The sequence below is a fragment of the Diabrotica virgifera genome, chromosome 1 (genome assembly GCF_917563875.1).
Source record: "Diabrotica virgifera virgifera chromosome 1, PGI_DIABVI_V3a".
NCBI classification, from domain to species: Eukaryota; Metazoa; Arthropoda; class Insecta; order Coleoptera; family Chrysomelidae; genus Diabrotica; species Diabrotica virgifera.
Window position 1 is genome coordinate 188,727,633 of NC_065443.1, and position 60,850 is coordinate 188,788,482.

Sequence of the window (60,850 nt, forward strand, 5' to 3'; positions counted from 1 at the left end):
GCCATAATGACTAAAAAACAATTAAAATATGTACTTATATTACGACTTATAGTAATATAATCCTGGGGTATATTGTCCACCACCGGAAACAACAAATAATAAAATGTAAATTACGATCTTTCCAGAACGCCGATTATAACGAAACTAAAACCAAATTGTAAAGCACATTCAGTGATAGGTTAGAAAAATAAGCAAGGTCAAAAATTAAATTTTTAAATATATTTCCAGTAGAATTCTTATATCTGGCGTACAAAGTACGCCAGCGCGTGTAGTTAAAGGTTAATCTAATCTACGACTTATAGACAATAGGTAAAAATAAAAGTCACATGTGTATATAAAAGATTTAATATATTATTTCAACAATAGACTATAGAGAATTAACAATGAAACCAGAACGAATCAAAATCAGTCGACAAAAAAGAAAAAATACATAAACATCACGAAGACTTTTTTGTGTATAACTAAGCTGAATTGTCATAATAATACATCATGGAACTTGAGCTCATAGGAAACAACTGTTTGTGTAAAATTCATAAAATATAACTCGTTACAATATAGTTAGATTTTATTTTTCATTTACAATCAACGTTTCGGCATTAACCCTTGAATTTGTCAAGATTGATTCTAAAATTTTACAAATGAAAGACAATACATTATTTTAGAACACTAATAAAAACTTACCAAACACATAAAACCATTTTTACGTCTTTTTACGATGATAACGTCTTTCATTTGTAAAATTTTACAATCAATCTTGACAAAGGCAAGGGTTAAATGGAATATAAAATAACTATCTGTTGGTTTTGAGTAGATGATTTTATCAACTTATTATATCACTAATTGATAAAATGGACAAAGCATTTCTTTATATTGATTTGGTAGAGCTATATAGACTGAGATCTATGGAAAACAGTGAATAATATATAATATAGGTAATGGATTTTGGGAAGAGCGATGACCTTGAAAATGTCACAATTGAAAAATGAAAAAAATGTCAGATTCTTTAGTCTTTTACAATATTTTAGAATCGAAAATATTTAGTTATATTATTAAGGTGTTGGATTTTAACAAGAGCTATGAATTATTCCGATTTAGTACACAAGTTTATGTGACATTTTCAAGGTCATAGCTCTTTCCAAAATCCATTACCTATACACAATCTCTTAAAATTTTCCAAGCCCATTTTGATTTTAACCCTGCTGTTTTGTTCGCGTCCATTTGACCCAAACAGAATTTTATTTACTTCTAAAAAAATATATAGTATAAAATGGTATTTATTATACAATAGGTCCCTGTAAGTTGTATCCATATGGAAAACTTTTTATTATTCATTTTACGGAAAAAAGCTTTCTTCGTAAAAAGCTCTGCATTGTCCAAAACCTAAGATTTAACCATCACATATCAATTTTTTTGAATATTATACGAGGTATGTCAAAAAGTTTGAATTTCACTCAAGAGTAAAGTAGCTTTATTTTTCACAATATTGAAAATTGCTATTATGAAAAGTTGTTTGGAATTAAAAACTATATTCTAATATGCAATTACATCCTTCTAATTGAAAAAAAGATTTTTGAAAAATTATAGATAACTAACATTATTTTCAGTTATTTCAATTCTGATAACTCTTTTATTATTAATGTTACGAAAAAAAGTGATTCTTAATAAAAAGTTCTGGATGGTGTAAAACCTAAAATACAACTATCTTATATCAAATTTTATCAATTTTATACGAGATATGTCAAAAAAGATAAATTTAGATCAAAAGTAAAGTACCTTTATAGTTCAGAATATTTCAATTAAAAGGATGTAATTACATACTGAAACATAGTTTTAATTCTAAATAACTTCATATTAACAATTTTCGATATTGTGAAAAATAAACGTGTTTTACTCTTGAGCGAAATTCATATTTTTTGACATACCTCGTATAAAATTGATAAAATTTGACATAAGATGGTTGTATTTTAGGTTTTAGAACAGGCAGAACTGTTTATTAAGAATCACTTTTTTTTCGTAAAATTAATAATAAAGAGTTATCTGAATTGAAATAACTGAAAATAATGTTAGTTATCCAAAATTTTTCAAAAACAATTTTTTTCAATTAGAAGGATGTAATTGCATACTAAAATATAGATATTTAATTCCAAACAACTTTTCATAATAGCAATTTTCAATATTGTGAAAAATAAAGCTACTTTACTCTTGAGTGAAATTCAAACTTTTTGACATACCTCGTATAATATTTAAAAAATTTGATATTTGATGGTTAAATTTCAGGTTTTGGACCAAGCAGAGCTTTTTATGAAGAATAACTTTTCTCGTAAAATTAATAATAAAAAAGTTTTTCATATGGATACAACTTACAGGGACATCTGTATATCAAGAGAACTGTCGTTGATATACTATCCTGTAAACCTCAAAACTATATCAAAGAAATAGTTTCAAGATTTAGTTGCTATGGTTTTGTCGTATTAATAAATTGAATACTATTGTTTATATTTCAAAACATTTTAAAACTTAAAATATAAATAAAAATAATTATACCCAGCCAATAAAAAAACAACGTTTAGTTCCTACCTACAGTGCTCCACAAAATTAGTGGACCGTTCTTTTTTTTGAGAAATTAGCTATGCAGATAAGCATTTTCCTCGGTACAATTACCGCACCTCAAAAAAGTATTCCGCTTACTTTGTGTAGCACACTATAAATTATATTAGCAACAAAACAACTAACTGGAAGTTACTGGTGGAACTGACTGTTGATTGTGTATAATTGCTTGAGCTTTAGACATAACTTCCAATGCTCCTTTTGCTATTAAATTATTGGCTAACTTTTCTCCTAACTTTTTCGCTGTTAACATTCCCTCATAAGTAGCATCTTTGTGAATGACTAACCCACAAAATAAATTCTTATCATCAGAAGTCGATTGTTCCAAAGCATTATTTTCGGAATATTTCATAATTTCTCCTTGGAGAAATGGACACTTTGCGTATTCCACTTCAGTTGGTTCAAAACCTTCCGACGTTGCTAGTTTGTTTTCTAGATAGGGACATTTACCCATAAAGTCCGAACCTACAGGTAACTGAATTGGGCACTTGTCATGTGGATCATTTTTTAATAATTCAGTCGGAATGTCATCCAGTTTAGGTTTTTTTGATGAAGGTTCTCCACTATAAAAAAAAATAAATATTAAATTAGATAAATTCATAAAAAAAGATCAGTTAATGTGATTTATAGAAAATACCCACCACGACGTCTGTTACATGAAAATTTTTTGTGTGTGTGTGTGAAAAGATGGCTTGGATGCAGGTCCGTTAGCCACAGATTTTTATTTTATTTTTACTATATTTGTTTCTTTCAAGTAGTTTATGAGTAATTTAAATATTTCCATTTGGCGATATTGATGAGAAGATAAACGAAATTATCGAGTCAAATACACCTAGAAATACTGTGTACAGTAAGAAATTCATTTGGAAAGCTTTTATGTACTTTTGCAGTATTAGAAATTATGAATTAGATGGAAGCCGAACGTTAGAAGAATTAACGTCAATTTTAAAAGATTGGGCAGTGAAGATAAGAAAAGATGGTACGCAGTTTAAAGAATGTAACATGTAAGCTGTTACAAGAAAAGTATTTTAAGGAAATGAATGTTATAATTGACCCGTTTGAAAGTGTTTTATTTCAACAAGCGCGAGCGGCCCGTGATTGTGCACAGCGAAAACTGCAGTCCGATCCTACTAAAAGGTAACTGTAACTTTATCTATTATACTATACTACGTATATAGTACGATAAAGTAAAAATACAGTTGACAAAACTTTAAAAACAGAAAGGCACATAAAGTTAACAATTCTGGTCGATACCTTAAGAATTATTTGTCGACCAAGTGAGCGGTATGCACAGCGCAATATAAGAGCGACTAGATTGTTTAATGGAGGCTCTGTGATGTTTTGGGGTGTATTTACTTGAGAGTAAGTACGAGTTTGGTGTCTACGTGGAGGCTCTTTAAATAGCGAGAGATACATTGCACATATTTTCTTTCTTTGAACACTTTGTTACATTTTAGTGTATGATAAGGATAAGACATGGCTTCCTTACGTATCGTACATCGTCAGTTACGTTGCGCTGTGCATACCGCTCACTTGGTCAAAAAATTACTCTTAAGGTACTAGTACACTTTAGACGACCAAAAATAATCATTTTTTTCAAGAATTTTTTTTTTAATTTTTATTAAAAATGAACATGGAACTTTTTACATATTAATATCTAACTCTTAGCCCGGCCGCACATCAAAGAAACATGAAACGTAAATTACGTTTCATGGAAATAAACCACTGCTAAACAAATATACGTCCGGCCATTTATGAAACTCTCCGAAAATAAAAATGTGTCATGAGCATGAATCACACTCGTTTCATTAGTAGGCGGACTTTGAGATTATTTTAGCAGTGTTTTCTTTTCATGAAACATGTTTTTCGTTTCATGTTTCATGTTTTTCGTTTAATGTTTCTTTGGTGTGCGGCTTGGCTTAGAGAGTACAAAAAATATATCTATTTTTATTTATGCACGTACAATATTATTGTAGAGGGCGCAAAAGTCGAGGCCTCGAAAAATTATGGCAGACAGTTAATCTCAGGATTGGGATATCTGAAACAAAAAAATCGTACTGTATTTGAAAAAGGAAGGTTTCTTACGTGACAATTTACCACAATTTGACCAAAAAATAAAAAATAAGTATTTTCTAACCATGAAAAACTGAAGAAAATCGGACGATTTTTTCACAAATTTTTTTCGAATTTCCATAAAATCTTTTTTTTTGCGGAATTTTTCACTAACGGTGGTAAATTGTCACGTAAGAGACCTTCCTTTTTCAAATGCCTTACGACTTTTTTGTTTCAGAGATCCCAATCCTGAGATTAACTTCCGCCATCGGAACTACTTTTTTTCGCGGCCTCGAGTTTGGCGCCCTGTACAATATTAGTGTACGTGGATAAATGAAAAGAGATATATTTTTTGTATTCTTTAAGATTTAGATATTAATATGTAAAAAGTTTTATGTTCGTTTTTAATAAGGGTTCTGAGAAAAAAAGAATGTGTGTGTACTTTGTACGCACGTAAGAAGTTATACTTCTATTATTATGATTTCAACGAAATTAATATACTTAACAGGTAATTTGTATTTTATTTAAATATTAAACTAACTTTCTTTACCTACCACTTTTAAAAAATTTTTATTAAAACGATACCAAAAATATAAAAAAATACGAATCGTCCGGGATTTGAACCCGGGACCTCTCGATCTCCGGTCACACACTCTACCACTGAGCTATATCCCTTCTGCTTTGACAGGTTACAAGATTTCTCATATACTGACCAAGTGAAGTATACAAAAATACTTTAAATATACTTACTATTATTATAAAATATTTTATTCCCGAGGAAGACAAACCCAAAGACACAAAAATTATAATAAATAATACATTTACTTAACACTAATATATCCTTTTATATGATATAATATGACTTATTTGCGCTGACAGTGCTGATACATATATCTTGAAAGATTAGCAACGAAATACATACTACTGTCTGTGTGCGCATGCGCCCAGAATGTGATAAAATTTCACTCTCGATCGTAAAGAAGTATAACTTCAAAAATCTTGAAAAATGCTTATTTTTGGTCTTCTAAAGTGTACTAGTACCTTAAGCCGATGCCGCACTGCAGGATGCTAGATGGTCGCTTGGAGGGTGGATTTTAAAGGTGGATGGTGGAGTGGCGCTGCATCCTGGACGCAGTGAAAGAGTGAAATGAAGTCAGAAGTCAGTATCCAACTGACTGCTGAGGAATCGTTTGTTTCATTTGTTACGTTACATTTGGTTTATTTTTTAGCATATCGTCCTATTAGAGGTAAAACTCACTCACTACACTTTTCAGAAAGTGGAGAAATATCGATTTAAAGGTAAACATTGTTTTTTAAATTCACCTGACTTGAATATTGGATTTTTTAACGCAACTGCAAAGAATAAATAAAACAGATATTTTAAGCCATGTTTCGTCACATAGTGGGTCTGCTGGGTCCCAAATTGCCCTTCTTTTATACACAGCACTTATTACACTTTCCTCCGTAGCGAGGCTACCCGGATGGAATATCAAACACGACTGATTTGGGTGGATAGACGCCTGGCGAACCACCGGATGGTTAGATGGTAGTGTGAGACCACTGCGGCTACCGTCGTTTTGTTATTCGTGGTATAAGTAGCTGGATGGTCGCCAGGCAGGTATCTACCATCCACCATCCTACCAAACTTCTTGCAGTGCGGCATCGGCTTTAAGGTGTCGACCAGAATTGTTAACGTTATGTGCCTTTCTGTTTTTAAAGTTTTGTTAACTGTTTTTTATTGTTAATTTAGTTGCGTTTCAGTTAACACACATGTTAAAGAATAAATCCGTCTATTTTCTTTGTTTCTAAAGATATCAGGGACATTCAACGAACAAAATGTTCACAATACATAAGACTAAAATACGATATCGAAGTATACTCACACAGGTACCTTTTCCTCCCTACAAGGTGTCTCAAACTTAACATAAGAAAAATATTTCATTTCTTCCACCCGGCATAAGTACTAAAAAGAAGTTTGAGTAAACCTTTGCTTAAATATGTAAATACCAAAGAAAAATTTAAAATCATAAAAAAAATATTAGCGGAATCCATTAATCTTTTCATGAAAAAATCAACTATGAAAATGAGCATAATTTTAGGTGATCCATAACTTTTGAAACTATGTTTATTTTATCCTTTGCATTATTGAATATTGTCCACAATGCTTAAAAAAATATTTTATACTCTTTTATTATCCTCTATTGCAATACCCTTTAACATCTGTTCCTGTAAATATTTACAAACATCTTAATAGTCTGTACACTGTAACGGGTAGTTCTTTTAGGACAACAGACGCAGTAAAACACAGGTTCGATTAAAATAATTAAATGTATTCTTGTTCTTTCCGACTCAATACGTCGCAACGCTGCGGTTGTTCACAACTCAATCCGTTGGGAACTGGATGGCCACCAGTCGGTTGAGTTCCTTTCAGCTCAGTACGCTGTGGGTGGAACTAAGTTTCCATCGTCTCGATCGTAGTTTTATATCATTTCGGACGGCCCCATTTCCTAACATTCGTCCATGGTGGTGGAAGCCTAGTGGAACTGCGTTGGTTTCGCTGCCACGAGTCGAGTGTGTTAAGTTTGAGACACCTTGTAGGGAGGAAAAGGTACCAGTGTGAGTATACTTCGATATCGTATTTTAGTCTTATGTATTGTGAACATTTTGTTCGTTGAATGTCCCTGATATCTTTAGAAACAAAGAAAATAGACGGATTTATTCTTTAACATGTGTGTTAACTGAAACGCAACTAAATTAACAATAAAAAACAGTTAACAAAACTTTAAAAACAGAAAGGCACATAACGTTAACAATTCTGGTCGACACCTTAAAGCCGATGCCGCACTGCAAGAAGTTTGGTAGGATGGTGGATGGTAGATACCTGCCTGGCGACCATCCAGCTACTTATACCACGAATAACAAAACGACGGTAGCCGCAGTGGTTTCACACTACCATCTAACCATCCGGTGGTTCGCCAGGCGTCTATCCACCCAAATCAGTCGTGTTTGATATTCCATCCGGGTAGCCTCGCTACGGAGGAAAGTGTAATAAGTGCTGTGTATAAAAGAAGGGCAATTTGGGACCCAGCAGACCCACTATGTGACGAAACATGGCTTAAAATATCTGTTTTATTTATTCTTTGCAGTTGCGTTAAAAAATCCAATATTCAAGTCAGGTGAATTTAAAAAACAATTTTTACCTTTAAATCGATATTTCTCCACTTTCTGAAAAGTGTAGTGAGTGAGTTTTACCTCTAATAGGACGATATGCTAAAAAACAAACCAAATGTAACGTAACAAATGAAACAAACGATTCCTCAGCAGTCAGTTGGATACTGACTTCTGACTTCATTTCACTCTTTCACTGCGTCCAGGATGCAGCGCCACTCCACCATCCACCTTTAAAATCCACCCTCCAAGCGACCATCTAGCATCCTGCAGTGCGGCATCGGCTTAAGGTACTAGTACACTTTAGAAGACCAAAAATAAGCATTTTTCAAGATTTTTGAAGTTATACTTCTTTACGATCGAGAGTGAAATTTTATCACATTCTGGGCGCATACGCACACAGACAGTAGTATGTATTTCGTTGCTAATCTTTCAAGATATATGTATCAGCACTGTCAGCGCAAATAAGTCATATTATATCATATAAAAGGATACATTAGTATTAAGTAAATGTATTATTTATTATAATTTTTGTGTCTTTGGGTTTGTCTTCCTCGGGAATAAAATATTTTATAATAATAGTAAGTATATTTAAAGTATTTTTGTATACTTCACTTGGTCAGTATATGAGAAATCTTGTAACCTGTCAAAGCAGAAGGGATATAGCTCAGTGGTAGAGTGTGTGACCGGAGATCGAGAGGTCCCGGGTTCAAATCCCGGACGATTCGTATTTTTTTATATTTTTGGTATCGTTTTAATAAAAATTTTTTAAAAGTGGTAGGTAAAGAAAGTTAGTTTAATATTTAAATAAAATACAAATAACCTGTTAAGTATATTAATTTCGTTGAAATCATAATAATAGAAGTATAACTTCTTACGTGCGTAAAAAGTACACACACATTCTTTTTTTCTCAGAACCCTTATTAAAAACGAACATAAAACTTTTTACATATTAATATCTAAATCTTACAGAATACAAAAAATATATCTCTTTTCATTTATCCACGTACACTAATATTGTACAGGGCGCCAAACTCGAGGCCGCGAAAAAAAGTAGTTCCGATGGCGGAAGTTAATCTCAGGATTGGGATCTCTGAAACAAAAAAGTCGTAAGGCATTTGAAAAAGGAAGGTCTCTTACGTGACAATTTACCACCGTTAGTGAAAAATTCCGCAAAAAAAAGATTTTACGGAAATTCGAAAAAATTTTGTTAAAAAATCGTCCGATTTTCTTCAGTTTTTCATGGTTAGAAAATACTTATTTTTTATTTTTTGGTCAAATTGTGGTAAATTGTCACGTAAGAAACCTTCCTTTTTCAAATACAGTACGATTTTTTTGTTTCAGATATCCCAATCCTGAGATTAACTGTCTGCCATAATTTTTCGAGGCCTCGACTTTTGCGCCCTCTACAATAATATGTACGTGCATAAATGAAAAAAGATATATTTTTTGTACTCTCTAAGAGTTAGATATTAATATGTAAAAAGTTTCATGTTCATTTTTAATAAAAATTAAAAAAAAAATTCTTGAAAAAAATGATTATTTTTGGTCGTCTAAAGTGTACTAGTACCTTAAGAGCAATTTTTTGACCAAGTGAGCGGTATGCACAGCGCAACGTAACTGACGATATACGATACGTAAGGAAGCCATGTCTTATCCTTATCATACACTAAAATGTAACAAAGTGTTCAAAGAAAGAAAATATGTGCAATGCATCTCTGGCTATTTAAAGAGCCTCCACGTAGACACCAAATTCGTACTTACTCTCAAGTAAATACACCCCAAAACATCACAGAGCCTCCATTAAACAATCTCGTCGCTCTTATATTGCGCTGTGCATACCGCTCACTTGGTGGACAAATAATTCTTAAGGTATCGACCAGAATTGTTAACTTTATGTGCCTTTCTGTTTTTAAAGTTTTGTTAACTGTATTTTTACTTTATCGTACTATATACGTAGTATTGGGACCGTGCAAGTTCGGCAAAGCGACCTCTATTTCTACGCTCTGTACTTTTATTCGCACTTTTAATTATATTGGCCAATTATATTAGTCCTGGTTGCTGGATAATTGTCAAGGCCCTAGTCCAAAAAAATAATAAGAAGAAAAAATAAGATGCAGGTTATGTTATGCAAACGTAAACAATTGTATGTAGTAAATAAAATTAGTTATTAAAATGCAGTACTGCAAGCAAAATACAATTAATTAAATTTACCTTTATATAATAATTGCATATCATATCAATATTGTGGAGCAATATATAATTTTTCTGCTTCAATGACAGAAGGTATGAAATATACGTCAATTTGACAATTTCATTGGACAATATGAATTATTTAAGATAGTTGCAATATTTCTCCGCGACTCGCGCACGGTCGTTTCTCGTTTCCCTTCCAAATACTTGCACACCGCGAATAGTATAATAGATAAAGTTACAGGATCGTGCAAAAAAAAATTTTTCAGATTTCACTTTTTTTCGACGTTTTGAGTCCCCCTGAGTCTAAAAAGCAAATAAAAAAAAACATGTCGGAAGTATGTACGTACGTATGTACGTACGTATGTCGCCACCGCCCAGCAAAAACTACCGGACCGATTTCGATGAAATTCGGTATAAGTAAGTTTAAGAGAATTTTGTCGAGAAACTACGGTTTTGAAAAAAACCTCTCAAAGGGGGGCCGAAATAGGGGGGTTATTTAGGGCCCATTTTTGCAAATTTTGACCGAAACGAATGAAATTTAACCCAAAGTTAGCTCATCGATAGGTAAATAGAAATATGGAATTTGACGTTTCCAAATTCAAAATGGCGGCCAACATGGCCGACCGCCCACCCGACACATTTCCCTACCTATCTAAAAACTTCTTTAATTTGAAAAAGGCGTTATATAGCCTAAAGATGGGGCTATAAGAAGAATATTATCGTTTTTCAGAAAAAGTTATGGGTTGCCTATTTTTAAGGGGTCAAAATCTGACAAGGGGGTTATAGTCAAAACTAGACTTTCTCAAAAATGGCTATAAGGAATTTGTTTATTTTTTGATATATTTTTGAAATCCTATCGATAAATTGAATGACATTAGTCAGATTTCTTAACTCCCCATAGGAGGGGAGTTATGAATTTTCTATAAAAAAATATTCGACTGCCCGTAACTTCCTTTGTGATAGAAACTAAAATTTGAAATTTTGCAGACAAATATGGTACTTTATTATTTATTATCACAATAAACTTAAAATGTGGCTTCCGGTTGAACCGGAAATAAAAAAATATCTTAATTTTTTTAGATACGCCCTGTATATTTTTACATATTTTGAAAGAATGCAAAATTACTTTTCCAATGACATAAAACTCGTTGCTGTAGCTCAAAAAATTGAAAAGTTACAGTAAATAGAAATTTTGCTATAATCTTGTGTGTCCTCTCCCACGCGATCATAGCAGAGCATTATTATAGGGCAGTCAATGAGGGTATTTGGCTCCGAATTCCATCCTACTACATCGATGTACTTGATATTTTCACAATAAGTAGGGAATAGCTCAAGAAACAAAATCTACCCTATATACTATGGCGCTTTTATCTTGGGGCGGTTCCCACCCCTTCAAGGGGGTGGAAAATTTGTTGGTCAAAATAAGCACGGGAGTGGCTAGAGAACCTATTTCTAAGCAAAAACTGGTCTATACTTTTTTGAGAACTCAATAATTTTTGAGTTATGCGTAATTGAAAATTGGCCATTTTCATTGAAAAATGACACCTTTTCGGACGGTTTTTTGTGAATACCTTAAAAACAATGCATCGAACTAAAAACACTGCCCGATTTCACCAACGATACCTAAATATTTAAGAATTACCTAAGTGGGTTTAGGTACTTCCTAAGTCTAAAACGGATTTCATCATACGATAAGAATTGCCTAAACCGCTTAAGCATTACCTTACGTTAGGATACGGTTTTCGATCTCCCTAAACTTTAGGTATTACTTATCGTTGACAGTCAGGTTATATTTTTACAATTTTGAATGATGTACTTGTGACGTTTGTCAATAATTTGCTTTTAGTCGTAATATTTGTGTTGATTTCGTTGTTAATAATTGTTATTTTAAGCGTTATATTGTTGTTATTTTATTCTGTAATATTATATTAGTTGTGATTTTGTATTCTGTTACCTACATTAACAAGTGGTGCTTTGGTATATTCATAATATGGAAGCATTACAATTTATTGAAAATCTGGATCGGTTCGAATCGTCGTCTGATTCTGAAGAAGAAACAGAAAGAAGACCTCGAGTTATTAAGAATCGACCAAATTATTGAAACTTTAGACGATGTAGATTTTTTTCGAAGGTTTCGAATGTCCAAACCAACAGTTTTGTATGTGTTGGAACAAATAGAGCATGATTTGGAGTTTACTACAGACAAGTATGTGAACGTTTAGCTACAAAATGTTAATATATTATTACATTTCATTTCTTTTTCAGAAACAATTCTTTATCACCCGTAAATCAACTATTGCTAACGTTGCGCTTTTATGCAACTGGAAGTTTTCTATTAGAATTAGGAGATTTTGCAGGTGTAAGTGCCAGTACTAGTTGCAGAGTAATTAAACGTGTAACAACTGCCATTGGGATATTAAAAGACAGGCACATTAAATTTCCTGCTACTGATGAACAAATGGCATCAACTAAACTGAAATTTTTTGAGGTAGCTAGGTTCCCGAATGTACTCGGCACATTGGATTGTACTCACATTAAAATTGAAAACCCAGGTAAAGCAATAAATGACTATAATAATAGCGATGTTATTAACATTTTTTTATAATTATAGGTGGAGACGATGCAGAGCTGTTTAGAACCAGAAAAGGCTACTTTTCCATAAATGTGCAGACAGTATCTTCGCCAGATTTAAAAATAAATAATATTGTATGTCGCTGGCCTGGATCCACCCATGACTCTGTTATATTTCAAAATAGCAGATGTTTTGATTTTGAAAGTGGGATATATGGCAATGGTATATTGTTAGGAGATAGTGGATATCCATTAAAGGTAAATAAGTGTTTACTCTGAATGTATATCTAAAAAATATATTATAATCATCATCATCATCAGCCTCTCTATCCACTGCTGGACATAGGCCTCCCTTTTTGTCTTCAAAGTGTTCTATCTTGTGCTTTCTGTATCCAGTTTTTTGTTGTCTTTCGTAAGTCGTCTTGCCATCGTGTTGGTGGTCTTCCTCTGCTACGTTTATCGGCTCTTGGTCTCCATTCAACTAGTTTGCGAGTCCATCTTCCGTCCTGCATTCTGGCAACGTGTCCAGCCCATTTCAATTTTAAGTTACAGCTTCTTTCAGTGACCTCTATGACTTTGGTCTTAGCTAAAGATCTACGAGCTAAGACCAAAATCATATATTACAAGTAATAAATTAAATATTTATTGAGGATTTTTGTTACAGAATTATCTTCTGACGCCATATTTGCATCCCAGGAATGAAGCACAAGAACGATATAATCGTAGTCACATTCGTACACGAAATATTGTTGAAAGACAATATGGAGTATTAAAGCGGAGGTTTCCTGTACTTAGTGTAGGATTGAGATTAAATTTAGAAACAGCTACGAATGTAATAATAGCATGTGCTATTTTACATAATATTTGCATTGAAGCAAACGAAGATCAGCACCCAGACGATTTAGAAAATATTGGTCAGTTAATTGTAGCTGGCCAAATAAATCAACAGCTTGATAATCAAAATCTATATGGCATTGCAAGAGATGTTATTGTCCAAAAAATTTTTTAATAATATGTTGTAAATTAAATAAACTAGTTTTATAATAAACATAATATTAGTACCTTCATTTGTCAATTTAATAAAGCAAAACTCCCAAATCTTAATAAAACGTAAAAATTAGTTCTAACCTTATCACTTACTACTAAAGAGAAATCCAGTATTTTATCTTGCTTGAGAAAGTAATTGGAATAGCTTTATTTTTCTGTCTAAAGAAAATTATGTACTCTACCTAACAAACTATTGTGTCTTTCAAAAACCCATTCATGACAGTATCACTAAACGTGTTAGTACAAATTAATAATAAAAATCCACAATTTTACTAGTAAAATTGTGGAAAAAGAATCCCATCAAAACCAGTTAATTGCAAAAATGCCACAAGAAAATAGCTTCAGAATAACAGTAATAATAAAAGACGCAATTTTCAAGATATTATTTATTTTCAAATTATTTCAATAATGACAATAAAGCTGGTGGCACTTCTTCATTATCTGAAATTAAAATTAGAGTTAAATTGAATTATACTATAATATTGTACTAAACTCACTTTTAATTTTATTTGATATACTCTCTCGGATACTATTTTCTAGTTCCTTCTTTTTAATTTCTAAGTTGTGCAATTCATTAGCACGGTTTTCTGCTGATATCAATCTATTTTTTTCTTGAATCAGAAGATTTCCTTTTCTTCTCTCATTTCTAATTTTTACTGCCAATAACTCATTTTTATCACATTTTACTAATTTTGGACGCCTTTTACTGTTTGCGGGAGTCTGAATTACGTTAGACTGAACGTTAGACGACTCAGTTGTTCGACTTGTTGTAGCTTCCGATTCTTCATCAATGTGTGCATGTGTGGAGACATAGATGGCATTAGAAATTTCTTCATCAATATCGGAAACCACCATTTCTTCTATTTCGATTTTTTTAATATCAGAAACCACAGTATCTACCGGTACAATATCTTGGGTGTGAGGAATAACATCACAATCTTTAACATTTGCTATTCCTACAGCACCACGTCCAATTAAATTGGCTATTACGTCTAACAGTGGATCTTCTTTTACGTCTGTAGTTCCACCACCTGTTTTAACTAAATTTATTCGTAACTTCGCATTATAGACTTTGCTTTCTGATTTCATCCTATTTCAAATTTTTTTAAGACTACTGCTTGACCTAAAATATTTTAGGATTGAAACTGTTTTTATTATACAGTGAGCACGTAAAGGTTGGAATAAATTCATTTTCTCGAGAACGGACGATTTGGGAAAAAAATCCCGAAACAGGTCAATTTTTATTTTTAAATTACGACTTTTTGGCATATATGTCATACTAGTGACGTCACCCATCTGGGCGTGATGACGTCATCGATGATTTTTTTAAATAGGAATAGGGGTCATGTGATAGTTAATTTGAAAGGTAATTTAATTCTCTATTCAGTAATATAAACATTTACATAACTATTTACACAGGGTGTCTAAAAAATTTTTTTTAAATTAATTTTATTGACATAAAAAGAAAAATGCATGTAATTTTTATTTAGTCCAAAATACATTTTAAGGTTCTTAGAACACAGAAAAAATGTTTATTTGAAAAATAATCATTGCTTTTCCCTTAAATCAAATGTTCAAATGTAAAAAAATTAAATGTTCAAAAAGAGGAAGGTGAGTGGGCTGCTAAAATGCTAAAACGATATTTGTTTGTTAAATAAACTTTATTTCCTGTTTTCTGATAGCAGTAAAATGTATTTTGAGTTAAATAAATTACACACATTCTTCTTTTTATGTCAATAAATTTAATTTAAATAATTTTTTTTTGGACCCGCTGTATAAATAATTATGTTAATGTTTGTATTAGTGAATAGAGAATTAAATTACCTTTCAAATAAGCTATCACACGACCCCTATTCTCATTTAAAAAAATTATAGATGACGTCATCACGCCCAGATGGGTGACGTCACTAGTATGACACATATGTCAAAAAGTCGCAATTTAAAAATAAAAATTGACCTGTTTCGGGATTTTTTTCCAAAATCGTCCATTCTCGAGAAAATGAATTTATTCCAACCTTTACGTGCTCACTGTATATGGTGGCACACTCCTTACCTCTTAATTGACCCGCCGCTATTAAATTTTGCAGTAAGCACTTCCCAGGTATAGTCTTTGGCTTTATTGGTAGTACCGTCTGTTTTTTTATTAAGCAATACTGGATGCTGTTTAATAAATTCAGCCAGTTTTAATTTTTCATCATATGTGAAATTAACACATCTCTTTTTTTTCTTCCATTCTACTGTACATATAGGTACAAATATACAAACTTACAAAACTAAACAAATTTAATTTACAAATAACTAACTACGAAATAAAATCAAATAACTATAACAATACAGAACTTAATAAAACTTGAAACTTGGCAAGCAAACAATTCAATAATGACAAATTAAATACAAAAATTTGACAAATGTCATCTTATTCTTCTTTTTATTTATTACGAATAGTTCAAACGTACCCAAGGTAATACCTAGGAAAGCATTTCCTAGATAAGCAGTTTTTTAGTTGTGAAACGCGATTGTTCCTTAGTATTGACTTAGGCAGTTCCTATAGATAAGAATTACTTATAAGGCAACTGTTTAGGTATCGTTGGTGAAATCGGGTATATATAAAACATTTTTTAGGTTATAAATAACAAAGAGATTCGTTCCTTCGTAAATGTTCTATTTATAATACAAAAAGAGATATGGTAGGTGAAAAGAGTTTGTTTTTTGGTGCATGCTCAAATTGGTGTATTCAACTTGAAATAACAGAGGAACGGTAGGTTTTAGGTGTATAATGCTGCCAACGCCTTTTGTAGTGTTTGAAAAAGCCTTTAAAACGAGCACCATTAAATGCCGCTTACATCATTGATTATAGACACGGATCCGTGTCTATAATCAATGCTTACATTCAAACTAAGCGAGATATGGTGCAAAAAAATATATGACTAATGTACTTTAAGGAAAAATGAAAAGTAAATACATTTAACCCCTCATCCACCAGAATTTAAATGCATTGTTTTTCTTCTGCAATACCTTTTAATATAGTGTTATTTCTACTTTCAAAAAGTTGAACGAGTTTAAAATGAATGGTTTTTGTAAAAAATGTGATCAAATTATAGAATGCATTTTTAAATTTTCTTAAAAATCCTTCCTTTTTCTCCATGTAATTCGAAAATAAAAATGTTCCACCCCCGAGAAGTGGTGGGAACCGCCCCATGATAAAAGCGCCATAGTATATAGGATAGACTTTGAATCAAGAGATTGGGCTACTCCCAAAATTTCACTAAAATCCATGCAGTAGGATAGAATTCGGAGGTAATACCTTGTTCTTAATCTCGCGCATTGACTGGCGTAATAGAAATAGAATGAAATGCAAATATTGTAAACTATAAATTTCTCAGAAAAATGAACTAATTTGAAATGAAAGTATGACTATAATATTCTATTGATTTATGCAATAATCTATACATCTATAGTGTGTCCCCGAAATATGGCATCGAACATTTTCTCAAATGCAGGAATTAATGATGCGTAGAACCATAAAATATTTTCAAGTATACAAGGTGTTTCTAAAATATCAAAATAACGAGTAACTTTGCTATTTTTATAGAATGCCAGTATCCAGTACGATAACGATATAGATCGGTACGATAAAGTTCTCGGGCGGCTTTTCCGTCCAGCGTTTTTATTGTTAATTTAAGTAGTTTTGTTTCAGTTAAAACACGTCATGTTAAAAAATAAAACCGTCTATTTTCTTTGTTTCTAAAGATATTAGGGTCATTCAAAAAACAAAATGTTCACAAAACATAAGACTACAATACGATTTCGATGTATACCCATACCTTGTCCTCCCTACAGGGTGTCTTAAACTTAACATAAGAAAAACATTTCTTTTTTCCACTCGGTATAAGTTCAAAAAAGAACAAATTCAACAAAAAAAATAGCGAAATCTGTTAATATATTCACTAAAAAATCAACTACTATGAAAATGAGCATAATTTTAGGTGATGCATAACTTTTGAATATATGTGTAAGATGAATCTTACACTTTTAAAATCCTTTGTAAATTTAGATCGATAAATTGCTAAATTAAAAAAAAACAATTATTACAGTAAAAGTACATACCTATTAACAGGACATTTAATACATTCCAAGTTTTCTATATCTTTTACTTTAATAGTTCTATATGGACACTGCGCACACCGCAAATCTTTTTTCACTCCAATACTTATACTGTCACTACCCACTACTTCTTCCTTGCCATCTAGGGACCAAACAGCACCCTTTAGGTATAAATCCAGCTCGTTCTCTTTAACCACCTTAAGGTTTGAGACCACAGCTACAGGAGCACTACATCCGCCACCTAGAATGCAGATTTAATGATTTCATAAACCATTTCAATAGGTATTCTTCTGTTTTTATAATTTTATTTTTTTTATAAAAGATTAATTCCTTGATTTACATTACGCATGGATCTACAGTGATGAGTGCGCTAATAACCGGCAAAATAACACAAAAGATGGAAAACATAATACGTTGTAAAATAAAAAGAGATGAAACTAGTAGAGGTGGGAAATTATCAGTATAAACCCATAAATTTACACATCATTACGATATTTCCCACTTTTATACATTAGCTTAAGAACTAGTTGACTTTAGTTATATATGTATGACGTCGAAAAACATTTTTCATTTTAATTTCCCATGTTAGAAGAGATGATTAAATAAATTAAGACAGATGCCAGTAAAACAATATTAATTAGTAGCCATTTTAATTAATATAAATCAAACTAATAATAAAACTAACTAAAAAATATTTTACTAAACGTCAGACGTATAATATTATAACAGTTAACTACATCTTATGTCTAAAGGTAATACATATCGTAATGTAATGTTAATTTATAGGTTTATACCAATAATTTACCACCTCTACCTGTTTCATCTCTTTTTATTTCACAACGTATTATGTTTTTCATCTTTTGCGTTATTTTGACGGTTATTAACGCGTTAATTACTGTATAACAGATGTGAATATTTATAATATACAGGGTGTCCAGAAACTCTACCGACAAACGAAGACAGGAGATTCTTCAGATAATTTTAAGATAATTTAGCTCAATTCACCTAGTCCGAAAATGCTTCCTAAGGGAGCTAGAGCTCTTTGAAGATGGCGTCTTGTAATTAGTTTTTCTTAAATACCTCCAGAACTCCTATTTATCTTCCATAGATAAATCGATTGCATCCATTACCAATTTCTAGTACCGATCATAGGCGTCCCTTTTGGTTAGGGCAACGGTTATTTTATCACATAACTTTTTATCTTTAACTTTTAAGCATTTTTGACAATGGATTACTAAATTGTAAGGTATTCTAGTACTAAAAGGTACTCTTGGTTTAAGTCGATAGGACACACGGTTTTCTAGAAAAATCGATTTAAAAATTTTTCGTTTTTTGAATTTGAATAAAAATTGAAATTTTTTTTCAAAAAAAAAACGGTGTATTTTACCAACTTAAAGCAAGAGTAACTTTTAGTACTAGAATACCTCATAACTTAATAATCTCGAGTCAAAAATTAAAGACAAAAATGTTATGCAATAAAATAATCGTTGACCTACCCAAAACGGACGCATATAACCCGTACTAGATATTAGCAATTAATGAAATCGATTTATCTCTGAAATATAAATAAACATACCAGTTTTCGGATTTCTAAATAATTTTTTTTAATTATTTTTTTGGAAATTAAAAAAAAGAAAAATTTTCAAATCGATTTTTCTAGAAAACGGTGTATCTTATCGACCTAAAACAAGAGTACATTTTAGTTGTAGAATACCTTACAATTTAATAATCCAGAGTCAAAAATGCTTAAAAATTAAAGATAAAAAAGTTATACGATAAAATAACTGTTGCCCTGTCCAAAACGGATGCCTATGACCGGTACTAGAAATTCGCAATGCATGGAGTCGATTTATCTCTGGAAGATAAATATGTGTACCAATTTTCGCTTTTTTCAATAGAAGCGTACTGGAGTTATTTAAGAAAAACTAATTACAAGACGCCATCTTAAAAGAGCTCTAGCTCCCTTAGGAAGCATTTTCGAACTAGGTGAATTGGGTTAAAATATCATAAAATTATCTGAAGAATCTCCTGTCTTCGTTTGTCGGTAGAGTTTCTGGACACCCTGTATAATTGAGAATTGGATAAGCGATCTGACTTTAATATACCTAAGTAAAGTAATTTCGGATGGCCCTAATTTGCATATTATTGCACTAGCACAGAAACCGAAGTTTTAAGTTACTTCGAAAGTCACACCCTTAGCATTAAATAATATATTCAGTAGCAGTGCAATAGGGTACTTGCATATATTTTTAAATATTAAAATAATAATAAAAAATATAAGGCAACATGATCATAAAACGCATGCATGCAAAAAAAAACAAATATTGTTAACCCGTAGGCTTATTACGAGACACTGAAAAAGCTATAAAATTGAAATTTCTTCAGAGGCGCATAAACGGGTCTGACGTCACGACCCACGTCTACCTGCAAGATTTCTATGAGTCGACAACAAAGCCGCTAGGATATTTCGAAATTATTTACAAATTCATTCACATTTACTTAAAACTCTCATGTAGAAGTTGATTGTAAATAAAAGTTCAAAAAAAGGTTGAAATTGATCATTTTGAGTGCTACTTTATAAAGAAGTGTTTTTAAATGTATAATATGACTGACTAGGGTTTTTCAAAAAGTTAATCTGACAATCTACAGTAGTTGATGTCTTCAAGGTGGCAAATTTGATAAAAAGCAGTGAAAGTTATTGGAGAAATGCGAGGAGGCAAATAAGTAGGTACCTATTACAGGGTGTCTGCGTAACTTTGCACCATATGGGAAACTTTTTTAATATCAATTTTACGAAAAAAAGTCATTCTTTATAAAGTGCTCTGCATAGTCTAAAACCTAAGGTGCAATCATCAGATATCAAATTTTGTCAACAGTATACGAGGTATATCAAAAAATATTAATTTCGCTCAAGAGCAAACTACCTTTATATTTCAAAATATCAAAAAAATTTATTATGAAAAGTTATTTGTAATTAAAAACCATATTCAAATATGCAATAACAGCCATCTACGAGAAAAAAAATTTCTGAGATTTTCCTAAATTACTGATTCCGAACATCATTTTTATTTATTAGACCTGTAATAACTCTTTTATTAATAATTTTAGGAAAAAAGGTATTCTTCATAAAAATCTGTGCATGGTCTAAACCTCAAGATGCAACCATCAGTTATCCAAGTTTGTTAATTTTATACGAGGTGTGTCAAATAATATGAATTTAGAAAGAATTCTTTCTAAATTCATATTATTTGACACACCTCGTATAAAATTAACAAACTTGGAAAACTGATGGTTTTATCTTGAGGTTTAGACCATGCACAGATTTTTATGAAGAATAAGTTTTTTTCCTAAAATTATTAATAAAAGAGTTATTACATGTCTAATAAATAAAAATGATGTTCGGAATCGGTAATTTAGGAAAATCTCAGAATTTTTTTTTTCATGTAGAAGGCTGTTATTGCATATTTGAATATGGTTTTTAATTACAAATAACTTTTCATAATAAAATTTTTTGATATTTTGAAGTATAAAGGTAGTTTGCTCTTGAGCGAAATTAATATTTTTTGACATACCTCGTATACTGTTGACAAAATTTGATATCTGATGATTGCAGCTTAGGTTTTAGACTATGCAGAGCACTTTATAAAGAATGACTTTTTTTCGTAAAATTTATATTAAAAAAGATTCCCATATGGTGCAAAGTTACGCAGACACCCTAAGTATTATTAATAAACACGTTTAAATTGTTTATAACAATAGTTTTTAGTGACTCTGACTTTTATTACTAAAAGTTTTGTTTATTTTTAAGTTATTTTTATTTTCTTTCTTCTTTGTTATGAATTTAAAATATTTATAAATTATAGGTTTTAGTTTTGTTTATTACAAAATATTACGACCAGAAGTACATGTATTTGGAACATTTAATAACCAATAGACAACCAATGTTACAATGTACCGGGTGTCCCAATAAGAATGGCTCTCGGCCATATCTCAGGAACCGTTTATAGTAGAGCTTTGAAATAAAAAATTTTATAACAAAAGCTGCCTCAGGAAAAGCCTGTAAATTATTTTCATAATTGTGGGTCCACCGCTAGAGGGCGTAATTGAGAATCAAAAATAAAAAAATCTAAATTTTACAAAATTTTCCTAATGAAGGGGCACTGGAAATCCGATTATTGTATTCTTCATCAAATTTTGCGCATATTTGATTTAACAAGTTTAACTCTACCTTTGCAAATAAGAGGTGGGGGTGAGTGGGAACCTCGTTATGAAAAAATGGCTGTAAGTCCGGTTCTGCTAAATCAAATTTTGAAAACTGGGTCTTGTTGAAGACAGATCTTTTTCTTCAATGTAAGAGTGATAATTTTGAACCATCCTAATAAGTAATAAGCCAGCTGGGAGGCGTTATTTAATTTTTTTCAGAAATCTAGTTTTCTTTGGAAAATATTATATACAAGTATGCATTTTTAATCATACTTTATAAAATTAGATTAAATTAGCAATAGAATAGCGAAAACCGCATGTCGATACCTTTTTTCTATCTCAAGATATCTCGAGAAACGTGTAAATTTTATACATAACTGTTACTATCACCGGTAAACTAAGTTAATGAAAAGTAGTGTGCTGTGGAAAAAAACAAAATAACATTTTCCAGATGTCAACGTATAAAAATATAATTAATTAAAACAACAATATAAAGGGAAACAATACTATTAAAATTAAATATAACACAGAACAAAAAGAACTACTTAGTGACGACCTAAATATTCAAATTGTTGCCCATCATACACTACTCTAGAATACATTATCCAGAGAATACTAAACGCCATTCAAAGCATATCGAGAGCAGAAATTGAGACTGCTGTTCAATCTACTCTTGAAAGAGTAAATATTTGCAACGAAAATGATGGGCAAAAATTTGAACATTTATGTCATCACTAAATAGTTGTTTTTATTTCTTTGCAATAGGGCTTTTCAACGCTTCTCATTTGTTTCGAGCCTCTGTCATATGCCGTATAATCCGTGTATAATATTAATATACGAGATATGAACGAGGCTCGAAACAAATGAGAAGCGTTGAAAAGACCTAATATACGTTGACAGCTGGAAAATGTTTCTTTGTTGTTTCCATAGCACACTACTTTTAATGAATTTCGTTTACCGGTGACAGTAACAGTTATGTTTTTAAATTTACACGTTTTGTAAGATATCTTGAGATAGAAAAAAGGTATTAACATGCGGTTTTCGCTATTCTGTTGCTAATTTTGTCTAATTTTGTAATATGGTATTAAAAATGCATGTTTGTATTTAATATTTTCCAAGGAACACTAGATTTCTGAAAAAAATTAAATAACGCCTTCTAGCTGGCATATTACTCAGTAAGTTGGTTCGAAATCATAACTTTTACATTGACGAAAAAGATCTGTCTTCAACAAGTTTGCAAAATTTGATTAAGCAGAACCGGACTCACAGCCAGTTTTTCATAACAAGGTTCCCACTCACCCCCACCTCTTATTTGCAAAGGTAGAGTTAAACTTGTTAAATCAAATATGCGCAAAATTTGATGAAGAATACAATAATCGGATTTCCAGTGCCCCTTCATTAGGAAAATTTTGTAAAATTTAGATTTTTTTATTTTTGATTCTCAATTACGCCCTCTAGCGGTGGACCCACAATTATGAAAATAATTTCCAGGCTTTTCCTGAGGCAACTTTTGTTATAAATTTTTTTATTTCAAAGCTCTACTATAAACGGTTCCTGAGATATGGCCGAGAGCCATTCTTATTGGGACACCCGGTACAATGCAAAAGTACAGTTGCAAATAATGTTTCTATTTGAAAAAAAAGTGTTGATTTTGCGTACCAGATACACACTTTAAAAATAATTCAAAATTTACTTATATTTGGATAGAATAGGACGCAGATATTATCGACAGTTTGATTAGTATAGCACAAGACTTTTGGAGTGTAAATATTTTCCCGCATCTATTTGGATCTGATAATAATTATTAAAAATAAATGGAATAAAAATTTGATAAAATAAAGTTTCATCCATAAAATATTTTTTATTTCTTTATGTGAGAATGAAATTCATATTTTAAACTAAATATATATTTATATATTATAATAAAACATTCTTTCTTTTTCTTTTTATAAGTAATTTTTTAGTAGTATCTATGTACTTACATTTTTTAAGAAATATGATATTAATGTAGATATTTAATTTTGTTCAAATTTTATAATATAATTTGGCATTTGAGATACCTAAGTTGTAAAATAAAAATGTATTTCCCTAAACTAAAAATAATATTATGAATGCATGAAAATCTTTACAAGATATTATCTGCAGAGTGCACGTCTGGCACTAGGTAGTAGCCAAACGAGAACAGTGGTAAATATCATGGTTGGTGACGTCAGACCCAAGCGCGCGCTTTTAAAGTTGTTTGAAACGGTAATTTCGGGCGCGGAATTATAATCAGTTGTTGTACGTACACTATTAATTGTTAAGACGTAATATTTTGAATTTATCATTTTTAAACATAAATTAACAATTTTATGCAAAAATATTTTTATGTGCAAGTTCCCTATTGAGAACAAGTTGTGTGTTTTTCTTAAATAATTTTATTTTCAAGGAATTTTGGTGAAAATGGACGGAAAAAACGTAGCATAAATGATTAAAGATCATAAAATGGAACTTTATAAAAACATTATGAACACTTTTAAAATTAAATGTTCATCCCTAAAAATCATAGTAAAATGTATGATCAATTTTCTTATGACCTGTATGGTAATGCAAAACACACGTCAAGAAGATGAGGCGGGATTAAAGGTAGGTACAAATAAGAACAAATGACCAAAGAAAAGATGTATTTGCATGTTTCGTGGACTTCGAAAAGGCATTCGATAAAGTACAGCATGTAAAATTAATGCAAATACTGTAAAATATCGGAATCGATGACAAGGATATTCGTGTCATTAAAAATTTGTACTGGAATCAAACTGCTATCGTAAAAATTGGAGAAAACTACACCGATAAAATCTCCATACAACGAGGAGTTAGACAAGGTTGCATTTTGTCGCCAACATTGTTCAATGTTTACTCGGTTATTTAAAAAGGCACTTGAGAGACAGCCATATGGAATAAAAATCAACGGAGAACTACTTAATGTGATTAGATATGCAGACGATACAGTAATTCTGTCAGATAATATTGAAGGTCTCCAAATTCTGCTTGATCGTATTCACGAGGTAGGAGAGGAAATGGGCATTAAAATAAACTCAAACACAACCAAATTTTTCGTGTTTAGTCGTGACCCACATCCCGATGCAAAACTTCAATTAAACGGAGTCCAAGTTGAGAAAATTCACAAAATGACATATTTGGGAACTGCGATAACGGACCAACTAGATCCAGACATAGAAATAAAACGTAGAATAGCAATGACTAAAACTATTTTTATGAAAATGAAGTCATTTCTTTGCAATAATCATCTCAGTTTAGAACTAAGACAAATAATGGTTAAGTGCTATGTTTAGTCCGTACTTTTCTATAGTGCAGAAGTGTGGACGCTAAAAGTATCGATCATGAACAGAATTGAAGTATTGGAAAATGTGGATTCATAGACGGATGCTAATGGAGATGCATTATGAGTGCAGTGCGGTAAAAATAATGTTTTGTGAAAGAAAAGTTGCAGTCATCAGTATCTACAGGCCTCCCAGTGGAGACTTTTATTTGTTTTTGAAGCAGTTTTCCTATACGATTGAACTCTGTAATAGGTATGTTGACGATATTTTTATATGTGGTGACTTAAACATTGATTATTTAGAAAATAGTTTATTTAAAATTCTTTTTAACGATGTTCTAATGAGCTACAATCTTAGCATAACCTCTATGGTTCCCACAAGGGTAGCGACAAATTGTTTGAACCAAATTTCTATCAGTAAGATTGATTATATTATAACCAATACAGCTAATATACTTCAATGCAATTCTAATGTTTTTGAAGCGCATTTAAGTGACCATAGAGCAATTAGTTTGGAATTTGTAGTAGACATTAATAGTAGCTGTACTAAATCCAATGACCAGCCTAATTATAAATATTTTAGAGACTTGTCTGACAACAACCTTAAACAAATTTCTTCTGTGCTATCTGTAACTGACTTTGACGATATTTATTTAACCGATAATGTTGATAAATCCTTTGAAAATTTTATAAGTAGTTTAATATATGTGTTAGATTATTGCTGTCCAGTAAAACGGTATAATATCAGTAAGCAGACTTGCAATAAAAAATGGATTACTCCGGAAGTTAAGCAGTCTAGTGTTCATTTAAAAAATGCTTACTGGCTTAATAAAGAACTAAAAGATGCCAATTCTCTTGCAAATTATAAAAAAATTAAGAAAGACCACGCGGAACTATTACAAAAATCTAAATTAAAATTCCATGATCAATTGATAAATAATTCAAGTAATAAAAATAAAACTGTATGGAATCTTGTTAACAAGGAAACTGGCAGGAAGTCTCTCCAAAGAAACATAGCATTAAATATAGATGGTGAAAGTTGTACTGATTCTAAGCAGTTGTCTGAAGTTTTTTGTGATTATTTTGCTACAGTAACCGAAGAGAAACTGTCAAATCATTTTGGGAATTCTCGATCTAATAGTTGCACATCTTCTACTATTCTTAAAAACAGTTTTTTCTTTAGACCTGTTGTTGGTAATGAGGTAGTGAATGTGATCAATAATTTAAAAAATAAAAAAAGCACTGGACCTGATTCTATCTCGATAAGAGTATTAAAGGCTATGTCATCTGATATAATAAACCACATTGCATATTTGATAAATTTATCAATAGGTAAAGGAGTCTTTCCAAGTATTCTAAAAAAAGCACTCGTTATTCCTATTTACAAAAAAGACGATCCGGAAGACATTTCAAATTATAGACCTATTTCCTTATTGTGTCTACTTTCCAAAGTATTTGAGAGAATTGTGTATAACCGTATGTCCGAGTTTTTGGGTAGATTTACAATTGTAAGTGATTGTCAACATGGCTTCCGTACCGGTAGATCCACTCAGTCTGCTGCCTGCAGATTTTGTGAAAGGGTCTACAGATCTTTGGACGCAGGTGAATATGTGGCAGGTCTCTTTTTTGATCTAACCCGTGCCTTTGATTGTCTTGATAGCCGTTTTGTTAGCAATAAACTGTATAATATTGGTTTTAGAGGTATATTTTTAGATCGGCTAATCAATTATCTATCAGATAGGATAATTTGTGTTAAAATCAATGAAGCTATTTCGGAAGAACGTTTTATTAATCTGGGAGTTCCACAGGGCTCTGTATTAGGACCCCTAATTTTTTTGTTGTTTATTAACGATGCATCTAACCAGTTTGATGCTTTGGACCTGACGTTATTTGCAGATGATACTTCTCTTGTGGTCTCAGCACAGACCTATGAGAAATTGGCATCTACTTGCAATAGTTTTTTAGCTCGATTTAATGACTGGTGTCGATCTAATAACCTAATTTTAAATGTAGACAAAACAAAAGTAATATATTTTAATAACTTAAATTCTGTAAATCCTGTACTACACCTAAGTTTTAACAATGTACTACTGGATTCCTCAAATCATACAAAACTTTTAGGTATCCATCTCGACTCAAAATTAAAATGGTCAGTTCACATAGACATGCTCAGTAAGTCCCTTAATAAGTCGTACTATGCATTATCCCGTATTAAAAATATTATGCCCATCTCTGCGCTGTTAAATGTATACTATAGCCTTGTTTATAGTAGACTTTGTTACAACATAGTTTTATGGGGGAATGCAGTCAACAGTGACAGAATATTTATAACACAAAAACGTATAATACGAAAAATGTTTGGAATTAGACCTCTTGAGAGCTGTAAGCTCATATTTATTAAGAATAATATTTTAAGTTTTCCATGTATTTATATCTTCAGAATGTTACTATATGCTGTTGATAATATTCATACGTATGACAGAAATTCTAGTTTCCACAATTATTCGACGCGAGGTGGCGATTTGCTGAGTGTACCTGGTCATAGATCGAGTAAATTTGAAATGTCAGTAAAGTATATGAGCATTCGATTGTTTAACGTTTTACCAAAAAAATATAGAACAATGAATAAATATTTCTTTAAGAAATCCATTAAAAGCTTATTGCTTACCAAATGTTATTATACTTGGAAGAGTTTGTTTCGGACAGAAATATTACCTGAATGTTATTAATTCTATCTACCTTCAAATGTTTATAAAATTTATAAATGTATTAATTTTATTGTTTGTTTGTTTGTAAAACTAATGACATGTCCTATACATTGTATGTCTTAAAGGACGAATAAATATTCAGATTTAGCCATACGGCTGACACTCCCTCTAAGGGGAAAATTGACTCATCCCAGATACCTACGGTATCAAAAGGATTGAGCTCTGGTGGGACTCTTTCTGTGTTTTCGAGCCCTAGGTGACTTGGTATGCAGGTGTATCTCCCAGAAATTTTCGTACACATCTGGCCGTTGCGAGTAGTACTGCTTTCTGCATGGTCTTATAAAGATGTTCATTAAGACCCAGCTTTTTTATGCTTTCGAGGAGGGTCTTCGGAATGACTCCAGTAGTAGACATAATAATCGGTATCGTCTGGGTACTTTGCATTCTCCATTGTCTCCGTGTTTGAATTTCCAGATCTCTGTACTTGGCGATCTTTTCAGTAAATTTAGTACGTAGATTATTGTTGTTAGGAATCGCCACATCAATGAGGGTTGTTTGTCTCGTTAATTTATTGACTAATACGAGATCTGGTCTATTATGCGCCACTGTTTGGTCTGTGAGTACAGTGCGGTCCCAGTATAGCTTGTAGTTGCCATCCTCAAGCATACTCTCAGGGACGTATTGATAATATGGGAGATGGTCGGTTTGGAGAAGTCCCAGCTTGATAGCTATCTCCTGATGAAGGATTTTTCCCACTGCGTCATGCCGTTCCTTGTACTCAGTTGCAGCAAATGCCTGTCAGCCCCCTGTAAGATGTTGGATGGTTTCTTGGGCTTGACATCCTAAATATTATTCCATCCAATAAATATTATTATTATTATTATTATTATTAAAGATACCTTGGACAGCAAGAAAAACTAATGAAGAAGTACTAAGGAGGGTCAACAAAGATAGAGAACTGCTAAAAACTGTTAAACATCGAAAAATGTCTTATCTGGGACATATAGGGAGGGGATATAAAATATTACAACTGATCCTTAAAGGCAAAATAGAGGGCTGTAGAGATGTAGGAAGAAAACAAGTTTCTTGGTTACAAAACATTCGTGAATGGACTCAGATATCAAATGCAGGACAATTATTCCATATTGCAGAAAATCGAGAATCCTTCGCAATGGTGATCGCCAACGTCGGATAATTCTGATATGGCACGTGAAGAAGAAGAAGAAGACAAATAAGAAAAGGAGCGAAGTATAAATTTGAAAAGATATACTAATATACATATCGGGAGGTACAAGTAACAAAAGGGATAAAAAATAATATCTGCAATTGTAGAAGTAAATTGGATAAATATTAAATGGTGAGAAAATTTATGAAATCCAAATATATCCCGAGTAAAAACGAATAAAAAATATATAGAACCCTAATAAAAGCGACAATAACATATGCAAGTTAAACGTGGCTTCTAAAAAAATTAAGGAAGAATTTGAAATGTGAGAGGATATTGTAAAGAGATAGTGAAATAAATAGGCAGCAGAATAGCGAAGAGGAACAAAGAAACAAATTATTAACCGTAATATCTAATTAATCTAAGATAAAAAAATATTCTAATAAATAATAAAAGCACATATTATAATAAGATTGAGATATGTGGGAAGAATGAAAAAAATAGAATGATAAAAATTGTGTACAATAAAAAATTTAGTTGTAAAACATAAATAAACACTTTAACTTAATATCAAATAATTCACTGAAAAGAGAAACCTGGAGGAGAGTTGTAAAAGAAGCAATGGAAAACTGAAAATATTATGAATTTTGAATAGTTGTAAACAGTATGTGATTATTTAAAAAAATGCACATGGTAATAGATACATTATTGAAATGTAACAATACCCAAGCCATAAAGGGGTACTGAAACTCTTTTCTTGTGGCGTGTGGCATTAAACATGACTACTTTTTAGCAGAGCTTATTTATAAGGTTAAAAAAATTATTTGCATTTTGTAATAATCTGTAGTTTATTCTCAAATTTTTTGTTCTGAATTACAAAATAAAAGTAGGTAATCGACCGTAATAAACAGTTTTTCATTTGTTTTTTTTTTTAATTAAACATAAGTTTTAAAAACATTTTCAAACATTAATTTGAATTATGTCAATCACTGTGCACATCTGATTGATTGTCCTTATGGTTGGTGAACAAAGACTTATAGAAGAGATGATACAGGGAAAGAATAACGCCTTTACTGCAGAGCTCTTCTAAATCCTTATATTTTCCTCTTTTATTGGCCTTGGTCCTTCATATAACCCTCAGTTGTGAAATTAGATTATAATGCTACAGCAACAAAGAATTACAAATAAATTATTGATACACAACAGTACGTAAGTCTCTATAATAATAGACTTTTCAGTTAGGGACACAAAAATGAATCGCCGTTACTTTATCTAATTGTTATTTTGAGACCACAATTTATCCATTATTGAGTATGATTGTATTACCGTAAAGTAAACATTTCTAAGATTAATAATTCGAAAAAAAATGAGAATAAACTGTAGTTCATTAAAAAATGCACATCATTTTTTTTAACCTTAAATACGCTCAGCTGAAAAGTAGTCATTTTTGAGATACAATTTTGTGTCCCTAGCCGATGAAATCATCAAGTGATTCAAGTGTTGACGCATTCACAGTTGTAACAGAACTGGATTTTCAACGGACCACGCTGCCAAACATACAAAACAAATTATCAAATCCACTGTGGCCACCTGCAACACCATCAGTGCAATAAAATTTATGCCACAAAAATGTAACTCTATCATCATCATTCTCTTTGCTTTATCCCTATGCGGGGTCGGCTTCCCTAATTGCATTTTTCCACACAATTCTATCTTGGGTCATATCAATGTTAATCCCTTTTACCAACATGTCCTGCCTTATCGTCACCCCCAGGTCTTCTTTGGTCTTCCTCTTCTACTCCTTCCAGGAATCTGCACTTCAGCTATTATTCGTATTGGGTGATTAACGTCTCGACGTTGAACATGACCAAACCATCTTAACCTATGCTCTCTCATTTTGACATCAATTGGTGCCATACCTAGACTTCCTCTAATATACTCCTTTCTAATTTTATCCTTCTTTGTCACTCCACTCACCCATCTAAGCATTCTCATCTCCGCCACATGCATTCGTTGTTCCTCTTTCTTTTTCACTGCCCAACATTCAGTTCCGTGCATCATAGCCGGTCTTATGGCTGTTTTATAGAATTTTACCTTCAGCTTCATTGGAATTTTTCTGTCACACAACACACCACTCGCTTCTTTCCACTTCATCCATCCAGCCCTAATTCTACTGCATGCATCTCCATCTATTTCTCCATTACGCTGTAATACCGATCCTAGGTACTTAAAACTATTACTTTTCACAATCATTTCACTATCCAAAGATGCCATTTTATTTGTAGTAACTCCATCTTTAAATGAACATTCCAAATACTCTGTTTTTCTCCTACTAAGTTTTAAACCTTTTTCCTCCAGAGCTTGTCTCCACTGTTCCAGTTTTTGTTCTAAATCTCTTTCACTATTTCCTATTAACACTACATCATCAGCATACATTAGGCACTATGGAATACTACCCTGTAGTTTTGCTGTTATCTGGTCCAAAACTAATGAGAATAAATAAGGACTAACCACCGAGCCTTGGTGCAATCCTACTTTCACCTGAAATTTATCAGTCTCTCCCACACCTGTACTAACACTAGTTGTTACTCCCTCATACATATCTCTCACAATCTCTACATATTCGCCAGGGACTCCTTTCTTATTGAGTGCCCACCACAGAATCTCTCGAGGAACTCTATCATATGCTTTCTCAAGATCAATGAATACCATATGAGCATTGGTCTCTTTATTCCTGTATTTTTCCATCAGTTGCCTTACAATGAAAATTGCATCTGTTGTTGATCTGCCCTGCATAAAGCCAAATTGATTATCGGATATTTCGGTTACTTCACGTATCCGTCTATCAATTACTCTCTCCCATATTTTCATGGAGTGGCTAAGTAGTTTTATAGCCCTGTAGTTTGTGCATTGTTGTATGTCTCCCTTGGTTTTGTAGACAGGTACTAATATACTGCTTCTCCATTCGTCTGGCATTTGTCCAACTTTCATAATTCTATTAAATAGACCTGCTAGCCAACTTGTTCCTGTCTCTCCCAATGCTCTCCATACTTCCCCAGGAATATCATCTGGTCCGACTGCTTTTCCTTTCTTTATTTTTTGAAGCGCTTGAGCCACTTCCTCGTTTGTTATTCTGGTAACCATTGCTGTTACTGTCTCCATTAACTCCACAAGCTGTCTGTCAAATTCTTCATTTAATAGACTGTCAAAATAATTTCTCCATCTCTTTTTGACATCCTTTTCGTGAATTAGTATTTTATTATTTTCACCTCGGATACATCTAATCTGATTAAAATCTCTTGCATTCTTTGCTCTCTGTTTGGCTGTTTTATATATCTTTGCTTCGCCTTCCCTGGTATCAAGTTGATCGTATAGGTTTGAATACGCTTCTGCTTTAGCTTTTGGTGCTGCTACTTTCGCTTCCTTTTTGGCGACCATATAGTTTTGAAGATCTATGTCCGATCTGGTTTCTTGCCACTTTTTATATAATTTTCCCTTCTCTTTTATTTTTCCTTGTACTTCATTTGACCACCACCAAGTCTCTTTATCATCAAACTTCTTTCCTGACGTTTTCCCAAGTATTTCAATAGCCGTCTCTATAATAATATTGGCCATTTTTCTCCAAATTGTGTTAGGGCTTCCTTTCATGTTCCAACATATTTTTTCTACTATTCTTTCCCTGAATAGACCTTCCTTCTCATCTTTTAGTATCCACCACTTGATTTTTTGTGGTCCTCTCCGATATTTTTGTTTAGTTTCACTTTTTACTTTGATGTCCAGAACAAGCAGCTTATGTTGTTGGCTTACTGTCTCACTAACTATTACCTTGCAGTCCTTGCATTCACGTATGTCTTCTTTCCTTATCATAAAGTAGTCTATTTGGGATTCATGTTGTCCACTTTTGTAGGTTTTGTAGTTGAGTTTCTCTCTTTTTAAAGAATGTGTTAACAATCGCCATATCCAATGCTGTTGCTAATTCTAGCATGTCATCTCCAGCTTTATTTCTGGTTCCAAAGCCTAATCCCCCATGTGTTGTTTCATATCCTGTCTTGGCTTGGCCCACATGTGCATTGAAATCACCTCCTATTATAACTTTCTCCTCTGCTGGAATATCACTCAGTACGTCTCCTAATTGGTCATAGAAAGCTCTTCTTTCATTCTCACCCAGACCTGTTTGAGGAGCATACACACACACACACAACAAAAATGTAACTCAATATCAGCTTATTTATAGTATGAAAACATAGTATCACAGAAATATAACACCACTGATATTTCTGACCTTAAAAGATTGGTAAGAAATGTAGTTACGAAAACTCCTTATACCCCATTCCACGAATATACGACCCTCGGATTATCGCGGCAACGAATATTTTACTGTGCAAAATATGAAGAACGAAAGTAAATTGCAAATTATATTGTTGTTTATTGGAGTAATTATTAGAGCAAAATACTTTCGTACTTCTTATGTTGCACACTAAAATATTCGTTGTCGTGGTAATTCAAAACATCGTATATTCGTGGAATACACCATACTGAGGTTTAAGGTGTTCAGAGAGATACAGTTTTGTGTCACGCAAAAGAACTCACTAAGGTAAGTGTAATGGTGTAGATATCTCAAAACGGGAAAAATGTAATTATATTTTTGTGCCCTAAGCCGACGAATTGATTGTAATGAAAATTCCATTTTACATTAACTTGCTTTTGAAATTTTGACTTCCAATCCGGAAATAGTTTTCAAAAATATATATTAAGAAATTGTTTACCTATATCTTAGCGCCAATGATAAACATCTAAAATCTAGAGGTTAACCATTTGTTGATTCTTAATTTATATCTTTGAAAACGATTTCCGGGTTTGAAGTCGAAGCGTCAAAAACAAAAGTAAAATGTAATTTTCATTAAAATCAATTATGGTTTAATCCCATATAAATACAATTTAATTATAAATACAATTCCCAGAGATTTATAAATAAATAATGTTATATGCGAAATAATAAACAATAGAAGACTAAAATATCATCAACACAAAATCTAAAAATAACAAAAATCAAAACAAAAAGCTAAAATATCCCTTAATAGTATTTTTAGTACAACCATGTAAAGAGAAAATGGACTAAAAAAATGTAAAAGTACCACAAGCGATCAAATATTTGCTACATTTTAGTAATAATGGCCGATAATCAAAATTGTACAAACTATGAAACTAAACAGTACCAAAAATAATGATTTTATACATTACGTTAAAAATATGTGATTGATTTTCGCATTGCAGACTTTATTTCGCATTTTCAGTCATTATGTAGTTTTTACTGACAACAATGTTTATATAGGGTGTCAACAGCATGTACCTAGGGTTTTTAAAAAACTCCTTTCTGCTGCAACTTGTAATGCTGTTTCTAAGTCATACAGTGGTTGAAGTAGGTTAATGATTTCTTCATTATCAGCTCTACACTCTACAGCTAGTGCTCCTTGGCCAACTGCATACAGTAAGTCATCTTCTATTAAAATTTTTGATATTCTCTCTTCCCAACCTATCCGTTTGAGTCCAGCAGCAGCTAAAATATTAAAAAAGATTATTAGAAATGTTCTATTACTTGCTATAGAATAATAATATAAAAAAGAAAACTATTATATAAGTTCGTCCCTCTTTTAAACCGGATAATGATGATAACTATTAAAAGTAAGATGTACTTGATAAAAGTATATGCTCCTACAAGTAACAGTAAAATGGATGCCTTTTAAAGTTGGTGCAAAACCTCGTGAACCTTGAAAATGCGTATGTATAACCGAAATAAAATAAAGTCTAAAAACATACGACTATTTTATTTGCTGCGAATTGCCGCGACATCTGCACCCTGATATTTTCAGTAATGTCGGATTCAATCGTTTCGTTCATATATTGACGTTACCAAATGAATGAATTAGGTTCACGAAATTTTGTAACAGCAATACTTTAAATTAAAACGAGTACTGAATATCACAAGCATACAAAAAAAATACATTAATTTGTGTGATAATGGGAAATTTCAATCCTAAAGAAGCAGAAGACATAACTCCCGAATTTACTGGAGGGTTTAGTATTGGGGAACGAACTGAAGGGGAAAATAGACTAGTACAGTTCTGCTAAGAAGAAAAGTTTGTTATCACCAACACCTGGTTTAAACAAACAAAAATATATTTATATACATGTATATCACCGAGACAGGCCGCGGCCTGTCGGTTTTTGGGACGAACACAAAGGATATTCGCAGTTCAATTTGGACAGCGTTCGCAGCGATATCGTCTGTTCTTGTCGCATGGAGATTGTGTGAATGACGTGTTTCTTAAGAAATAAGAAACGTGAGAGACACAAAGTAAACAACTATTTAGATGGGAAATAAGCCACAAATAAATTGAAAAAAATAATTTTATTAAAGTTTCGACGCCCAAATCGGGTGTTGCCCAAAATACTTACGGTGTCGGGATAGTATCACGAGGTTTTTTCCTGGTTTTCCCTCGTGTTTACTATAGAATCCCTAACGCGAGAATTTTACTGTCACCGTTGCATGTGGTTGTCTTGAAAGACAGATCACATGCTATGATTTTTTTTGTGGCGGATATTCTTGAGTTAAGGTTGATTTCATGTAATCGAATGAACTATCTTTCAGTTAAGTTGTCCCAGGAAAGCAACTCATAAATATTGGCAATATCATTTTAAAGTCTTCTCCTTTAAAATGTATAATATATGTCTGATTTGCCGATATAAATGAGTCAGATTAAATATTATTAGAAGAATTTTTTACTAATCAACAATATGTTTGTTTAATTTAGTAGTATTTTGTAGTTTGACAACGACACCCGATTTGGGCGGTCGAAATGTTAATAAAATTATTTTTCTTCAATTTAATTGTGGCTTATTTCGCATCTAAATAGTTAATTATAAAAATGCCACAAGCAAATAGTTTCAGAACAACACAAAGTAATCAATACCCAAATTACAAATTAAATGAATCGTTCACATAAACTTCGCACAAGTTTGCGATAAGTTCGCTGTAGATATATTTTCAGCGAACTGTACGAGAGCAGTTCGCGAACAGTTCGGCTCGCATACGTGTACAGACCTTTAGGAACACGTCATTCACATAATCTCGATGGGACGACACGAACAGAAAATATCATTGTGAACGACATCCAAATTTATTAACTGCGAATATCCTTTGTGTTTGTCTCAAAAACTGACAGGCCGTGGTTCGTGACGAGCGACAAACGAACAGCTCGCAAGCAGTTCGTTACGGCGTACAAATTATACGAATATAGCGTTCACAAACGGATCGCGAACAGTTCGACTCCCATATTATCAACCTTAAGAGATAAGAAATGTGAGAAACTAAATGTAATTAATACGCAAATTGCAAATTAAATGAATCATCTACATAAACTTCGCACAAGTTGGTTCGTTGCTTTCCATGGATGGTGATGAGTTCGCTGTAAATATATTTTCAACAAACTGTACGCCAACACTTCGCGAACAGTTCAGCTCGCATATGTGTACCGACCTTAATAGGTAGTCAAACTGATTATATCATGACAAAAAAAATTCAGAAACACATGTAAACGGACTAAGACATATCAAAGTGTCGACTCTCCTAATACCACATTTTAAAAAGATTTAAAACTATAGACCTATAGACATTTAAAAAGCCATTTGTTAACAAGAAATATAGACAAAAAGAAAAATGAAAGTTTAAACATCACTTTGAATAGATAATGAACAACAAAATAGGAGACAACATAACACAAGAATAGAGTGTAGCAATAGTTGAACAAAGATGAGATAACATAAAGAGTGATATCACTACAGCAAACCAAAGTGAAACAAAACAGTCAGCCAGTATAAAAAAACAAGCATGGATGACATGCTTGTCATCCCCAATTAAAAATAAATTCTGAAATAAAATAAAGGGAATAACTCAGTTCTACTTGGTCTGCTAAATAGGATATAAATATCTTTTTAGGCATATATTTCTACCTTGACAATATTTTCTGTTCAATCCTCAATGCTTCATTTTTTTTATCAAAGTTGTAACTTTTCAACATGCACTACAGCTGAAATGATGTTTGGTTTATAATTTTATAGCAAATTCATTGATATTGTTTAATTATTTAAAACTATATGAAAAATAAAATGATACTAAATATCTGTACAACATAATCTCAACTTCAAGATAAATCTATATATTTAAAAGGATGGCTACTTGACATGTGGAACCTATTAAATAAACATTGACTTACATAATCAACATCATTTGTATAATATAAGTGGTTTGATAATTTTAAAGGAGTGTCACTAACAGATAAATACCTACCATATAAAATTTAATAAACATAAAATAAAATTCAGAAGAAACAAGGATAAAAACTAACATAAAAATTGAGAATGGAAATTGGACATGATAAAATAAGTCACAGCTCAAAATTTTAATTTAATACCATACACCATTAAAAAACACCAGATGGCAAGGTCTATACTTAAAAATAGGTATTAGGAAAAAAGGAGATAAGTAGTCGAAAACAATTGAATGGTGCTTAAAGATATTAGAAAAAACAAACTGGAAGACAAAATTAAGAAACCGAAAATACTAGAAAAATAGCTCCTTTACAAAACAAAAAAAAGAAGAATACTAGAGGTAATGGATTTTGACAAAAGCTATAACCTTGCAATGTAAACTTGTGTACTGAATGGACATGACTCATAGCTCCTGTCAAAATCCATAAGTACCTCTACTATCTATCATAATATGCCTTTACCATATTATGATAGAATAGATTCAATTTAAATGATAATGAGAATAAAACACTCAATGCTAAAGCAAGTGTTTACTAACAATAAATAATTCACAGTAAAAACCAAAATAAAATTATAGTACCTTGACTTACAAAACACATTTTGGAAGAATTGAGTTTAATTTTAAATTTAAAATATTTTTTCTACAACCGTGTTAAAAATGCAATTATTAGCACTCCATACGAGGGTTAAAAATGCTACTTTAAGGCACTAGTGCTTTAAAATTTTTATGGCACTGCAATTCGTATTGACAATTTTGATGTAATGTCAAAAAAATATAAAAATGGAATGTCAGTCAAGTTAAAGTACAAGTTTTTGTAGATATTGTCCTGTAATTACGTTTGTAGAAAAAATATTGTATGATATGCGTGTTAAAAAGTACATTTTTAAGGCACTCATGTGAATTGCAGAACTCGCTATCGCTCATTCTGCAAACTTTCACATGTGCCTTAAATGTGTACTTTTAACACTTATATCATAATAGTATATTGTGCAACAAGTGCAGAAATTACCTTTCTGCACGTGTTTTACACTATACTTTTTCTACAAGCACAGTTTTTCCTAAAAATAAAAATCACAATTTCCAAACGACGATTAATTATAATAGGTACCTATGTGATAAATTTTAAACTGTATTTAATTAATACCTACTAATCAATTTAAATTCCTTATACCTAAATAAATTGCACAGAAATCAGTTAAAAAATTAATGCACTGCCTTAATTTGTTTAAATTTAAACAATTATTACACATTATTGACATTATATTTATGCAGTCACGGATTTACACAAAACCTACTTCATTCGACGTCTCTTGCACAGGTTGCTAAATCCTTATTGGTTATTTGATAATTATAAAATGTTTAATAAGAATAAAATTGTAAAATAAAACAGTTGTAACATCCATAATTTAGTTTCTATGCTATAGTTAAATATAATAATTGTCTTATAGGTTATATATTTGTCTAAAGTTTAACCACGGATGTAAACAGAATATAACGTTACTCAGAATGCGGTAGTCCACGGATGTAAACAGAATATAACGTTACTCAGAATGAGGTAGTCAACTGTGCAGAAAAGAACTTTGCGGCACAGAAACGTCACTTTTCTGCACACTAATGTCAAATATCTTATACTGTGAGAAAATATCAAGTTTGCTAACATAAAACCGTGCAGAAAAGTGCACTTTGAATAGTGGTTGTAGAAAAATAACTATTTCATACCTTCAGCAGGTTTAAAAAAACATTTTGTATTATATCAAGTGGTTAAGAATATAATATAATACTAATATTACATAGTAAGAATAATAATATAGCACAAAGCTCTTTTTACAATTCCTTAAAACAGAGATGAGGTATGACCGTGAACATACAACATTGTTTACAATTTTTTTTTGTATCAGCTATTCACGGTGAAGGGACAACATAAGGGACCTTAAAGCAAACTCATGAAGGACCTTCACAAAATGACATGAATGGAAATGAGGATGTAATGGAAATATTTATAAAATATGAAAAATTAAAATAAAGAAAAGTTAAAACTACAATGAAGATTACAATGATGTGAAGATCTTTCAGGTAAGTAACTTAGTTGGGGGGAGTTTAAAGAAAAACCTAAAACAAAACAATAGAAGGGTGATATAATGGGATGAAAATATTTAAAAACTGTGCTATTCTAAAAAAGAATTTATTTTTAAGAGAATATTAATTTAATGAAGTAGGGCATAAAACTAATAACCATCTATTAACCCTCCGTTGCTAGCCCCAACTTTTTGTGAAAAAATACTCACGCGCAGTCCAAAACACCGGGTCCGAAAATATGGGTCAGTAAATAATTATTTAATATGCTTTTGCAAAATTGTGTACAATTATACAGTATGCAGCAAAATAAACAGTACTAAAATGAATGATTATTTATACAATATGTCCCTCTAAGTTGGCACCATATGAAAAAATGTTTTATTATTAATTTTATATAAAAAAATACCCAACATTATTTTTATTTATGATAATTCCGTTATTATTAATTTTACGAACAAAGTTATTCTTTATAAAAACTTCTGCATGGTCTAAAATCTAAAAATTCGGATGCAATTGTAATTTTATCAATTTTATATGAGGTATGTAAAAAATATGAAGTTCGCGTAAGAGATATGGTTCACAATATTTTTTATACTATCTAGTTTTTAATCCCGAACAACATTCTACACTCACAATCATAAAATCCAGGTCACCTTGAACATTTCAAGTTTCTTGAATAACTTTACCTCTGGTACAGTAAAAACTTTTTAGGCTAATGTATTTTTATGTGTCATCAATGTTTGTTTTGGAAAAAACCGTATTTTATTGTTTTTATTGAAAAAACAGAAAACAAACCAAATTGTTGATTTGAATTGAGAATTGTCCTGAAGTACCTAACATTTACATTACATTCACATATGTTACAACATTCAGAAACCTACAAATATAAATTTGAGGCATACTCATTTCAGTACTGTTTATTTTGCTGCATACCGTATTATTTAATGAGTATATGATCATATAATTTTGTATATTATGCATTTGTGTCAACATTATATTACTTATTCCAAATATCAAATCCCTAGTACAATCAGACTTACTGAAAGCTATTTACAAGGCTGATTTGACACACTGTGCCAGTAACTGAACGCTAATTAGAAAGCTATTTATAATTTTATATGACCTACCTAATATTATAGCTTGATAATGCTCCAAGTCATCTAACTTTTTTAGTCTAGTATTAAGATTCCCTCTTATGTTTTCTACTATCAGATGGGGATACTTTTTTGCTAATTGAGCAGTTCTTCTTAAGCTAGATGTGCCTATAATACTATTTTCTGGTAATGTTTCTAGAGAAAGACCAGTTAAACCTTTACGAAGAACTAAAGCATCTCTGGGATCTTCTCTAAAAAATATAAACAAAGATATAAAAACTAACAACTTAATACAACTTTTGTACCTTGTTAATACAGCACCAATAGCCATACCTAATGGCAAACAAGTTGGAAGATCCTTTAAGGAATGTACAACAAAATCTACACAGTCTGTCGCTAATGCTGTTTCCAGTTCTTTTGTAAAGAGAGACTTCTCGCCTATTTTTGGTAATGCAATATCTAGTACTTTGTCACCTAGTGTGCTCATAGTAACTAAAAACAAACAAAATGAAACACTGATATATACCAATGTATACAGAATGTTTTACCTATTTCAAATTCTTTGTCAGGAAAACAGTCTTTAAGTAAGGAAATAACATGTCTGGTTTGGATAAGAGCTAGCTAAAATTAAACATATGTTACTAAATGCAAGGTAAAGTTTTTGAAAATTAAATTACCTCACTTTTTCGTGAACCAACACGAATAACTTTATGGTCTCCACTCATGTTGTCTATAATTTGAATTTTAAGACAGAAAAAAATGCTATATCATGTAAAACACTACAATTTGAATTTTTAAATACCTATAATTGTTTGTCTATTTGAAGTTCTTATCCTTAAAAAATATAACTCTATTATAATTTCATGTTTCAGTATTCTTTAATAAAATAATTGAATTTAATAAAAAATAAATAACAAATACTAAACCACAAATTACAAAAAATTTCTACATACTTATGTTATATCATGTTCACAGTACTGTGATCATGTTTTATCTATTTGTAGGTTAGAGTTTGATGAGTTTGACTCTTAGTTAGACAAGGAAAGAGAGAGGACGAGTAATCCTATGACCAAAAGTGAAGCCAAACCGACACCAGAGATTTTGATCATCGACGTATCTTTGGGGTATTGTTATGCATTGAGTATTTAAAATAAAAACATGAAATGTATTTAAAATGAAGAATTTGTGTACGGTAAATGTTTTATTAAGTTGCTCATATTACGTACATATGTTTCAATACATACATATGTTTTTATTACGAATTTTAGATGATGATTTACTTTATTTTTTATGAAATTTTAACCTTCAACGAACACCCACCACTGGCAACCCATTGTTATTTTTGACGTGACCGCCATGTTTCTGGTGACAAACAAACCTAAAAGTGACTTCACTTTTGGAACGTGTGTTTTAAATGAGTGTTACCGGCAATGAACTGTCAATACGGATGGAATAGGCACAAAGACAACTAATGCAGCCACGATACAAGAGAGAGGTCCTAGAGAGAGACAGACAAGGTGGTGGAAACTTTGACAGGCCGTGTAATTTGAGTTGCCTATATCAACTTAAATCGGAGAAATGGACCTCATATTTTTTTAACTGGGCTGATGGGGCAGTATTTCCAAATTTAAATACTTTTTTGTATTTAAATACGTCAGAACTCTCTTCTTCATTTAAAGAAGTACTGGTTTTAATCTGTCTTTTTGTCATTGTCATTAAGTGATACACAATAAAATGACATATATATCATGGCGCAGTTCTAAAACCTACAAAATAGAATATGCCAAAAGCAAAGACTAAAACCAGTACTTCTTTTAATGAAAAAGAGAGTTCTGACGTATTTAAATACAAATAAAGGGATTTAATGCGGTCAGAATGAGAGCAATAGCCAGGGAAAGAGGGAAGATAATCGCCACCTTTCGTAAACAAACAAATTCATAGTGGTAGACGGTAGTTGAAGGTTGTAGTAATAAATATTTTACATCAAAAGACATGAGAGACTATTTGTAGGATTACTAGGATTTGTAGGAGACTATTGAGGATTGAAATCTATATTAAAAACAGCTGTTAAAATTGTTCTACAAACATATTCCAAAATTTTGTAAAAAATGTTATTCAGTTTTTAAATTAACATATGCCACAGTTATGTTAGGCCACACACATTGCAACAACGCTTTTTTCGAATTTAATTCTTTATTCTGAAGTGGTGAAACTGATATTAATTCAGCAAATTTATTACTATTACAATGCTATTACCCTTAATAGATCTGTTGGAACCGTTTCCTAAAAGTGTTTATGCATTGTGGGAGTTTAGTTACAATAGAATAAATTGTATGTATATACCTACGTAAAATTATTGAAAAAAAAAGTAACAATAACATAATCAAGGACTTCTTCACTTTATATAAAACACTAATTTAGCATTTAAACAGTTTTAAAACTATTTAACTCCCAAATACTTTAGGAAAGTAGGTATTTGTTTTGATAAATACAAATAACAATTCTGAAAAGTATTTAAACACCAAGTATGGCACTGTGTACTCTATTTATCCCCTAACTACAAAAAAGTGGTTAAATTTTGAAATATGTACTGCCAATCAGCATTAGGCCTTAGCCAAGTTAAAATATAAGTTAAAATATTCAACGAACTGTAAATACTGATTCAATCGGGTCCATTTATATAGGCAACTCAAATTACACGGCCTGTCAAATTCTCCACCACCTTGTCTGTCTCTCTCTAGGACCTCTCTCTTGTATGTTGGTGTCAATCTTGCTTCACTATTTGAATGGGACATGGCCATTCCATCCGTATTGACAGTTCATTGGTTACCGGTCCTTTCTTTTTTCCTTGTCTAAGGTTTGACTTATTGACTTGGACTGTCAAAAGTCAAAATGTAACTAAATCATAGCATAGCCACCTTTACTTTACAAGCTATGAAGAGAAAAAGGCAACGTCGCAATTGATGACGTCCGTAGTCCGACTTTCGGACTACCGCTTTCGAAACTACGATTTTAAAGTACAAATTCTGGTAAAATTTATAGTATTTTTTGAGTCGAATAAGAAAATATTATTAATTAGAAGTTTGTACAAAATAATATTAAAAGTAATTCCTTGTAAGTAACGTTTATTATACAAAAAAAAAGCAATAACAAGAATATAAACGGGATTCATTTTTTTCGAATCCTAAGAAAACTAATAAGGATTTTTGAAAAATTTTAACGCAGAATGAAAGATTACGTTAGGACCGAGGGCCGAAAGTCCCTGAAAACTTCTATGTTTATTTTAATAAGTTACAGGGGTGAAAAATTAAGAAAATTTAATGTGATTTTTAGTTTCAAATATGTCATTAAAAAACATTTAATTCATTCTAAGGGACTTTCTGCCCTCGGTAATAAAGTAATCTTTCATTCTGCGTTTAAATTTTTCAAAAATACTTATTAGTTTTCTCAGGATTCGAAAAAAATGATTACATTTAAAATACAGGCGTCAAAATTTTACATTTTGTTCCTTTCCACTTAAGGTTTGTCGCACTTATTTAGAAACACCCTGAATTCATAAAGAACAAATCTAGTTGTTAAACATAAGCGAATTAATCAAAAAAACAGAATGTTAAGGAAACCGGAGTCTATAGTTGGGTTTTAATTTCAGTATTTTAAAAATGCCCGGTACACCATAAAAATTTAACTGGTTAGCAACAATATTATTACAGCGGTATTGTAAAATAATTAGGCTATAACATATTAAAAAACCACTTAAATCTGCCAACAGATTTAGGAAATATAAGACATTAAAAATGACAAAATTTTTAAGTGGACGGATTTCTATATGCACGCAAGTTTATATAAAAATATATTATATTGAACTAAAATCATCTTAATAACATACCTTTAAATGTTCTTTATAATTTAGAGCACGAAATATTGTAAAATATTTCAGTTTCTCTGTAAATAGAGTGAAAATTATTTAAAAACAAATGAGAACTGTCAGAATTAATCGGTCTACCAATAGATGTTGCCAAATTTCAACTTCATGGCTTGTTAAGTAAAGGTGGCTATGATCCATGATCATAGACATTTTTTAAGGGCGCTTTACAGCTTGCAATTCTACCTGCAAGACTCAAGAAAGTTGCCTAAAGACCGCTTTACAGCTTGCAAGAAAACTTGCTGCAATTTCTTGCATGCAAGTCTATTGCATGGTCTTTTACAGTTTGCAACCCGGCTCGCATGCAATTTGAAAGTTTTACCCTTAACCTAACTTATAAACTTTTGCTTTTTTTTAAATACTTTATTGCTGTTTATTTAACTTGGTAAATTTCGAAATGCCAAGACTATCAGAAATAACCAAATATAAAAGGAAAAAGGCGGTAGCAGCAACTTTAAGTATTATTATTGCTGCAGCCAGCCTTTTAGTCACTAATTTAGAACGCCGAGATCGGAGATGGTGAGTAAGATCTTAGTTGAACAAGAAGAGGGGTAATAATGTATCTCCAACAGAAGAATTTATCCAAGTAGATGATGAAAATGTCTCTAATTTTCTAGGAATGAATGTACATTTTAATAAACCCTTGGGAAAAATTGAACAATTACAAAGAAATCTATATTTCGAAATACTATTTCTGCGAAACACAAATTAATTATTATCCTAAGGTACTTAGCTAGAGAGAGTTTCCGTAGCTTAATATACAATTTACAATAATTATAGAATCTCAGAAAGTGTCATTTCAGTATTCATTCATTTCCATCGTTGATATATTTCACAAACAGAAAACAGCTGATCGGCATGTATTCGTGAATCCGTGTCGTCAATGACATTTGATATTGTGGAAAAATCAAATTCCCCTAGACTTGCATGAAAACGTAAGAGCGCTTTACAGCTTGCAATTCTACATGCAAGACGCAAGAAAGTTGCCTAAAGGCATGCGCAGTATGTCGTCAGTTGACTATTGCATGCAACTTCTTGCAATTGCGCGATAATCGGTTTGGTGCCATTTTTTCTGCAAGTTTTCATGCAAGTCTAGGGGAATTTGATTTTTCCACAATATCAAATGTCATTGACGACACGGATTCACGAATACATGCCGATCAGCTGTTTTCTGTTTGTGAAATATATCAACGATGGAAATGAATGAATAATGAAATGGCACTTTCTGAGATTCTATAATTATTGTAAATTGTATATTAAGCTACGGAAGCTCTCTCTCCTCTAGCTAAGTACCTTAGGATAATAATTAATTTGTGTTTCGCAGAAATAGTATTTCGAAATATAGATTTCTTTGTAATTGTTCAATTTTTCCCAAGGGTTTATTAAAATGTACATTCATTCCTAGAAAATTAGTCATTTTCATCATCTACTTGGATAAATTCTGTTGGAGATACATTATTACCCCTCTTCTTGTTCAACTAAGATCTTACTCACCAGCTCCGATCTCGGTGTTCTAAATTAGTGACTAAAAGGCTGGCTGCAGTAATAATAATACTTAAAGTTGCTGCTACCGCCTTTTTCCTTTTATATTTGGTTATTTCTGATAGTCTTGGCATTTCGAAATTTACCAAGTTAAATAAACAGCAATAAAGTAATTAAAAAAAACAAAAGTTTATAAGTTAGGTTAAGGGTAAAATTTCAAATTGCATGCAAGCCGGGTTGCAAGCTGTAAAAGACCATGCAATTGACTTGCATGAAAGTCTTGCATGCAAGAGTATTGCAGCAAGTTTTCTTGCAAGCTGTAAAGCGGTCTTTACAGAAAAAATGGCACCAAACCGATTATCGCGCAATTGCAAGAAGTTGCATGCAATAATCAACTGACGACATACTGCGCATGCCTTTAGGCAACTTTCTTGCGTCTTGCAGGTAGAATTGCAAGCTGTAAAGCGCCCTTAAAGGCATGCGCAGTATGTCGTCAGTTGATTATTGCATGCAACTTCTTGCAATTGCGCGATAATCGGTTTGGTGCCATTTTTTCTGCAAGTTTTCATGCAAGTCTAGGGGAATTTGATTTTTCCACAATATCAAACACTGTCAAAGTGTAAAGACGCATTTCAAAGTTCCTCTCAAATATTTAAATTTATTAGCAGTTTTTATTAGTTAAATCCGTTAAATTTTCTTTTTTAGTTTCGTTAATTTAGTTATAGTTTAAGTTTTATATAAATATAAGTCAGTTTTAGCGTTCGAAGCGATTAAATCTTGATGAGCGGACACGGTGACGGTGACCCTCCCGATCCCGGAGAGGACGAATTTTACAAGTTTAGAGAAGAACAGAATAATAATATGGAAATAACAGCGGTTTCAGGTATCGATAAAATTAATAAAAATGTCAATAGCAGCTCAAACGTAAGTAAAAATCAACTTCATATTTCGTCAAACTCGTCCCAAATAAATACAAATGACATTAGAACTACCTATAAATATTTACAAACTGACACAGGTCCTTTTGAAGTAATAATTGAAAATAAAAGTGATTTACGTTTAAATGCGATTAGGGTTGGTGATATAATATTAAAAAATTGGCCGGAACTGGATAATAAAATAAAAAGAATTGATTTGGCAGGAAAACATCGAGTAAAAGTAGTTTTTGGAGAGTCAAAATGGGCCAATTTTTTAGTAGATCAAAATAAATCAAAAAGGTTTACTGAAAATAAACTCGAGGCTTATGTACCTAAATTTATGATTCATCGTCAGGGTATTTTAAGGGATATTGATAGAGACATTTCAGATGAGGAGTTAAAAAATAAAATTAAAGCCTATGACTACCACTGTAAATTTACAGTAGTAGAAGTCAAAAGATTAAAAAGGAAAATTGTTGAGAATAATACTACGGTATATGTTCCAACTAAAAGTATTATTGTGACTTTTAGGGCACAAAGTTTACCTAAGTATGTAGTTATTAATAAGGTATTAATTCCGGTCGAACTATTTGTACAGAAAGTAATTTTGTGTTTCAATTGCCATCGTTACGGGCACGTGGGTGGACAGTGTCGTGGTAAGTCTAGATGTTTCAAATGTCACGGTGAACATTTATCCTCCAAATGCACGGAAAACCCAAACAATAAATGTCTTCAGTGCAACGGAGATCATTTAACTACAAATTTTCAGCTGTGTCCTGAATATCTGAGGCAAAAAACTATTAAAGATATTATGTCTCAAAAAAATTTAACATACAATGACGCAATTAAATTAATCCCCAATAGAACATATGCAAATGCAACTACTAGTGAAAATAAAACATTAAATCCTCAATTTCCCATAGAATTAGCGTATCAAAAAGCTTTTCCACTCCTTCCCAGTCAAGCTGCTCTTCCATATTCTTCAGGTTTTTCGCAGTCTAGCCCCATATATTCCCATAAATACACTATCTATAGAAATCCAACGAAAAGGGCCAGGCCTCAAACACCTGATCCTTGTATTAATGAAGCAATCAAAATAACTAAACCAATTGAAATCGCTAGGTTACAAGGGGGTATTTTGAGTCAAGAATCTTACCGAGAGAATATTATTAAAACGAATGAAATGTCAGAAACAGAAACGATAACATTAGTATTTGAATTAGTTATGGATATATTAAAGTCTTTAAATAGGGATAATATTTTAAATGTTCAACAGTTGTATATTATTAAGGACAGACTCAATAAACAGGGTTAAGCTCGAAGACATGAACAAAACCTTTTCTATTACACAATGGAACTGCCGATCGGCAGTTTCAAATAAATGTAATTTGGAATATTTACTTCATGAATATAAAATCAATATAGGTCTTCTTTCGGAGACTTGGTTTAAACCAAATATTTATTATAATTTCGTAGGTTATAATTGTTCACGTTTAGATAGAGAAGATGGAAAAGCTGGTGTAGCAATTTTAATTAAGGATGAAATTAGTTTTTCTGAGATAGATTTACCTCAAATGGAAAAGATTATGGCTAGGTGTGTGTGTGTTCGGATTGGTCAATTTAAGGAAGTTTATCTTGTTTCAGTTTACATAAAACCTTTGAGTAGAGTTACACTGACACAATTTCTTAATTTTTTTAATAGCATACCAAAACCATGTATAATTGGTGGGGATTTTAATTCGCATCATTCGGCTTTTGGATCAGATCTAGAAGATTTTGAAGGAAGAAACCTGTTAGAAGCAATAACCTCATTAAATCTAGTATTTTTAAATACAGGGGAACCAACTCTTGTTACTAGACCAGGCCAAAGAAAAAGTGCTATTGATATTACTATATGCTCTCAAAATATCAGTCAATTATTCCAGTGGGAGGTACTTCAAGATCCCCATGGCTCTAACCATTTGCCAATACTCATGAAATGTCAACTTAGAGGAACGCCACCACCAACAAAAAGTCATAAAATATGGAAAATTAACAAGGCAGACTGGAGAAAATTTAGCACTTTGTTATATGAAAAATCATTGAATGTTATTGACGATAGTTATGACAAATTATTAGAAGATATGAACGAAGCAGCTACCGTAGCTATACCAAAAAAGAGTACAAATAAACGAAATACTTGGGAAAAATGCAAACCATGGTGGAATAATGACTGCCAAGATGCAGTAACGAAACGCAAGCAGTTATTTAGTAAATATAAAGAGAATCCAAATTTGGATAATCTTAATAAGTATCAAAATCAAGATGCGATCGTTAAAAGAATTACAAATGAAGCAAAAAGAACTAGTTGGAAATTATATTGTGAAAGTTTGAACAAAAATACTCCAATGAAAGATGTTTGGGCTAAATTAAACAGATTCAAAAACAGGAAACAAGCAAATAGACATCAAATAGAGTGGGGAGACTGGACAGAATATTTTCATAGTAAAATCTGTCCGAATTGGGTTAACGAAAAATCAAGAGAGTTCAAAAATAATTATACAAATGATCACATGCTAAATAAACCTTTCACAATGAACGAATTACAACAAGCTTGTAAGAAAAGAAATAATACGTCTCCCGGAATAGACAACATCCATTACCCAATGATTGCTGAGATTCCATTTATAACTAAGCAGCGCTTATTAGGCATTTCTTCTTCTTCTTCTTCTTAGCCTTCTATCGTCCACGTTTGGACATAGGCCTCTCCCAACTCCTTCCATCGGTCTCTATCCTGAGCAACATATTTCCAATTCGTTCCGGCTACTCTTTTAATATCATCAACCCATCTCATCTGTGGTCTTCCTCTCGGTCGTTTACTTTGGTAAGGTCTCCAATGTTGTATCGTGGCATTCCAACGTTGGTCTTTTTGTCTAACAGTGTGGCCTGCAAAGCTCCATTTAAGTTTGGCAACTTTTGTTGTTATGTCCTCGACTTTTGTTTTTGATCTTACCCAGTCGCTCCTCTTTTTATCTGACAGTCGTATACCTAACATTGCTCTTTCCATAGCTCTTTCTGTTGTAGCTAGTTTATTCATATTTGCCTTGGTTAGGGTCCAGGTTTGACACCCATATGTCATGATAGGAAGGATGCACTGGTTGAACACTTTGGTCCTCAAATATTGATGTATTTTGCGGTTCTTAAGTATCCAACCAAGTTTTCCAAATCCTGCCCATGCTAGTCTTGCTCTCCTATTAATTTCCGCACTTTGGTTTTCTTTGTCAAGTTTCAGGATTTGGCCTAGGTAGATATATTCCTGGACTTTTTCTATCTCACTGCCATTTATAGTTATGCGTCTGGGGTCATCTGTGTTTGTCATTATTTTTGTTTTCTTCATGTTCATTTTTAGACCGACGTATTGGGAGCTGCCTGCGAGTTCCTCTATCATAATTTGCAGTTCCTCGAATGAGCTCGCTATAATCACAATGTCGTCAGCGAATCTGAGGTGATTTAGCTTCTTGCCATTAACGTTAATGCCATAGGTTGACCAATTTGTCGTTTTGAAGACGTCTTCTAGTGCTAGGTTGAAAAGCTTTGGCGATATTACGTCTCCTTGTCTCACGCCTCTCTTAATAGGGATGGGATTTGTATTTTGTATTTTGTATTTATTTATTTTATTTATTTATTTATTTATTTTGTATTAGGCATTTATAACAGTATATATACAAACAAGTCGAACATACCAGACGATTGGAAAAAATATTTAATAGTACCTATTCTTAAACCTAATAAACCTAGAGATTCTGCAGACTCCTACAGACCTATTGCATTGGGGTCTTGTATAATGAAAACGTACGAACGACTTATTAAAAACAGGTTAGAACACTGGCTGGCGAAAAATCAATTATTATCAGCAGTCCAATATGCATTCAGAAGAGGACGTTCAACTCAAGAAGTTACAACATCATTTGTTACTGATGTACAATTAGCATTTACTCGTAACAACTCAATATCCTGCCTATTTTTAGACATTAAGGGAGCATATGATGTAGTTAATCTAGACATATTGACAGATAAATTATACGCCATAGGAATTCCAGAAGGGGTTATTGCGAACTTAATGAAGTTATACCGTGAGAGAAAAGTGTATTTAAATATAAATGGAGTGATAGGTACGCCCAAATCAACATCAATTGGATTGCCTCAAGGAAGTATTTTAAGTCCATTATTGTTTATTCTGTACACTGCTGATATTACTAGTTCTATTACCGAAGAAACTAGAATACTTCAGTACGCAGACGACTTTTGCATTTATACGGAAAAGAAGTCGATCGAAGCTTCAATCAATGCATTAGAAAATGCCACAGAAAGAATTGCCGAATGGTCACAAAGAAATGGATTCAGCATCTCTCAAGATAAATCAGTCATGTGTTCATTTACGAGAAGACGTTATCAACCACCAAACCAAATTAATATAGGACCTTTCACATTCCCATATAAAACATCTGTTAAATACCTTTGCATAATTTTAAATCAAAAGCTCTCTTGGAAAGAACATATTCATCATTTGTCAAAAAAATGTGAAAACGCAATAAATGTACTAAGAGCTTTTAGCCACACAAAGTGGGGAGCCGATCCAAATATATCACTAATCTTCTATAGAGCACTAATACGTTCAGTGATTGACTATGGTTGTATTTTATATGGAAATGCAAATTTAACTCAATTGGAGATATTGGAAAAAATAAAAAATAAGTGTTTACGACTTTGTCTTGGATGTATACAAAGCACACCAACACATATTTTAGAAATTGAAGCAGCAGAGCCTCCTTTGCATCTTAGACGGCAATTTTTGTGTGATGTTTTTATGTCAAAACTCCTAGCACAGAAAAGATCTGAGAAAATACAAAACCTCAATTCAAAAATAGATAGTCCCTTCTGGCGACGTAAAATTCATCCCAAAGTAATAAGCAGTTATCAGCTATTAATCCAATTTAATAGCGAGGTTTACAGAAATGACATCCTTCCCTTTTATAATTGTGATTATAACCTATTAGAACTACAAATTCCTTATTATTATCTTAATATTGAACCACATGTTAATCAATTTAACATAAATACGTTTGTTGAAAAAACAATTCTGAAAAGATGGCCGGAGTCCGATTGTATTTATACAGATGGATCCAAATTCGCTGAGTCAACTGGATGCGCCTTTTACCATTCAAATGAAAATCTATCCAAAAAATTTAAACTTTCAAATCAAATGTCTAGTTATACTGCTGAGCTCATCGCAATTCTTCAAGCTTTGAGGTATATTAATATCCATCACAAGAATAAGTTTGTTATATTAACAGATAGCAAAAGTTCGGTAGACACAATAGTACAAACTAAATTATCAAGCACTTCATCAGTAGTAATTATAAAAATTTTAGAAACAATCCAGTTACTTACAAATACAGGTAAACAAATTTCTTTGGTTTGGATTAAGGCTCATTATGGAATTAACGGAAATGAAATAGTGGATAGACTTGCCAAGGATGCTACTACAACAGGGGAAACGATAGAAGAACCATTAATGCCAGTCACTGATCTACGACAATGGTTTAAGAAAAAACAAATGGAGCAATGGCAACTGGAATATGATATCTCTCTTAAAGGTGTACGATTTCATGATATCCAACCAAAAATTTATAGAAAACCGTGGTTTAACGACATTACAAATCGGCACTTCATTAAAACCTTAAATAGAGCAAGGAACAAACATGGTTTATATCCAGTTCACAAAAATAAACTAGGGTTGGCCACTTCTCAAAACTGCACATGCGGGGAGTTGGGTACTTTAGAGCATGTGATTTTCGATTGCGCAAACTTCCAGATGCTGAATCAACAGTTATATAAGAATCTACAAACAGTAGGAGTTACTCTCCCCACCAATTTAAATTCCATTTTATGTACACGAAATATAAATTTGTATAAAATTGTTTATAACCACTTAAAAAATATGAAAATTGATATTTAAAAAAAATATACATATAAAAAAAAAATAAAAAATATATATATATATATATATATATATATATATATATATATATATATATATATATATATATATATATATATATATATATATATATATATATATATATAAAACAAAACAAAAAAAAAAGAAAAAAAAATAATAAAAAAAAATAAATAAATATTAAAAAACAATAAAAAAAAACAAAATAAAAAAAAAACAAAAAAAAACAAAAAAAAAAAACAAAAAATCACAAAGAAGGCCTAAACCTCCGCGAGGATGAATCGGGTTTAGGTCTTAGCGCGAAAGAAAAAAAAAGAAGAAAAAAAAAATTAATATCAATTAGTGGTTTAGTATAAGTATTTAGTAATAGTGTTTTATTAGTATGTATTTTTAATGTAATGTATGTAATATATGTTTGTGATTATTAAAATATAATGTATATCAGTTAAAATTAGGAAATTGTGTCTATGAAAATAAAAAAAAAATTTTTGAGCTGGCCAATTGGTTCAAACCAAGGTCATAAATCTAAACACACACACACACACACACACACACACACACACACACACACACACACAATATCAAATGTCATTGAGGACACGGATTCACGAATACATGCCGATCAGCTGTTTTCTGTTTGTGAAATATATCAACGATGGAAATGAATGAATAATAAAATGGCACTTTCTGAGATTCTATAATTATTGTAAATAATTGTATATTAAGCTACGGAAGCTCTCTCTCCTTTGGCTAAGTACCTTAGGATAATAATTAATTTGTGTTTCGCAGAAATAGTATTTCGAAATATAGATTTCTTTGTAATTGTTCAATTTTTCCCAAGGGTTTATTAAAATGTACATTCATTCCTAGAAAATTAGAGTCATTTTCATCATCTACTTGGATAAATTCTTCTGTTGGAGATACATTATTACCCCTCTTCTTGTTCAACTAGATCTTAAGGCGGCGCCAGATATGCGGTATTTGGCAAATACTGAACAAGTGCTTGCTAAATATCAAATATTTGAGTGCTCATGAAGTGTTCGTTAAACGGCAAGCACCTTGCACCACATATTCGAGATTTTTCGTATATCGAGCCACTGTGGGAACAGCAAATATATTCTAAACGAACAAAAAAAGGTACAGAATGGATAGTGATACAGAGCTTCTTATAAATTCAGCTGCTTTTGTCATTATGTCTGGTGGAAGTTTATTATTAAATAGCAGAAAAAATCAATTTGCATTCCATATTATAGGTTCATTTTCATATGCATCCAAAAATTGTAAAATACGTTCATTGGTCCACTCCATATTTATTATTTTCAATATTTTCTGCACTCTGTGACAATAACTAAACTACTTTAATATACGTTATAAACTTTAACCTAACCTAAAAAACTTGCTTGTGCTTGTAAAAATATGTGGATGACACTAAAAATATTCAAACGGCGAATATTTGTTTACTTTGAAGTGTTGAAAAGACCGACAACGTACGGGAACACGACAAATATTCGACAAGCACTAAAATTGGTCAATGCCAAATAGCAAGCAACCCATCCACACTAATAGGCAAATAGCAAGCATTTGCTCGGTATTTGCCAAATACCGCATATCTGGCGCCGCCTTTACTCACCATCTCCGATCTCGGCGTTCTAAATTAGTGACTAAAAGGCTGGCTGCAGCAATAATAATACTTAAAGTTGCTGCTACCGCCTTTTTCCTTTTATATTTGGTTATTTCTGATAGTCTTGGCATTTCGAAATTTACCAAGTTAAATAAACAGCAATAAAGCAATTAAAAAAAAAAACAAAAGTTTATAAGTTAGGTTAAGGGTAAAACTTTCAAATTGCATGCAAGCCAGGTTGCAAGCTGTAAAAGACCATGCAATAGACTTGCATGAAAGTCTTGTATGCAAGAAATTGCAGCAAGTTTTCTTGCAAGCTGTAAAGCGGTCTTTAAAGAAGAGTGTCATTTTTAGAGACATGTTAAGGATAGACCGGGCTAGTCATATGCCACTCAATGCATCGACACAGAATAGGAAACAATTGTTTCCTATGGGGCTTTTTCATTCACAGTCATTTGTTTCGAGCTTCTGTCAAATGTCGTATAATCCGTGTATATTAATGATATACACAGATTATACAACATATGACAGAAGCTTGAAACAAATGACAATCGATGAAAAGCCCTATTCTGTGGCATCGAGGTGTAACGCCGACATAGGATTGAGTGGTCTAGCCATCTTTGTCTGTCACATGCGCGGGATCGATTTGTTAAAAGAGATAGATAAACCACCGATCGATTGTTTCCATGCTGTTTCCGCGTTAGTTGGATTTATAGTTTGACGTAGCGTAGACGTAGACGCAACGGAGACGGAAGAAACGGACTGGAGACGTAATAAAATAATATGCCAATTTATAAATCGACGTAGCGGAATTTTTGCGCATGAGTAGAAAGAGTAAAGGCCGCGTCTCACCATCAAATAATTTGATCAAACAGTTTGAGCAAACTCCGGAAGTACGTCAAAGTGACGTCACAATTGCAGTTTTTTTGAAATTCTAAAGGCCGCGTCCCACCATCAAATAATTTGATCAAACTTGTTTGAGCAAACTGAAAGTGACAAGAAAGTGACAGTTAGTGACGTCACATCCTGAGTGTTCATTGTGGATAATAATGAAAAATTTTAATTTTAAATAAAGTACAAACAAGTTAGACAACTCAATACAAAAAATTTGATCAAACTAGACTGATAGTGAGAGCACAGATTTTTAGAATTTCAAAAAAACTGCAATTGTGACGTCACTTTGACGTACTTCCTCAAGTACGTCAAGTTTGCTCAAACTGGTTTGAGCAAACTGAAAGTGACAGTTAGTGACGTCACATCCTGAGTGTTCATTGTGGATAATAATGAAAAATTTTAATTTTAAATAAAGTACAAACAAGTTAGACAACTCAATACAAAAAATTTAATCGAACTAGACTGATAGTGAGAGCACAGATTTTTAGAATTTCAAAAAAAACTGCAATTGTGACGTCACTTTGACGTACTTCCTGAAGTACGTCAAGTTTGCTCAAACTGTTTGATCAAATTATTTGATGGTGAGACGCGGCCTTAAAAATCTGTGCTCTCACTATCAAGGCCCCGTCTCACCATCAAATAATTTGATCAAACAGTTTGCTCAAACTGCGGAAGTACGTCAAAGTGACGTCACAATTGCAGTTTTTTTGAAATTTTTCATTATATACACTCAGGATGTGACGTCACTAACTGACACTTTGTGTCACTAACTGTCAAGTTTGATCAAATTATTTGATGGTGAGACGGGGCCTTCAAGGCCCCGTCTCACCATCAAATAATTGACAGTTATTTGATCAAACTTGACAGTTAGTGACACAAAGTGACAGTTAGTATGTATAGTTTGTGTCACTAACTGTCAAGTTTGATCAAATAACTGTCAATTATTTGATGGTGAGACGGGGCCTTCAGTCTAGTTTGATCAAATTTTTTGTATTGAGTTGTCTAACTTGTTTTAAAATTTTTTCATTATTATCCACAATGAACACTCAGGATGTGACGTCACTAACTGTCACTTTCAGTTTGCTCAAATTATTTGATGGTGGGACGCGGCCTTTAGCAGACTTAATTCTAATTCAACAACATAGCCTATAAATTATACGAACCGTAAACAAACTTTGTGTTTATTTATTTATACTTATACTATTATTTATTATAATATTTATCTGTTTAGTGTGTTACATGGATTAGGAAATAAAAAAGGTATGCTCCTTGGTGCCGCATGCCGTGGGATTTCCAACTATTTTGTTTCATTTCCTGGTCTTTAAAATGTTTATTGGATTTACCTATCGTATAATATGTGTGGATAACCCCGAATTAGGCCAATAAACAACTCACATTTATCTGAAATATTAAAATGACTCTATGATATATTTTTATTAAATTAATAACTTAACATTCATTATATTAACAAATAATTAACAAAATTCGAATATGTTGATAAACAACTTCTTTACAAAATTGATGAGGGCGTGTCTACTTTGGGTTACAGAACAAAATTTTCCTTTTGATTGGCCAGACGTAAGAAACGCACTGTAAAAGATGAAAGTTGGTGAACTTTTCCGTTCCGTTGCGTTTCTCTTACGTTCCGTCAGGCGCTTGCGTTCATTTATAAACACGAGTACACAAAATTCGGTGTTGATCTTTTCCAGTGCGTCTCCGTTGCGTCTACGTCTACGCTACGTCAAACTATAAATCCAAATTTACGCTTTTTTGGTGAGTATGCCGTGTCTACGCTTAATATGTCAATGGTCATTTTAAGCGAAGTGACGACACCATCCTCAGTGCTGTTTCACGCTTTGCTGTTTTACGCCTAGCATTCCGCCGGCATCCTTGGTCAGTGGCCGCCAGACATTCCAAAATGCTGTCAAATTTAAATCAATATGGCATCCGGGAGGAAACATTAATGTTATTCTATCAGTTCTTAATGTGGTTTAGATAATTTTAGTTGCGTTTCTTTGGAATTTTGTTTTGTACAAGAATTAATTTAACATTTTCACTAGAAGAATTAATTTAAAAAGATAACATGCCTCATTTCTGTTGTGTTTTGAAGTATGGAATGCGAAGTAGTATTCACGATAAAGTTCAGATTTATTGGTTATGATCAGTGCTACATTTAAGCATAATTTTTAAGTATACGATCAACACACCCAGCAAACAGGTTTGAGCCCAGTTACGTGATAATTACGTTAAATTTACGGCAAATTTCAACGAATACGTAACTCGGTGATTTATGACGGGAAAAAAACGTATTTCAGTGCCAAATCATTCACGTATATATTAGTGCTTCCTTTATACATGTTTGACATTAGAATAATATAAAAAAATCATGATGACGAATATAGTACATGTTTTTTATAATAGGTGTGAATATCGGTTACACCGCAAAGGTACGTTTATTTCACATAATAATCACGAAACAGAAATAACTTCCTTGGTTAAATTTTGAGAAATATTTTGGAAAACAAAATTTTACAACGGTGTTGGTTAAATACGTATCGCTTGAATTTTACTCACTGTATTTTATGGACGTCGAAAAATTAGATGAATTTCACGTAAAAGTAATGTAAATAATAATAATATTTAAACAAAAAGTTTATGATTTCGCTTTTAAAATCATTTAGCATAACTATTTCAATCCAACCTTAATTTGAAGCTATTTTTGCTATTTTTTCTTTAAAAATATCACAGGAGCTAAAATGATATTGAGTCTAATTTTCAAATCGCGCGCGGTGATGACGTACTACCAAGCCTTTCTCCTCCTTTAAATACTATCACGTGACTAACATAGTTGGTTCGAAAACTAAATTAATCGATTTATCGAATAATAGATACCTACGTTTCGATAGGATTATTTTTTTTATATTATTCTGGTATTGAAATATATTTTTAGTAAGACCAATTAGTTAATAGTAGAAGAAATTTAAAAACAAAAAGAAAATACGTAATACTAATTTAAAGTATGTAGAATAGTTTACCTGTAATTTAAAAATAATCGATTTTTATAATCGATGATCATAACCTCTAATATCAGCTTCTCACATTTCTCACAACAAAAAGTGAAACGTGAAGAGCTTTATTTCCCTCGTTTTATTTTAGGTGGGTTTATTTATAATAATGTCTTTCGTATTAACGTTTACCTCACTGCTCGAGGGTTGAAGTGCCGATGCGCGATGATGCAATTAGAAAAAACAAGAAAGTGTCGTAGTGTCATCCTCGAAATAAAAAGTGACGTGTGTTGTGTTTTGTGATGGTAAATTTTTTAATGTGTCTTTAGGTCGGTATTATTTTTGGTTCATTATCTTGTATAATAATTATACAAGACAAATGTTTTAAAGTCTCTAAATTCTCCTAAATAAATACATTGTTAATACTTTATATGCTTGTTTTATTTATATCATATGAGGATAATAATTACGTGATTCATAAGTTAATTAAAGTCGAATTATTTACGTGAACCGAGGACGTATCTTTCACGTGAATACTAATATATACATTCCCTAAAAGATACGTTAATCAACACGTATTTGCAACGTGAATTTCCCGAAACATTTTATTGATATTTAAGGTAAATAACACGTCTATTGAAGACGAGTTTTTCACGTAATTTAAAGACGTATTTTCAATGTGACATTCCAACCAAATTTTCACGTGAAATTCACGTAAGCAATTTACGTATATTGGTGACAAATGTACCCAAAATTCACGTAATTAACACGTCGGTCTGTTTGCTGGGCACCCATCTATCTTTACGAAATCTTGCCTCAGAATCTTCCTGTATATTCTCGTACACGAGTCGAATACTCTTTAAGTATTTGTTTATCATATCATGTATAAGTTACCATAAGTGAGATGAGATGGTCTGGAACAGGAAGCATTGACAAAAAAGATTACAGAATATTCTACTCACGGTCATCAGATGGAAAACTAGAGCGTAGAGTTGGGGTGATAATAACGAGGAACATTAGTAGATATATATCAAATTTTGTCCCAGTGTCCGACAGAGTAATACTACTGCAAATAAGAGCCAATCCATTGAATGTAAACATAATACAAATCTATGCTCCACTGCAGATAAAAACGACGAGGTAGTAGAGACTCTATACCAAAGCATAGAGGATATATTAGAACGAATACCTAAACACGAAGTCAGCATCATAATGAGGGATTTAAATGCAAAACTTGAAGTCGAAAGGAAAACGTCTCTAATCGGACCATTTGGGTTAGGACAAAGAAACGAGAGAGGAGACAGACTAGAAATATTCGCAGAACATAACCAGCTAGTGGTTCTCAACACATTTTATAAACTACGACTGAGGAGATTGTATCCCAGCAAACAGACTTGAGCCCAATTACGTGATAATTACGTTAAATTTACGGCAAATTTCAACGAATACGTAACTCGGTGATTTATGACGGGAAAAAAACGTATTTCAGTGCCAAATCATTCACCTATATATTTGTGCTTTCTTTATACATATTTGACATTAGAATAATATAAAATCATAATGACGAATATAGTACATGTTTTTTATAATATTTGTGAATTTTGGTTACATCGCAAAGGTACGTTTATTTCACGTAATAATCACGAAACAGAAATAACTTCCTTTGGTTAAATTTTGAGAAATATTTTGGAAACAAAAATTTTACAACGCTTTTGGTTAAATACGTATCGCTTGAATTTTACTCATTGTATTTTATGGACGTCGAAAAATTAGATGTATTTCACGTAAAAGTCATGTAAATAATACCAATATTTAAACAAAAAGTTTATGATTTCGCTTTTAAGATCATTTAGCATAACTATTTCAATCCAACCTTGATTTGAAGCTATTTTTTTTTTTTTTAAATATCCCATGAGCTAAAATGATGTTGAGTCTTATTTTCAAATCGCGCGCGGTGATGAAGTACTACCAAACATTTCTCCTCCTTTAAATACCATCACGTGACTAACATAGTTGGTTCGAAAACTAAATTAATCGATTTATCGAATAATAGATACGTTTCGATAGGATTATTTTTTTATATTATTCTGGTATTGAAATAGATTTTTAGTAAGACCAATTAGTTAATAGTAGAAGAAATTTAAAAACAAAAAGAAAATTCGTAATACTAATTTAAGGTAAGTAGAATAGTTTAACTATAATTTAAAAATAATCGATTTTTATAATCGATTATCATTACCTCTAACATCAGCAGCATCAGCTTCTCTGGCTTCTGGCTTCTCACTCTCATCACAACAAAAAGTGAAACGTGAAGAGCTTTATTTCCCTCGTTTTATTTTAGGCGGGTTTATTTATAGTATAATGTCTTTCGT

At 32.0% G+C, this 60,850-nt stretch overlaps 1 protein-coding gene across 2 annotated transcripts; it reads right to left on the minus strand.

The window, feature by feature from the left end:
* Window positions 1–329: 329 nt before the first annotated feature.
* On the minus strand, window positions 330–41,877 carry LOC114336872 (porphobilinogen deaminase). Of its 2 annotated transcripts, XM_028287264.2 has the most exons (8): window positions 41,593–41,877; window positions 41,317–41,473; window positions 41,188–41,260; window positions 40,945–41,131; window positions 40,673–40,890; window positions 34,491–34,697; window positions 17,749–17,986; window positions 330–3,170 (listed from the first exon to the last, which is right to left on the minus strand). In XM_028287264.2, the coding sequence occupies exons 2-8, from the start codon at window positions 41,362–41,364 to the stop codon at window positions 2,729–2,731; spliced, it is 1,413 nt and encodes a 470-aa protein (XP_028143065.1). In that variant the 5' UTR covers window positions 41,365–41,473; window positions 41,593–41,877; the 3' UTR covers window positions 330–2,728. The 2 variants fall into 2 exon arrangements, with proteins under 2 accessions (XP_028143065.1, XP_028143064.1); XM_028287263.2 differs by having other exon boundaries at window positions 41,317–41,635.
* Window positions 41,878–60,850: the final 18,973 nt, after the last annotated feature.

What these genes read in the sequence shown, in the direction of transcription:
- LOC114336872 (XM_028287264.2), bottom strand. Translation starts at nt 41,364, where the DNA reads ATGAGTGGAGACCATAAAGTTATTCGTGTTGGTTCACGAAAAAGTGAG. An exon ending in TGACAAAGAATTTGAAATAG is followed by an intron (nt 41,132 to 41,187) that starts GTAAAACATTCT and finishes GTTTGTTTTTAG; the next exon opens with TTACTATGAGCACACTAGGT. An exon ending in TTATCAAGCTATAATATTAG is followed by an intron (nt 34,698 to 40,672) that starts GTAGGTCATATA and finishes TTAATATTTTAG; the next exon opens with CTGCTGCTGGACTCAAACGG.